The sequence below is a fragment of the Antechinus flavipes genome, chromosome 2 (genome assembly GCF_016432865.1).
Source record: "Antechinus flavipes isolate AdamAnt ecotype Samford, QLD, Australia chromosome 2, AdamAnt_v2, whole genome shotgun sequence".
In the NCBI taxonomy this organism is placed as follows: domain Eukaryota; kingdom Metazoa; phylum Chordata; class Mammalia; order Dasyuromorphia; family Dasyuridae; genus Antechinus; species Antechinus flavipes.
Window position 1 is genome coordinate 661,161,481 of NC_067399.1, and position 72,089 is coordinate 661,233,569.

At 35.8% G+C, this 72,089-nt stretch overlaps 1 long non-coding RNA gene across 1 annotated transcript; it reads right to left on the reverse strand.

Moving 5' to 3' along the window:
• Window positions 1-4,371: 4,371 nt before the first annotated feature.
• On the reverse strand, window positions 4,372-22,267 carry LOC127552118 (uncharacterized). The gene is made up of 2 exons (XR_007951265.1): window positions 20,806-22,267; window positions 4,372-4,787 (listed from the first exon to the last, which is right to left on the reverse strand). It is a non-coding gene; the product is annotated as an uncharacterized LOC127552118 (long non-coding RNA).
• Window positions 22,268-72,089: the final 49,822 nt, after the last annotated feature.

Genomic DNA, 72,089 nt, shown 5'->3' on the forward strand with positions numbered 1-72,089 from the left:
ACATTGCTTCTTCTGACAACTTTCCCGACTTTCAGTGAGAAAAAAGGAATTATATTGTAGACATTATGTCACTTGCTCCTATCAGAAAAATACTGTCAGATAAGAACTACCAAGATCATAATTTCCATTTTATAGATGAAGAAACTGAGGCTTACAGGAGTTCAGTGTTTTGTTTTCCAAGCCAATGTCAGAGGTGAAATTCCAATTCCATTTTCTCCAAGTTCAGAATAAGCTATAAAAATGAATATTTATTACTAAATTTGTCCATTGAATTGATTTGAATCCATTAAAAGCCTATGAAGTATAGCCTTGGGAAGAGAATATTGGAATAAGGACTAGACACAATTCCTGCCTTAAAATACAGAGGATCTCATCACTGCTACAGTTGTCACTGTGGAGATAACAGTTGACATATAGGTAGAGTCCACCAGTTCTTAACCCTTGCAACTGATTCATGACCTTAAACCTGGGGGCTAGGCACCTCACTTTTTTAGCATTTCGACCTCACTCAATAAGTTTGTTCAAAGAGAACTGTTGTTTTTACTTTTAACTGTCTACCATATTACCTTCTCTCTCCCACTTCTAATATATCACCTTAGCTCCACTGGTCTGGAAAATGAGAAAACTCCTGAGGTCTCCCCAAATGTCAGGCATTGGACAGTAACCCCTGGATAAGCTGCCACAAGAATCCTGGCATTTTTGTCAGATATTAGATAGTTGCTGTTGAGAGCTTTTGCTCAGCAAACCCTTGAAATATTCATGAAATTCATGAAGATTTTTGCCAAGTCAGATCTGATAAATTGGCCAATAAGTTGATAGACTACCTATTCAGTGATTAGTAAAAAATGATCAAATCATAAGGAGGCAGCATGGAATGGTGGATAGAAAGTCAGCTCCAAGTCAGGACAATCTAGCTTCAAGAACTGCCTCTGTTACACATTGTAGGATCCAAAACAAAATATTTAACTTCTCTGTGTTCCAAGGAATGATCAAAGACTCTAGGTGAGCAGGCAGAGAAAAAGTACATTAGTAGTAGAGGGAGGTTTTTGGGGGGTTGTTCTTCCTCGGAGCACCTTACACTGATGAAATCGTAATTCTAAACCAAAAGGTGGAAAAATCAGGCAATCATTAACATTATGTAATTTATAACTGAAAGGAACTCTAGAGATCAAGTCCAATCTAATCCAGCATGCATTTATTAAACATCAGCTGTACTAAGTCCTAGGAATTCAAAGGAAGCTAAACAGTTTCGAGAAACTTACATGCTACTGGTAGAAATAGGGAGAGAGATAGGATAAGGATCATAACTGTTAGAATTCTTACAAGATGCTAAGTCAGTTATCTAATTTAGGATGGTACTTAAAAGTTCTCTAGCTCACTAATATATTTAGTACTCATTGGAGTTCTACAAGATTCACAAATCAGAGAGGAGTCCAGGAGATTCACAAGTCAGGAAGGACAAGCCCATTAACCCACAAGCCCACTCTCAGAGGTTATAGTCAGATTCATTCCATATTCCACCTTTGTGCTGGCTGGAGGCTTTGGATTCAGAGAGAGCTAGAGGCTGAAGCTGGAAAAAGCAAAGGACAAGCAGCAAGAGCTCTTGGAACCAAGGAGAGAGATAGGCCTCTAGGAAAGCTAACCAGGCTATTTTGGAAGGAGACAATAAAGGACTGGACTTTAACTCCTGACTGCATTTGAGAGAAGAGAACATTCTACATAACATGGAGTCCAAAAACCACACATTAGAAATGAGGAGGGGGAAGCAAAACTAAGTGAAGGGAAGCAGCTAAATGGCTCATCAAATAGAATTTTAGACTCAAGAGTCAAGAAGATGTGAATTTAGACACTTTTGAGCTTCTGTGATCCTGGACAAGTCATTTTATATATGTTCCTCAGGGGATAATAACCTTCCAAGGTTGTGGTAAGGATAAAATAAGATGTTTGTAAAGTGCTTAACACAATGCCTGGCATAAGCAAATATAATGTCAGTGCTATTTATTCTTGATTTTATTAGTTTTCCCAAGTTTTATTTTATTATTTTTTCTAATTGTTATAAATTTTTATATATTTTTCATATGGTTTTGTACATTTTTCTAACTTTCTTTTTTTAATGTTTACTATTTTTAGTATTTAATATTTAGTATAAATACTAAAATTTAGTATTTATTTAGTATTCACTATGTTTAGTATTTAGTATTTTTTTTTAGTATTTCTCTCTATTCTACCCTCCCTCAAGTGAACAAATAATTTTGTTTAAAAAAAAAAAGAAATCATCACAAACATAAGGAATTTACTTTATAATAAAGGGGAAACAGTATGCATGTGCTAGGGAGTAAGGAGTGGTAGCCATGAAAAGGAGTTTGGATTGGAATCAAGATAATGGTAAGTAGATCCCTAAGGCAGTCAACCATAATAACTTTTATAACAATAACTAACATTGATTAAACAATAATCACTGTTCCAGAGCAAGAGGTAGAAAGTATATGTTTAAGATAATGGTGGGGAGGAGCAGGATAGGACACATGGCAAGATGCCAGGATAGTTTCTGGTTTACTGGTGAATTCCAAGATGTGAAGTGTAGACTATGGCTAAATAGATGGAAAGGGGTCCTAACATGAAATAATCTCACGTCAACAAATTTGGGACATATTAAATTTGAGATGTCTACAAGATTTCCAGGATTCACTGAAAAGAAATTAATCTCAAACTCTCAATCTCTCCCTCTCTCTCTCTCAATCTCTCCCTCCCCTCCTTTTCCCCTCTCCTCCCTCTCTTTTTTCCTCTTTCTCCCTCTGTCTCTCCCTCTCCTTTTCTCTCTTCTCTAGACCAGAGAGTGTGCATAAGGGGGGGGTGCATTTTCCCTAGTCACACTTAAACAGAATCTCACCAAAATCCATGCCATTTAAGTGATAACATAAATTGGCTGTGAGGGGTTTTTTGTTTGTTTGTTTTGTTTTCAAAAAGACATATCCTAAAAAAATAATAATAAAATAAAAATAAAAAGATAAAAAATAAATTTAAAAATAAATAAATAAATAATTTTAAAAAGAAGAAGAAGACCTATCCTTTACATGTTCAAAGTTAGGAATATATGATTTGATGCAGCTTTCACTGGGTAGCAGCAGACTGGGTTTTTATGTATCTCCAGAAAACACCTTGCTCTAATTTTTATATCCAGATTCAGCTGAGATATGAGAGGATTTAAAGCTCTGGAATTCCTTGCTTATTTACATTCAAGTCAGAGGGACTAGTGAAGGATAATGTAATTACAAAGGACAATTTCCAAACTGAATGAAATTACTTGCTATGTAATAGGTCTGTCAGTGAGTGACCTCTGAAAATACCAAAAAAAAAAAAAAATCCTTGTGAGCTATGCTAGAAATTAACTATATAGAAATTCCCCCCTCTATAGTCATCAGCTGAGAAAGTTGAGGCAGTATTTGCTTTGAATAGGACATTTTCTTTGCTATTTGCCAAACTCTGGAAATGGTTCGGAATAGAAGTTCATTTTCTCCTTCAATATCCCTTTTCTTTTTCAGCCCAGAATTTGAAACCGGCTGCTTCTGTGTCACCAGGTTGATATGGCAGTCATAAACATTCAAGCAATCTCAGGTCATGTTAGGAGAGGGTGGGTACTCAGGACTATGGAAGAGAGTGCTATGCTATATTCTTCCTTAGTCAGACCATGGAGTCTGGAGCATCATTTTTTTTTTTTTGATGTGAGGAGGATTATCATTCAGAAAGGACATTCAACAAGACAAGGCAGCCAAATGGATAGCAACAACAAAGGCCTTAAGGCTAATTAGTATGGAGAGCCAAGAATGGAGCATTTAAGAAGGGGAAGAATAACATCACAAGGACCAGAGTTCAAATCCTGCCTCCACTCCTTGGTAGTACAGGTTCATCATATAACCTCTCTGAGCTCAGTTCCACAACGATAAAATGAGTCTAGCAACAATGCCTGCCTTATAGGTTGTTTTGATGAAATAATACATAACACGTGCAAGTCTTCCACAAAGCACTATATTCATGTTAGTTCTTTATGAAATTATTATTATCTGTAAAATAGAAATAATGCACTTGCCTCAAAGGATTATAGTGAGCAACTACTCAGATAAATTTTGTAAGATTTGTAAAAGCTCTTTGAAAACCTCAGGGCACCATGTAAAGGTGAGTTATTATTATTAGAAGAAGGACCTGAAGAAAAGAAAATTTAGGAGAAATCTGATAGGTGAGTTCAAATACATGAGAGATTATCATGGATAGGAATTCACCTTTCTGCTTAGCAGCTGAATTAGTAGCAAAATGAAGTTGGAGGAAAGACAAATTCAAGTTTGATGTAAGTATCTGGATGACTCCCTTGACAAGTATGTTACAATGAGGATTTATTTCATGGATGGATGGGACAAGATGACTGTCGGGGTCCCACCTAAATCTTACTTCTATATTCTGTGAAATAACTTTTATTGAAGTTAGAATGTGATGGGGTATGCTCCATTGAAATGGATTGACTCAGGATGTAGCCGATGAATTCTTTGGGCCCATGGCCTTCCCACTCATCTGAGAGTAAGCTCTATGAAGACAAGGCCTATGTTACACCAATTTTTGTAGCTTCCATGAGTAGCCTGAGGTTTTATAAAGAGCGGATGACTGGATTGAGTTTAATTGCACTGTTGTGTTGAGTCCAAATTAAGCCGAGCTGAGTTGAGGCCAGGTCATTGTCCTGATTTATCTGAAGGGCAAAGCCATCATAACCATATGCTAATTTCACAGTAGATCTGATCCTGCAAGTGGAAAAAAAAAAGAATAAAATAAAAGTTTCCATTATGTTAAAAAGAGAAGATATGGAGGCAGCCCACCTGAAATTAATTTCCCCTTAGGTACAAAGTGCCTGGTTTCCCACAGCTGCCAAAAGGTAAATAGTGGTACCTGTGTAGAGAAATACAGCCCCAGGGTAAGGCTGACTTCTGGCACAAATAGCATTAGCTAGTCTATTTGGGGTTATTGTTTTAGTTTTACATCTGGTGCTGTTACTGTGTTTAGAAAGTTTTGCATGAGTGGCCCAGTGCAAACAGCGAGTGTTTTGGCATCAGAGAACCAGGGTTTGAATCTTGACTTTGCCATTTCTTAAACTTGTGAGTTTGGGCAAGTTTATTTATTTCTCCAGATCTCAGTTTTCTCACCTAAAATCCAAGGGTTGGATTGTAAAGATTTCTTCTTTTTTTTTAATTAAAGTTTTTTTTTTCAAAACATGTGCATGGATAATTCTTCAATATTAACCCTTGCAAAACTGGATTGTATAGATTTAAGGGCCTACCTAACTCTAATGCAAAATTAAGCTTCATCTCATGTATAATTCATACGTTGGTACAACTAAGGCAAAAAGCGCCAAATAAATGTTCTTACCACAAACTTAATCAGTAGCTGATAGAATCAAACTTGTCACTGAGTCTCTATAGGCTTATACAGAACCTCAAACTTACTTTTATGTCTCTTGTGATTATTTCATTCACTTTCCCAGAATACTCTGTAAGTCTGTACTTCTCTCAGTCATCACCACCCTAATCCATGACCTACCATGAAGGAGCACCAACTTGGCAAATGTTTATGGGGATGGTTAAATTCACTCACCAAAGAGATACAAGTTTTAAACTTCCCTCATTATTGTGTCATCTAACCTAGCCCTTTAAAACTCTCCTTATCCAAGCTATAATTAAGAATTTTTGCACTTGGGACAAAACAGTTGAGTCAGTCAATAAACATTTGGTTGGTTGGTAAGGAAGGGAGGGTGAGGAAAAGTAGAGAGTGTCCAGAAAATTAAAAAGAAACCCGTCCAACTTTGGGTTCAGCTTTACCTGGAGAAGAGAGAAGCTATAGTTCCCACCACTAAGAGAGGCTAGTATTTCATCTTACAAAGTATTGGAGGTTGAATTTAGAGGTAGGGAAGACTGACCTCAGAGGAAGAACCCTTGGGTTGTTGTCTGCTAGAAGTATAACTGGAAGTAATAAAATGAAGCATTTATTAAGCATATGCTAGGTGCCAAGAACTGTATTAAACCCAGAGGATACAAATACCGTCTCACTTATATTGTATTATAATACATTATCTTATGTCACATTATGTCACATCAAATTACCACAGGAGAGACAATACATATGGGAGAGTAAGGGCCAAAGATGGAATTTGTGGTCACAAACATGGTGGCTGCGCTATTTCAGTAGGGAATGGTAGTCTTGATTTGATTTGATTATGAGAAGGCATAGGGGTGGAGTGGAAAAAGTACCTATGGCTTCAAGGAAAGAAATGGACATGTCCTAGGGCAGAAGTGTCAAAATCATTACTCTCAGTGAACCACAAAATTTCCAGTATGATTTGATCCAGATAAACAAAAATATAATATGTATTTATGTTAATTCATGGTTTTCTAATGAAGTGTGAGCCCACAAGGATTCATTTCCATTTGAGTTCAATACCATGGGTGCAGAGGATATGTGAACCTAGAAAGGGCATGGCTGAATGTCTTCACTCTCTTTAGTCATGATCGGTACAATTTTTCAGCATCTTAGATGACAATACTTTCCAGTAAGGGAACATGTAATTAAGTATAGGGCACTAAAAACAGTCTTAAGAAATGCTTTTTTTTTTGCCTCATAAAGAAGAAGCACAGCCCCCTGTATGTCACTGCCCTGAATCAAAGCTTATCCAAGCCCATGCTAGTAAAATAAATTAATATTAAGTTCATGTTAATGACTGATTATTCATATTTAATCCATCATTTTCCGTTCTGTTAAGGTCCAACTTCTAAAAAAAGATCAGTCAGGTTCAAAAGGGCATGACTGACTGAGGTTGTTATAGCCCTCAAGGCACATGTTTAGTTGGGCAAGACGCCATTCAGCTGGGAGACCTAATTTCTGTCCATCAACAGAATCCAATCTGGGTGAGCCTTTGCCTAGAGGAAGAACCTCCCTATCCTTAATCTCCTCCTCCTTTAGAGTTAGGGGCAACTCGACTCATAAAGGAGGAAACTAGCTAGAAAGGTCCAAATGGAGATGGCCTCCCCTTGTCCAGATACTTTAAGGCTGTTGAATCTCATGATCAAGCTATTTTCTCCATGGGGGGGAACAGAAGACTTTTAGCCTCCCTCTTCATTAAATGTCTGAGTTTCACTTGTCACAGAAGTTCCCTTTCCAAATGGATTTAAGGCATTTCGGGTCTCCCTTGGTGTCTTTGATTACCCAAGAGAAACCACTGACCATCTATTTATTGATAGCCAACAAACCTAATTAATAAATTGATTGTAAGTTACTTGGGAACTTCTCTTGGGGTTTTCATTCATCTCATTAGTTATGACCCTGCTCCTCACAAAGAATATAGTTCCTAAATCATATGATTTGGTCCCTTTCTTTGTTTCTTGAAAGGTCTAGTATCTTTTTTTATTTTTTTAAACAGTTTTAAAAAGTAAAATATTTTTAAAAAACAGATATATGTTAGAAATGTGGATAAGAGTCGGATCGGTTACCCACAATCTTCATTTCCAGAAGTGCATTAACTCCTTTGAGTTACCACAAATCACAAAAACATACTCTTTCAGCGCTGGCAGATCCTTTCCAGGCCATCTTGTCCAACCCATCGATAAGGCTTTTACTGACACTTAGGAAATTAGCTACTCCAGTCCATTAGCTGGCATCATGGCACATCTAAAGCACAAGCTCTAACTCATTCACTTAATCACAGAGGACAATGACATGTTCATTACAATTTCTACATTACTCACCAAAAGTTCAGTAAAGATTATTGGTTTTCTACTAAAATTTTATTTCCTAAAATGCCATCTCCATTCTAAATGCTTCATATGAAGCATATTGCAAGGACTTGCAATTGTCCAAAGTATCATCTATCAACCAAAAAGCATTTATTAAGCACTTATTGGTACCCAAATCATTTCTGAGCAGCACTTTTAAGAAGGACCTTGATAAGTAGAATAGTATAAGATCAGGACAAGTAGGATGTCAAAGGACTTTGAATTCACAATCCTCAATGAGCTGAAGGAATTGAGATATTCATGCTGGAGAAGAGATTCCTTGGGAGAGGAGTGTTTATTGGGTGAGGGGAGAAGTGACCATGAAAGTTGGCAAGTATTTGAAAGGCATCTGTATGGAAAACAATTAGATTTACTTTTTGTTGCTCAAAAATGTGAAACAATGAATGAAAGTAAAAGAAACTTCAGAAGAGGACTGAGCGACTTCACTAGAAGTCCTTGGATAAAGCTGGGATGACCAAGTGTCAGAAAATAGATTCTTTTTTTAGGTGTGGTTTGGGCTAGATGGCCTATGTGGCCACTTCCAACAACAAAACTGTATTATTCTGATTCTGCTGCGACTATTCTTTAATTAGTGATTCCTTTGGCCTTTATCAACTGCCTTGAAAACTAAAAGAACCTACCTGTCCTTCACTAGCTCATTAACTCTTTTTAGGGTGCTAAATCCCTTTTAGGGTTAGATCACCAGTCAATGGCATAATTCCCATCACCCAAAAAGTAGTTAGTCTACTTGCTAAGGGTCACAATAGCTAGTATCTATTAGGACCCTAACTCCTTTTTAGAGTTAGCAGGCCAGTCAATGGCACAATCCCTCACTTGCCACACCTTAATGGCATCTCTCACCCTTTCCCCCTTATTGCTAGGGAACTTGTCTTCCCCTTGATTATTTGCTAATGCCCCTTTCTTTGCTAAAAGATGAAAATTAACATAAAAGGACCTTTGCAATAATTTAGCATAAATGCTTAGTAGGAGTTATTCTTTTGTATGTAAATTTGAGATAATATCTTAATGGGTTTTGAGAAAGTCACTTGTGTAAATAAACAAGTGAATAGATTGTATTAACAATGTCTAAAATAACCTTTCTGGGGTATTTTCTTCAAGAAGGTACTGGCTAATATTATTAGCTAATGATGGTGGCCAATGTGGTGAGCTAAGGATGAGGATTTAGTAAGTAAAGATATTGTTGAAGGACAGGATGTATTTTAGGGGTCTTAGTTCAAAAGAGTATACCAGTGACAAAAGAAACAAAAATTGCTAGGTGATACAATGGAGAGCATATAGGGTCTGGAATCAGGAAGATTGGAGTTTAACTCTAATCTTGGATATTTACTAGCTAGGAAAGTCCTGTGGATTTGTAGATTTAACCTGCTGTTATTGAATTAATAAAATTTTTGCCTCTTGATTTGAGGGGGGAGAAAAAAGATAATGGGCCTTAGTTGTGTGGTCACTGAATCTAATATTAGGGATCATGAGTTCCCATTTTGGCTCTGCCCCTTACTTGAAAATTGGCATTCAGAAAGCTGCTTGGTTTGGAGTAATTTTTTTTTGTCTTTTCTACCCAAAAGAATTGTTGTAAAGAATTAAAAATGTTAAAATATTGTTAGAAATTCAGATTTCAGTATTAGACTATAGTGATACATCATTCAAGTTGATAATGATATTATGTCTCAGTTTCCCTGAATTGTTATACTTCAGTTCTTTGAATTGTTCTGCCTCAGTTTCTTTGAATTGTTATACTTCAGTTCCCCAAATTGTTCCTATGGTTGCAACCCCTCTTCCTGACCATTAGAATTGATATAAATTAGGGCTGAGAGCCCTGACCATTAGCATTCCATAGAGCCATAATTTGTAGATAGTTTATTTAGTGATAGGTAGGCATATTTCAGACATCCTGGCTCCTAGATTCTCCCAATTTATCAGGATTTATGGTCCTTCCTTACCCCCAACCTATCGGAACCGAATTTATGGTCCATTCCTAAAAGTTCCCACTCACAGTGCTCTCTCCTTCTGCCTTTGTTTTCCTTATCACTAAAGTCCTATAAGAATCCCTGGAATCTCACAATCGATGCTGGATACTTTGAGGCATGAGTAAAATCCAGCCAATTAATCCAACCTCTCCAATAAATAAAATATTAAAACTCTTTAATCTCTATCTTGCCTCAGTTTCTTTGACATTACAGTATGACTGCCGATACTATCAATAAAAACAAATTAAGCCTAATAATATTTAGCTAACATTTAAGCTACTATATGCCAAGTATTCTGCTGAGTGCTTTATAATTATTATCTCATTTGATCCTCACAACAAGGGAAGTGCTATTATTTGATCATTTTGCAATTGAAACAGAGCTTAAGGGATTTTCCCAGAATGACACATTAGTAAATATCCAAGGCTGGATTTAAACTCCAATCTTCCTGATACCAGACCCTACATGCTCTCCATTGTATCACCTAGCAACTTGTGTTTCCATTGTTTGGCTACACCCTTCAGAACTAATGATGGCTAAGATACTTCCCATCAGCTTCAACAGTATCCTTACTTAAGCCCCATACTTAGCTCACCACTTTAGCCATCATCCTTAGCTAACAACATTAGTCAGTATCTCCTGGAAGAAAATACAAAAGAAAGGTTACCTTAGACAATGTTAATACAATCTATTCACTTGTTTATTTACACAAGTGACTTCCCCAAAGCCCATTAAGATAATATGTCAAATTTACATACAAAAGAACGTCTCCAACAGAGCACTTATGCTAAGTTAATGCAAAATTCCTTTTATGTTAATTTTCATCAAATAATCTCTTATAAAACACAATCCACCAGGATAGCAGACATTTATTTATATAGTCTCTAAACTTTGCTCAGTATTGCTTTGGGACAGTGGCTGTAAGCAGTGGTATAATTGAAATTCTGGGTTCTGCCTACAAATAACACAGAAGTGTATGGAAAGAAGGTCCAAACAGGAAAAAATAATGAATCATGGAATATGATTTGGAAAGGATCTCAGAGGCCAATTAACCCAATCCATACCTGAAAAGTAATACCCAACACAAGTACTTGTTTTGTCTTCACTTATGGACCTGGAATAATGGAGAACTAGGATCACTCAGAGTAGTTGAATAGAAAAAAGAGCATTTGTAAAGTGATAGTACTAAAAATTATAAATACTGGAAATGGAAGAAAAAGTAAAATGATTTAAATATACGTTATTGAAAAATCATAGCTGCAGATCTCAAAGGGAGGTTTCTTTTGCAGTTATCAAAACCATCATTGCTATTTCTAGATTCTTGGTGTTAATAAAGAGATAAAGCATTTATTAAACACCTATTATGTTTCCTGACACTGGGTATACAAGTATGTAATCCTTATTGCTGTGGAGATGAATGCCATCTTCCCAGTCACCCAGGAGCTGGATGTGGATATGATATGGTCATAGAGGCACACAGAAAGTGATATGAGGCCCTGGTTTGTCAATCAGTACTCACTGAACTAAGATCCAAGTCTAAGATCTGATGGGAAATACATGACAATGATGGCTCAAGTATAAATGGCATGGTATAAGGATGGCTCAGCAGTTAAGTCAACCCACAAACCCTTATTGTGCTAAGCTCTGGGTAGATGATGATAGACAAAAGAGATTAGTCCCTGATCTTAAGGAACTCATATGCTAACTGGGGAGATTCCATGTAAATAATTAGATAGATATAAAGATATATAGAGGGAGTAGATGGAAGGTGTTCCAAGAAGAAAATGCATTAGCAGCAGAGGATTCCAGGAAAGGCCTCCTATAGCAAGAAGGCAGGATCTGAGTCAGCTACTAAGACATCAAGGTGAGGGAGCAAAATATACCAAACATGGAAGACTGTTAATATCAAGAAGAGTAGCCCTAATTAAAAAAAAAAAAAACTGACAATAGGTTAATATAGTCAGATCATGGAAAGGTGAGGGAAAGGAAAGAAGGCAGACTGGACAGGTTGAAAAGGACCGCTTACAAAGAGCTTTGAATGCTAGGGTATTTATATATGATCCTGGTGGTATTAGGGAGCCAGTGTAGCTCATTGAGAATGTGTCTGACATGGTTAGACCTCCCATTTAGAAAAATCACTTTGTTAGCTGAGTGGAAAATGGATTGAAGAGAGGAGGGACTTTACATAAAGAGGCCAGCAAGAAGGCCATTACACTAGTTCATGGGAAAATATATAAGGTCCTGAACTAGGTTGGTGCTGTGAAGGTAGAAATGACAGGATTTACCAGCTTGGTAAGTAAGAGTGAGAAATTGGGGATGACACTAAGGTTGTAACTCTGGATGACTAGAAAGATTGGGGTAAAGATAGATCAGACTACAGTGAAACTATTGATGAGTCATTTCAAATGCTTTGTGACAGTTTTTCAGGAGTTTTCTGGGCAAAGATACTGGAATGAACTGCCATTTCCTCTCCAGCTTATTTTACAGATGAAGAACTGAGCCTCACAGGCTAAAGTGATTTGCCTTAATAGGTAGTGAAGTCAGGTTTGAACTCAAGAAGAGGAGTCTTCCTGATTCCAAGTCAGTAGTCTATCCACTGTACCACCTAACTGCCCATGAAACTAGCAACTTTTTTATGTTTTGGAACCATACCCTTCAAAGCATTCCATCTCCGTATCATCCTACTGACTCGTATTAAGCTTGTAGTTCATTAAATCTCATCCTATCTTTTGGAAAACAGCTGTCACTAATCATGTCTCCCTCATCTTACGCTTTTGAAGCTGAATATTTTTGTAACTAAGTATATGATCTATATTTATTTATATTAGATTTCATTTTATTTGGTTCAGTCCAACTCCCTAGTTTGTCAATCACTTTTTGGAACCTGACCCTATCATCAACCAGCTTTTTGTGATTAACAACTTTGATAAGCATGTTACCAATGTCATTATCCAGTTCATTTATTTTTAAAATTCTATCACAATGCTAAAAACAGATTCTTAGGAGATGTACCTTCTACCACACTGACATTGCCACAGAGATGGAATGACCATTGACTCTATTCAGAGATTCTTGACTAAACTCTCACTACTTAACACTACTTAATGTGACCTTAAGAAAGTCACTGAGCAAGTCTCAGCCTCAGTTTCCTTCTCTGTATCATGAAAAAGATAGCTTCAGTTCCCTTATAGTTCTACAACTAAATATTAGGATCTTAGGACACTGAGTCATAGTCATTTAACTAGCTCTGACCCTAACTAATTGTATTTTCAGCCAGTCCACATCTCTCCCAATTCTCCACACAAATCATGAGTTATTTTATCAAATATATTGCTAAAATCTAAATAAATAAGATCTATGGCATTCTTCTTGACCAGCTGAGTAGCCCTATTGTGAAAGAAAATGAAGTTAATCTAGCACTACCTTTTTTTCTTGATAAAACTATGCTGGAACCTACAAATGTTTAGCAAGCATCCATTCCAGAATTACCAAAGAGATGAAAAAAGAGAAAAGGACCTAATTATACAAAATATTTATATCTTTTGTGATAGAATACCCATCACTTTGACAATGACTAAACAAGTCATGGCATGTGATTGTGATGGACAATTACCATGTTCTAAGAAATGAAGAGCAGGATGCTTTCAGAAAAAAACCTGGAAAGACTTACATGAACTGAGGCAAAGTGAAAACAACAGAATCAGGAAAACAGTACACAGAATAACAGCAATATTTTACAATGATCAGTTGTGAATGACAGCTACTCTGTTCAAGACAGTTCTAAAGGATACATCAGCGAAAATACTATCCTTCTCCAGAGAAAGAACTGATAAAGTGTGAATAATTATTGAAGCATAATATTTTTCTCTATTTTTTTCACGGATTTTTTTTTTTTGGCGGAGGAGAGGGGAGGAAACTCTTTTCCTTCACAACATCACTAACATGGAAATATATTTTACATGATTGTACATGTATAGCCTATGTGAGATCACTTGTTATCTTAGGGAAAGGGGGAGAAGAAAGACGGAAGGAGAGAATCTGGAATTCAAATTGTTAATATATATGTGTGTGTGTGTGTGTAATTAGAAAAAAATTATTATTTCAAATTATTATTTCAAAAGAAAGTTTTCCAGAATTTAATTTTTTCCTATGGAAATCAACAGGAGCAGCAGGCATTTATTTGCATTTATTAGGTGTCATACAGAGGCAGTTAAATTGCTGAGTCTAGAATTAGGAAGATCTGAGTTCAAATCCAATCTGTAACAGACAAGGTGAAACCATGCGTAAGATATTTAACTTCTGTTTTCCTTAATCCAACAAAGAAGAAAATGGCAAACCACTCAAGTATCTTTTCCAAGAACACACCATGTGGGATCATGAAGAATAATCTGGCACAACTGAACAATGAATGTGTCAGGCCTTATACTAGAGTCTAGGAATACAAAGCCAGAAGTAGAAACCTTAGCTACTCTCAGAGAGCTTATATTATATTAGAATGAAAATCTTATATTGCTCATTTAACTCAGATGATGTCAATCAATCCATAAATATCTGTTTAGAATTTACTGTGTTCTAGGCACAGTGCGAAGTATTGGGAATACAGAGAAAAAGAAAAAGCAGTCCTTGCCCTCAAGAAATTTATATTCTAATGAAGGAGACAACATCTATGTAAATAGATATAAATAATGTACACCATAGAAAAGATGTAAGGTAACCTTAAATGGGAACCACTAACAGCTAAGAGGGCCAACAAAGGATTCCTACAGGAGGAGATATCTGCTCTGAGACATAAAGGAAGACAGGGTTTCTAGGAGGCAAAGATAAAAAAGATAAAACATTCTAGACATGGTCTACAGCGAGCTAGTGGTCCATCAGAACATCACATCAGCACTTCAAAGTCCAAATATATGAAAGGGAGAGTCATGGATGAGAAACAGTGGCAGACCAGTAGGGCTAGATGACCATATATAGAATTTGCAGGGGATAATAATATGTAAGAAAACTAGAAAAATAGATGAGTCCAGATGGCAAGAATTATTAAATACCCAAAGTATATGTATATATGTGTATATGCATAGATACACATATATGTGTGTATGTAGCTACATACATAATCAGATTTGTCCTTTTAAGAAAATAACTTGTTTGCAGTGAAGGATGGAAAGGGGAAAATTTTGAGAAACGAAGAAAAATTAGAAGGGAACAGTCCCAGAAAGAGGTCATGACAGAATCACAGTAGCAACTGTGTGAGTGGAGAGAAGGGTAGTAATGGGAGAGATGTTGCAGAAACAGGAATAATAAAATGACAACTTCCCTTTCTTGCCTAATCTCACACACCCACGTGAATATTCAGTATGTCCCAAAGTACTGTTCACTTGTCATCAGTAGCATCCCCCTGTCACTAACCTGAACTTACATAACTAAAATCCCCTTTTACTGTTGGCTCTCTGCCAGAGTCTTGATTCTAAGGCAGAATTTTTGTGAAGAAACTCACATCTAATGGAAATGCTATACTTAAACTAAGTACTTTTAAGTAACCTTAAGTATTGCACTTACTATAGTACTTTAAAATAAGTATCCCCAATCTGTTTCACAATCTATTCAGAGACTCAGCCCATCAAAGTCTTATTCCCACTTCATTCTCCCTCACACCCCATTCCCTATCCAATCAGTTATCAAGTCTTGTCAATACCATTTCCAAACATCTCCTTTATTGCCTCTCCTGCCACCACCCTAGTTCAGGCTCTCATCACTTCTCCCTAAGAAGACTAAGAGTATGTGTTTGTGTGCCTGTCTGTCTATTTACCTCTCTTCATTTTTCACCTGTTTGCGCATCTTGAACCGGGCTCTCCCATGACCCCTGAAAATCTCCAGAATTTTATGAGATTGTGGTAGCTTTGGAATCACTCCTCGGGATGCAACGCAACTCTGATTGGAGGACGGGACAAAGAACTCTTCCCAAAACTGTAAAAAAGGTCAGGCTGCTCATCCACTTTTGGGATCCAGCTGGGACTCAGCTCTCACCAATGACTCCAAGAAGCTTAACATTAGCAGCAGCCATACCCTGGTAAAATATACCCATCTGGGCAGACAGTGAAAACCAAGCTAAGAGTAACTGACAGTCCTCAAATCTACTGGTGAGTTAGGGAGATGTCTATCCCTATGCTTGTGAAGACTTATCTGTGGGATGGGTATAAGAGAACAAATTTGATCCAATGGCCATGAAGATGGCTGAAGATGCCAAGGTCACCCACTGCTATCACAAATTGTCTGAACTTTTGTCTTGCCATTGAACTATGACTCAGGAAGAGAGAGTGAAGTAGATAACTTTGCACAATCTTGTCTGATAAATTCAATTCACTCTGGAATCAGGATATCACCCAAAATGCCATTGGTCCTGTTCAAAACTAAAGGATGAACAATAATTTAAAGAGGGCTCCCAAGTCAGCCATTTTTTCAGTTCTTAAAAACTTGTGTCTTCCATGTGTCCATACTGGGTGCCTTCTTCCTAATCCCAACCTTCACTTTTCAGCTTTTTTTTTCTTTTTTTTTTCTGAGGCAATTGGGGTTCGTGACTTGTCTAGAGTCACACAGATAGGAAATGTTGTGTCTGAGATCAAATTTGAACTCAGGTGCTCTAACCATCCAGCTTTATTTTCTATCTCATTATATGCCACTTAAAATCAACAACTATCTTTTTATATTGCATTGTTTCTTTTAGTTGGATTCCCAGCTTTCTGGATCTCCCACCTCTAAATCACCTTCTTGATATTGTCTGTGTGTGTGCACTTCCCTATATGCCCATCTATAAATATTTAACTCTAGAAATTATTTGTGTTTGTGTTTCCTTTGAAGGCAAACACACAGAAATGGGCACATGCACACACTGTCTTGGGACAAAATGCTGGATTTCTTTGTTCTTTTCTAGATTCAGTCAAGTAGAATTTATTAAGTGCCCATTATTTTTCAGCTACTGTACTAAAATATACTCATAAAATCCAGCACACCCAATGGTCTAGGGTCATGAATAATTTCTATTTTTTTTCAGTACATTTCCTCATTCTTCTATGAGTTGATCACATTTCTCCTCTTGGAACTTAACTCTCCTCTACATCATAATATCCTCTGCCCCTTGACCAGTGTTGAACTCCCCTGAAACAATTCATTTTTAAAAAATAATAAAAATTAAAAAGTAGGAGGCCTTCAGGGGGTTTCCTTTAGATTTACAGCAGCAGCATAGATTTAAGGACAGAATAATTGCCATATGAAATCCCCAAATAGAACAGAATTGCTTCCCAAGCACCAGGTTATTAGAAAGTGACCTTCAGAGGATGAAGCAACCACCTTAGCTCTAAGCCCTCTCTGTGTGAGCAGCATCAAAAATAGTTTGTTTCTTCCAGGCATCTATGGCGGAAGGAAAAAAAAAAGCCCTCCTCTCCCTTTCATAACTTTAATCCAACTGCCTGGTAACTAAAATCCCAACTTCCTATTGGTTCTCTTTAAAAGGTCTCATTCAATGATCAGCTCTGAAAGATTAAAGATATTTCTAATTCTGAAAATTAGGACAAGTAGCCCTTTCAAAATCATGGAGTGCTTATTCTTTAGTTCTGAGGTTCCCAACCTACTTACATCAAACCCTTGGTGGCAAAGGAAGCAGGGAAGAAGGGTAAGGCTATTGCAAGAGACCACTGAATCCATAAATAAACAAGCATAACTGCATACATGTAGTGTTATTTTTTTTACTTATATGCATTATGTTTGACTGATAATAAAGAAAATCATTTAAAAACATTATTGAATTGTTTAAAAAATCATAATTGTGGTTTTGTTGGTATTGAAAATGTCCTATACAAAGGGTGGTACCTTCTCAGAAATTTATTGTCATAGAAAATCTGAGTGGCTGTTGTCCTTCATTCTCAAAGAGGATCAAAATTATATCATTACGTTAGAGTCAAGGTATAGTGTGTCAACTGTGATTGTCCAAAACAAAATAAACTCAAAATGCTCTATCTAAGGTCAGTCACAAATAGTCCTTTTGAACATTTGGGGTAGATTCTCTAAATGTGCTCCTCTTTGTTTCTTTTGAGCTACTGCAATTCTGCTTTGTTCATATAGAATCACACCTTGTTTGATGTGGGTATACCATGCTAGGTGGTCTTTTGCTAAGGTCTCCCATGTCATGAAATCAATTCCTAAGTTCTTAAGAGAAACCTTGAGAATGACCATGTATGACTTCTTCTAAATACCATGTGAATGCTTGTCTTGTGGCATTTAGACGGTGCCATAGTTTAGGGTCAACAAGACATCTCCATGAATTCAATACAGCCTCCAACACTCACCAGCTGTATTAGCTTGGATGATGCATTTAATCCTGTTTGCCTCAGTTTCCATAGACAACTGCTTGGAGCATTGAGCGGTCAGGTGATCTGACCAGGATTATAGAGCTAGCATGTGTCAAAGGCAGAATCTTAACCCATCTTCCCAACTCAGATAACAATGCTACCTGAAATGATCATTCAATTACAGGAAGTTTTTAATGGAGTGGCTTCTCTGGACCTGGTACCAAATTAAATACCAGAATACAAGAAAAAAAAGTACTAAAAGTGCAAAAGCTGTCTTCAAGAAGCTTCCACTTTTCTCACAGCTTAATAACAGTACAATTACTGTTATGTAGATGTAGGTCCTTGAAGTTTTTGACATTGTGTTGAACCTAAAAAGACTCCTCTTGGTTTCTCATGAGCACCCAAACTTGACTTCCTCATGCTATAGATCAAAATGACAAGTATATGAAGGCCTCCTCCCATCCTTGTTTTCTGCTGGTTGGTTCATCACATCTGCAAGGTGTTTTCTAAAATAAGATCAGTCATTGTTCTCTGTAATTATTGACCCTAGAAAGTCCCCTTAGGTCCATTCCCATCATTGTATGCTTTCTGGTATTGCTTTCATTCCCACCATTGTATACATCCTGAGCCCATTCCCATCACTGTATACATCCTAAACCCATTCCCACCATTATATACCTCCCAAGCCCATTCCCATCATTGTTTGTGAAAAACATATTTTTTCTTGTATAACAGCTGCCTGATGATAAGGAAATTGCCTGCTTTCTTTTTGCTTCTATTATCACCTGTTTGCTTTGCTAGTTACAATCCTATATAAACCCTGTGCCCCAATTACTCTGAACCAAATGCTTTGGACCATAATCCCATCAGTCAGCTAGTTTATTAAACTCTCCACTTTAAAAATTAAAACAGTCTCTACTCACCTCAGTTTCCCTGGCATTACAATTACAAAGGAATGATCCAAATACTACAGTTATCCCTTCCACATCAGGACTTTCACCATTGAAATTTTGATATATTACAGATAGGCATAAGAAATTAAACAGGAATTTTTTTTTTGGGGGGGAAGGAGGGATTTTGATGAAGCCACAAATCACACATAAAGGCCAGAAGATGACACAAGTTTAGAAACTCAGAAATGCATAAAATATCTGTATAGATTGTATAATAACAATTTTGTCTTTTAATAACATAATAATTCAAACCTTCTCTGGTACAAACAAAAAAAAATTATGTAGATTTTCCAGATCTTCAGAGTTCTATACTTCCAACCTCCATAATGTAAAAAGGACAACTGTATACCACTGACCTACTGAATAAAAGAGGATATTACTGGTCATGAGGCACCACCTCAAGCTTTTACCATAGAGAATCCTAAAATATGAAATTAATCTCAATTGGCATTTTATGTACATGAAAAGGCTCCTTCTTCCCTACTGAACTTTTTTCCTTTTACTATACCTATTATGGAAATATCAAATCCTTTCAGTAGCCTTCAAGCTCCTGAAGGATGGCAATATTTCATTGTTGTCTTTGTAGCTTCACAGCCTGAGTGACAAATGCATAGGATTTATAAGACACAGTAAGACAACCGAGTAGTATAGTGGATATATCTGCTGGCCTTGGGAGTCCAGAATACTTGAATTCAAATCCTGTCTCAGATATTCAAGTAATTCACCCTCTCTCTGTCTCAGTACTGTCATCTATAAAATAAGGATAATTACAGTGCCGACCTCACAGGGGCGTACAAGGATCAAATGAAATCAAGAGCTGTGTAAATCTCAAAAGGCTATATGCAAGTCTGCTTGGTTTTGGATGCTTAATAAAGACTTGTTGAATTTAATTTGTAATTCTGCTGTACCAACACTCCACCCTAGAAGAATATACAGTGGGGATTCTTAACCTTAATTTGTATCATGTTCCCTTCAGCAGTTTGTTAAAGCCTATAGATCCTTTCTCAGATCATGTTTTTAAAATCATTAAAATACTAAAATTCAGTTAGAATTTACTGAAAATAAAGATGTATTTTTCCCATCCAAGTTCATGAACCTTCTGAAATCTAGATGAATGCTTGGGTGTTTTTGGACCCCAAGTTAAAACCCCTTGTTAATAAATCCCCTTTGTCCAACAATTCACAACCTTGTTTCCAGCATGCCCCTTCTACAGAATTATGGTTTTCTCAATATATGAAACAAAGCAGCTGAATAAGACATGAGATCTGTTAATATTCAGATTTCTAATACATTTTCTAAGGTACAATTGAAGGCTTGCAGAATAAACACACTTAGAGGTGGCAATTAGAGCAGAGCCTGCCAATTACATTTGCTCTCAATCCTTGCCTTCCTTCCCCACCTTCTGCCCATCCCACCTTTGTGACAGGCTCCACATGAGCTTAATGAAAATTATGAGCCTTGTTTTTTTATGAACAATCACAGTTCTTTCTTTAAATAACTCACACACACACACATACAAACACACATACACACATACAAACACACACACACACACGCACACACACACACACACATACATACACTCTTGACTTTTTAAAAAATAGTGCCAATACTCAGGTTTGACAAAAGGGAAGGCGGGCCTGCTGAGAAGGCAGCCACCTGGAATGATAGTTCTTAAGCAGATGGTATAGCAACAAATTAGCCCAAATGTAAGACTCACAGCTTAGTCCTGGAAAAACGTGCACAGATGTTTCCTGGGATAATCCAAATGACCCCAACTACTCGTGCTGTTCACAGTTGGCTTCAGTTATAAATGAAAGAGGCATTTTTTGAAGGTGCCTTTTTGCCTATTATGAACCAAATTGAGAGAATGAAAGACAGATCAAATTGGAATGACCATATTGTCGTTGCTCTTCCTTCCTTAAAAACAGGATGCTTGCTCTCCTTTGGGAAATGGATTTGTCATGACACAAGCGATGGGGTGGGTGTTGCCTGACATGTTGTGGCCCATTGTGACATGACATGTTGGGGAAAGGAATGTCAACACTTGTATGGAACCTAGATTTTTATGACTACTCTCAAGGAGATTCTAATGAATTGGGCTTCTTCATAAGTTCTGTGACACAAATTTCATGATTCTCCTTCTACCTTTCTGACCATTCCTCTTTTTTGTTGACTCCTAATCCTTTGTAAAGTGTTTAGGATCAAGCCTTGTAAAGGGTAGGTTACTTAATGAATGTTTGTTTTCTCCTCCTCCTCCTCCTTCTCCTTCTTTCTTCTTCTTCTTTTTTCTTCTTCTTCCTTCTTATTCTTCTTCTCTTTATATATAATATACTATCTACCTTGGAAGTAACTTCCATTCCCTCAGTTTCAGTCATCATCTCTATGCCAAAGACTCTCAAATGTAAATTTAGTCCCCAATCTCTCCCTACATTTTCAGTTCTGTTTTCAGCTTTCTGTTTAACACTCCCACTGATTTTTCCCACATAGCAAAGTTTCCCTTATCCAAAAACATGGCCCTTCTCCTTTTTGTTCCTGCACTTCTAGGAATACTTCTCCTTAGGCTCATCTTTTGTAACTTCCTTGTCCCTCACTTTCAATCTACTCCACCTCTTTTCCTTACCAAGATTATATCCTTCACTTTAGGCCCCTCCATTTTAACCATTTTTCACCTTCCAACATTGCAACACCTTCCACCTTGGAACAACCCCTTCACTGATTCTTTTGCCTCCAATTTTGCTGTTTCTTCTTTTCCAGTTGTAAATATACTCTGCCCTCCAGCTCATCCTTCACATAATCTTCCTGCATTGCTCTTCTTACATCAATCACTCAATCATCCATCTACTCAAAGTCTTCTCTAGCTCCGTAGTATCTATTAAATAAGGTATAAAGTATCAATAAATTATTGATGGTCCTGAATATTTCAACCCTAATCTACCTTCCCAGCATTACTCTATTCTTCTTCTCATTATTCATCCAATAGAAACTCAGCCACTTTACATCCCCCTTTCCATTACTGCTTTCTTAGTCTCCATTCCTTTCCATGATGGAGTTACATGGCACAATGGACTCAAAAGAATTGAGCTCAAATCCTGCCTGAGATGCTTCCTCCCTGTGTGACTTTAGTTAAGCAAGTCACTTAACCTCTTTGTTGCTCAGTTTCACTATAAATAAAATTGAGACATTAAGAGCTCCTGTCTCCCAGGATTATTGTAGAGATAAAATGAGATGATATTAATAAAATACTTTGCAAATCTTAAGTCCCTATGTTAATGCTAATTGTTATCCTGCCATAGGTTCAAAATAGACTCCTTCCCATTCCATCTTCAATTCTCTGATAAAATCATTCAAAGCCAAAGAGTGACACTTTCTCCTAGAAGCCTTCATTTATTTCTCCTAAATCACTGCAGTGGGGAAAGGGATCTCTCCTTCCCATTTCTCAGGTTTTTCCCTAGATCTCCTTTTTGTCTACATTATTTAATCACTAATGTCATAGTTATTTGTACAAATGGAGTACAAATTTGTACAAATTTGTACAAACTTCTCTTTCTTTAGAATATAAACTCAATTAGAAAAGGTTCTGTGACCTCTTTCCTTCTATATTCTTACTACTATGCTCTTCATATTGTAGATACTTAATAAATGAAAAGGAAAGGCTGGCAACTCTACTCTCCTCAGAAAGAGGATGTACTGGGTTAGAATTTATATCTTCTCCGATAAATCTTATAAATCTCAGAGAAATAATTTTTAGGCTCAAGCTGCATTCCTGACTGCTATCTTCTAATGGAGAAAAAGTGCCTTCAGCTACATACCCAAGACTTGACTCTTTCCACCAGATGTCTTTTCCACAAAAGTACACATAGCAAACAGCAAATAAACTCATTTATCCAAGGTGGTAGCAAAACAGAAATCAGAGAAAATATACATGGCAGAATATATACCAGAAAATACCGAATACATATGCTCTCCCATTGGGAGTTTGAACAAGAGAGTTTCAGATTTCACCCAAGGGGAAATTCCCTCGGAATAGGGATGATGAAAGAGTAGGCTCTTCTACACACTGGCTTCTTCCCAATCTTTCTCCCTCTAAGAGAAAGTCTGAAAAGACATGACTTTTCTAACAAAAAAATCCAAAGATCAGAATCTCTTTAGGTCTCACCAACATGACCTAGAATGCTAGTATGGACCTTGAATAATCAGTCTTCACCAATGAGAAGAGTGTTATGCAAAAAGTCTTTGAGGTAAGGCTTTAAGGTATGGTAAGATACATTCATATCTCATACCTTGGGGAAGGTTGAAAGGGAAGAATAGTACTTCTTATGTGCCAGGCCCTGTGCTAAACACTTTACAAATTTTATCTCATTTTATCCTAAGAACAACCCTGGGTTATAGATGCTGTTCCCTCTATTTTGCAGTTGAGATAGCTAAGGTAAACAAATTAAATGATTTGAGCAGGGTTACATAGATAATATCTGAAGATGCATTTGAACTCAGATCTTCCCAACTCAAGGCCCAGCATTCTATTCACAGCTACCAAGCTGCCATTGTCTGGTGATCCTTGCCTAAGCCACTATGATTTAAAGCAACCTGGCCATAGCCAACAGTGAGCTCATCATTGTTTTAGCCTAGGGGCTGTAGCCTGGATCCACATGGATTCTTTCTCTCAAATTTTAAAACTTTTTAAAACTGTATTTTAGTAATAAAACCATCATAGCTTAGAGCATTAGATCAGAATTCAGGTCAGATCACTAAGAGCTGATCAGTCTATTTTTTGCCTTTCTTTGAATCCCAACACTTCCCCTGGCACATAGTAGGCCCTTAATAAATGCTAATTGTCCATCAATTTAAACTCTATATTCAAACACGCTCAAATTTTCACTCTGTATTCAATTAAAGGTACCTTTATAATCAAGACATCTGGTGGGAAGGAAGTAAAGCCTTGAATATATAGCAATTATTTTTAAAGAAAGCTGACTTTAAAGTACTATGAAATAAGCAAATATACAACTTCAGAGAAACAGAGAAATTTGGGTTTGAACATCTGTCCACTCCATCACACTTGAACTCATTCTCCTTCTCCTCATTTAAATATTGCCACATTGCCCTGAAGCCTTCCTCTTCTGATTACTACTCCACCTTCTACCTAGAACTGCCATTTTAGGAAGGGCCCAAAAGTGCTTCATTTCACCCATATCTTAATTGTTTCCTGATTCCTTATCCTTCTCTTTGCTATATCACCTGCTTTTCTCTCTCTCCCCTTCCTCTATCCAGTTTCTTTTTAATTGCTGTCTTCCTCTTTTTAAAATATATGCTTCTTAAGGATAAAGATTGTCTTCTTTGCTTTATAAGTTCCCTAGAACTTAGCACAGTACCTGGTACATATTAAGTACTTAATATATGCTCACTCTATCTATCTATTTATCTATCTATCTATCTATCTATTCACTATCTGGAAAGAGAGGGAAGAAATATTGTGCAAAACCCTTAACTTCTCAGGGAATTTTATCACCTCTCAAAAAGAGAGTTTCAATAAACAGGGTGGTTCTAGCCATTCAACACTCACCCAATTCAAGACTTTCTCCAATCATTTCTGTTTCGGGATGCAGGTCTCTCAGGATTTTGTCTGATTCCTCTTTGCCTATCACAGTGACTTAAAATGTCCCTGCTGAGATGGTAAACCCATCTGCCTTCCTAGTGTCTATAATGACTCAACCTTTTTCCGGGCTCTGAAGACTAAAAACCACAGGATTCCTCAATGATTTGAGCCCTTCTTGTAAGGCAGCTAGTTCAAGCTCTTGTTCTAATAGGATAGGAAATAAGAAAATTAGCTCTTAATTAGTATCTTGTGGCAGGTACTGTGCTAAGTGATTTACAGTTATATCATGAAATTCTCACAATAAGCTTAGGAGATGAGTTCTATCACCACCCCCATTTTACAATTGAGGAAGTTGAGGCAGACAAAAAAGATAATTGATTTGTCCAGGGTCACATAACTAATAAATATCTGAAATGGATTTCAATTCAGATCTTTCTGACTCTACATGGGTGGGTAATGCAATGGTTAGCATGCTGAGCCTGGAGTCAGGAAAATTCATTTTTCAGAGTTCAAATCCAACCTCAGACATCTTTAAATATGTCACTTAACTTTGTTTGCCTCAGTTTCCTTATCTATAAAATGAATTGAAGAAGGAAATGGTAAGTCACTCCAATATTTTTTTTTTTAATTTGCGAAGAGCCCAATATAACTGAAAAAATGATTGAACAATGATTTCCTGATTCTTTTCACTGCCACCTAGCTGCCTATAGCTGGAAGACACTTCTAAATTCTAGTATCAGCTCTGTATTTAGAAATGAAAGGTACAGGCCAGAAAAGTCAACGAGCTTACCTAAATAGCCACTTAAAACTATTAAGTAGCAAAGCCATAATTTGAACCTTTCTGGTTCTGAAGGGCATGTGTTCAAATCCAAAACTTTGGCTGACTTAATTATTCTAAACCTCAATTCCCTCATCCATAAATTCAGAGGATTGCTCTAGCTGGATTCTTCAGACACTACCATCTAGGATTCATTGAATCGAACTCCATCATGCTCTCTCTCTTCTCTCACCATACTGCCTCTCTTATTGGAACACTAATTTCACTAATTCCTGCCCTACTTGAGGTTACTGACTGAACAATTAATTCTTAGGAAAGATCTAGTCTAAACCATGTTGTATTATTAATGGACACAGGAATATTAGTTAGCAGATTTAATTATTCATAAACTCATGCTGGCTTCTGCCCAGTGAGCCATCAGTGTCATCATTTTGACAAATGAGATATGTTTTTATACACTAGCCAGGGTGTTCATTAGTACTTAAGGAAGCAAAACTAATAAATTGGAACTATGGACTTCCAATCCAACAAATATAATGAAGTGCCTACTATGTGCAAAATTCTATATAGGCTCTGAAAATTTCAGGCTCAAACAAAACATGCCCTATCTTTACAGAGATACTAAGAGATTTAAATGGATGTACAAGTAAGGAATTAAATGAGGAAGAAGGGAGAAGTCATGGCAAGGAGAATTAAGAGAGACTCCCCATCGTGGGTGGCATCTGAACTGAGTTTTAAAATCTCATGATTCTATTGCACAGAGATGAGGAGAGAATGCTATCATACAGACACAAGCCAATAGTCCATACATGGCAGAGGGTGATAGGATGTTGGATTCAGATACTGAAAGGTAAACCATTTTGGCTGGAATTTGAAGTGTCTGAAGAGGAACATTATGAAATAAGCCCAGAAAAATGATCTGGAATCAAAATATGTTTTTTTCTCAATAGTATTTTATTCTTCCAAATATATATAAAGATGTTTTTCAACATTCGTTTTTGTAAGATTTTGCATTCCAAATTTTTCTCCCTCTCTCCAAGATAGCAAGCAATCTGATATCAGTTAAATATGTGCAATTCTTTTAAACATATTTCCATATTTATCATGTTGTGCAAGAAAAATCAGACCAAAGGGGGAAAAACATGAAAAAGGAAAAAAACAAACAAGCAAAAAAAAAAAAAAGGTGAAAAAAATGTTTTGATCCACAGTCTCCATAGTTTTCTCTCTGGATGCAAATCCCAATTCTATTGGAACTGCTTTGAATCACTGCATAGTTAAAAAGAGCCAAGTCCATCACAGTTGATCATCACTACAGCCAAAATATTAAGGGTCTTAAATATCAAGCTATGTTTGTTTGTTTGTTTGTTTTTTCTTTTATCCCAGAAGCCCCTGAAGCCCACTAAGCAGTGGACTTTATAGCTTGGGATCAGAGATTCAGAACTGATCACCCAGTTGAATCCTTCTGTGTTATAGTTGAGGCAACTAAATTAGAGTTTAAATGGCTCACTAGAGTAAGTAGCAGAATCAGGATTGGAACACATGATCTCCAAACCTAACCTTCTTTTTACCTCAATGCTATTTAATCTAATCATGGTTAGAATTCTTTTACTGGACTAATATCACAGCCATTCTAATCAAGAAACATTTATTAAGCACTTACTGTATGCTTTAGGAATTGAAAGGCAAAAAACAGTACTTGCTATCATGTGGCATGAATTCTAATGAAGGAGAAAATATGCAACTACTGAATATGTAGAGTAGATGAAAGGAAATCAGAAAGAGAAATGCATTGGCAACAAGGGGAACAGGGAAAGGCCTCCTAAAGAAGATAGGATTTGAGTTGACATGTAAAGGAAACCAAGGGTATTAAGAGACAAGGCTAGGAAGTAGAGCATTTGGAGGCATGGATGAACACAGGAATGAAAGATGGAGTGTGTGTTTCAGGAACTGCCAATGGGCCAGGTTACCAGGATTATAAAAGGCATAGAAGGGAATAAAGCATAAGAAGATTTGAATGCCAAAAAAGGACCAGACTAGGAAGGCCTTTAAATGCTAGAAGATTTTAAAAATTGATCCTGAAGGTAATAGGAAGTCACTGAAACTCATGCAACATGAGAGTAACATGGATGGACCCATAATAAAAATTACTTTGGCAGCTGAGGGAATAATGAGTTGGAATGCTAAGAGGCTTATGGAAGGAAGGCCAATTAGAAGACCATCAGAGTAATCCAAGTGAAGGCAATAAAGACCTGAATTTAGATCGTTTATGTCTGAATGGAGATTAAATATAAGTGATGTTGTGGATGTAGACATGACAAGATATGGCAATGAATTTGATATTTAGGATTAATGAGAGCAAGGAGCCATGGGTTACAATGCCAGTCTTGGCAACTAGAAAGATGGTGGGGTTCTTGACAACAATATGGAATTTCAGAATAGGGATAGTTATGGTGAAAAGATAGTTCTATATTGTACAAGTTGAGTTTGAAATGTTTTAGGACACAACAGTTTGATGAATCAGAGACTCACTAGGGTTGAATATAGAGATCTGAAATTCATTTACTGATTAATTAGATGATAATTAAACTCAAGGGATTTCATGTTATCAACAAGTAAAATATTATAAAGCAAAAAATCAGCATGATATGGATGAAAAATCAGTAAAAGGGAAATTGAATGGTAAGAAAGAACCAGGCTGTGAGGTCCTTTAAGGCAAAGGGGTAGTTGTAGTGCATAGTAATAGAACCAATAGAACATAGTAATAGAAATAAGAGAAAGCAGTACCATAAAAAACAGAGGACAGAACATCCTTTGAGGAAGAAAAGGTGATCAATAGCATCAAATGCTGTATAAAAGTCAAAAAGACTAAGAAAATCCTGTTGGATTTGGTGGTCATGAGACCATAGTAACTTTGAAAAGGATAATTCCAGTGAAATCCTGGGATCAGATTGCAGAGGGATGGAAGTGAATAATAGGAGAAGAAGTAGAAGTACTGGTTATAGATGGCATTTTCAAATTTGACAGTGAAAAGGAGGAAAAATATACTATAATAGCAGGAGAGTAGAGCCAAGTGAGAGATTTTTTAAAAGGATGAGTTTCACATGGGCACATTTGTAGGCACCAGAGTAGAGAGAAAATATATAGGGAGAAACTGACAATAAGAAAAGGAATGGGGATGACAGAGGGAATAATTGGATAAGAGAAATCAATAGGAGATGGGCACAAACAGAGAGGCTTTCCTTGGCAAGGAGAAAGAAAACCTCATCATCTGAAACCAGAGTGAAAGAGGAGATAATATAGAAAGAAGTTTGGATGATGTAAAATGAAAAGGAGAGAAGAAGGAATTCTTGGCAAATTGTCTCATTTTTAATAAAATATGAGGCAAGGATGGATAAGAAGTAAGAATTTGAGAAGAAACAAGATTTGGAAATCACTTTGGAGAGTCAGGAAAAAGAGAATGTTTGCCATGCTCTACTGGAGACAAGATAATATTTATTTACAGTGGACCATATGTCCCTTTACAATCATGTCTGTATTATATGTTGGCTATATCATTACTATTTTAGCTATAAATATATATATACATATATATATATATGCACATGAATATTTTATGTGTCTGAATAGATATGGGTATGTAGTATATGTGGCTATGTATGCATGTAAGTCTATAGATATATGTATATGTGTGTGGGTCTGTGGGTGAATGTGAATGTATGTGTGCATATATAGGTGTATGTATATAAATATATCTGTTCTTAAATGTAGACTGCTTGGGAGAGGTGAGGAGGATGAAAGGGTGAAAAAAGAATAAAATAAAAAGTGTTCAGGAGAGAACAAAAGAATAACCTACAAGGAAGCAAAGATGGCCACTCATTAATATAATTTCTTCAATTATATTTGCTTTTTTTTTTATAATAGCTTGTTATTTTTTTCAACATAAATACAAAGATAGTTTTCAACATTCACTCTTGAAAAATCTTGTGTTCCAAATTTTTCTCCCTCCCTCCTCAGCTCCCCTCTCTCTTAGATGGCAAGTAACCCAATATAGGTTAACCATGTGCAATTCTTCTAAACATAATATATGTTTCCTTGAGATTGAAATTTCTTGTTATGTATTTTGAATCCTCACTACTGTCCTGCTGGGCATATAACAACATTTTGTTTTCTGTCTTTTTTTTCTATTTTGTTTTTTCTTATTTTGTATTTACTTTGATATTTTTTTTTAAAAGACCACGTGATCCAACACTTTGTTTTAGATAAAGTATATCTGAGGCCAGAAATATTAAATGAAAGTGACTTGTTCTACATCATATGTATAATAATTGTTCTGAGTCTGAAACTTAGGTCCCCTGACTCAGACTCTAAAGTGCCCCTATATCCCATTTCCCATCATTTTTACCTTTTTAAAATAATTATCTTCTCCTTCAAGTTTCCTTCAGTCCTTTGCATGCTATCATGTAAATATTTGCAATACCAATAATCAATAGCATTTAAGTTTTTCCAAGTACTTTACACATATTGCACATTCCCAACAACTCCAGAAACTAGGTACCTTTGCTCTTATCCCCCTTTTAATTAAATTACCAAGAGGTTAAGGGTCACACAGCTAGGAAATTTCTGTGGCAGGATTTTTGAATCCTTAGGCAGATCCAGCATTCCATCTGCAATGAGAATATTTGAATTGATTCTTTTTATATAAAATAAGATATGTCTTGAATAGTTTATTATCAAATAATTAAAATAGTTTACTTGCAATGGATCACAATAGAATTTCACAAAGATTTATGTAAATAGAATTTACTGATTAGTTTATCCTAGAAGAAAGGTGATTCCAAATCTTCTTGTTATTGTTTCTAAACACTTAGCAATACAAATGTAATCCTCCTTAGATTGACTAATTAATTGGTGCTTAATCTTTCAAAGGCATGGTTTCAAACCTGAAAGTTGGAGACTTTCAGCCTTTGATGAAAGCATGATAATCTCTATTACATGGGATGAAAATCACTAGCCAAGCTTGCCTGTCCATTGTGAACCTTCTGAGCCATCTGCATGCCCCCACAAAGGGCACCCAAATTTCTTCCTCTTCAACTCTTATTGAGGGAAAACCACTGGAGCACAATAATTGTCCATCTGTTCTCCCTTGCTCTAACTGCCATACCACATCTTCTCTTATTCTGGTTGAACATTTTTCTGACTTACTTGACAGTATTTCCCTTGCATAATGTTCATGTAGTAATGAGTTGCAGCCTACTGACACTCCCATGCACCTGTACATTGTCTTATTCCTTTGGAGATTGTTTTATTCCATAATTTAGGGCATAGGTAATCCTGGAAGAACATTTTGCAAAAAAAAAAAATCATAAACCTTTGTTTCAGGCAGAAGAACAGAATAACTAATGTGAAGATTAAAAAGGTTTGAGAGACATCAATTCTGGATAATGTAATCATTTTATTAATAAGGCCAGCATGTTATTAATAAAGGATGGTATTTGATCCTCTCTCTTTAAACCAAAAACTCTTCACAGTGGTGAGTTCACAGTTTATATGCCCTTCAAAGAATATGTGTCCCTAAAAGGTGCTTAGTCAAGTCTGATTATGAGGTTGGCTATCTTGGAGTATATGACTTAGCTCACTAAAATCTTGGTCAAAGAGATATCAATTTCCATATCATCTGTCTAAATAATGGTGATAATCAACATTTTCCCAGACCTAATTGAGCAAACACAATAAGCAGGAATATATTCATTAGTCCAAATTTAAATTTTCTTTTACTATCTAATTTTGCTGTCTCTAAGAGACTTCTCTCACTGGTTGGGTTCTGGATGAGAAAGTAAAAAAGGGGCAAAAACTTTGGTCCTCATTTAATAATTAGTTGTTATATATGAGAGACATATTCATTTATCATATCTCAAGCATGGAGAAGTTTCTCAAAGTCCATCCAAACCATGGTTCTAGTTAATCCTGAATGTAACTCACTGTCCATCTACTCTCTTTGAGCCATGTTATGGGTACTGATATATGGATAATCCATCCAATTACTGGCTTAGTGTCAACAGACACTATTGTATATCACACAGTAAGGAACACATAAATTCTAAAGTACTAGCAATTGTTAATTATGATGTTCAAGATAAAAAAAAAAACAGTTACTGACTTGAGAGGGCTTATAATATCAACAATGAAATGTGTTGTTGCAATGCAAAAATGAGGAAAGTGCCCTACTCTCAAAAAATCCCCTGGAATAGACTCCCACTATTTCATACCTATCTCATATGATAACCTATCTCAAAAGCTTGTCTTAAAAGTCATTTTAACTTCTTACTACTCTTTGAAGTTGGTACAAAAATCATTATGTAGAGATCAGCTTTATTAATATTGAATTTCCATGATATATTTCTGTTTGGAATTCAAATCTAGAAAAGCCCTGAGCTTACTGTGAGAAAGAAAAATATTAGATCCTTAGCTTTACTGAACGGTAGCTCTAAGACTATGAAAAATCCAAATATCCCAAGGAAAAGGTGATCTTTGCATTTTTCATTTTCCCTTTCCTATCACAGATTAAAAGCTCCAAGGAAAAATTCAAAAGTTTGACAATTCCCAAGAAATTTATTTCATATTAATTATCAATTGGGTATCTTTTACAAATCTATTTGAAGCCTTTTCATTTTGTTGAGGTAATTTTTGGTTACTGGGCTATGCCAGTAGATATAAACTTCTGGTATTGTGGACCAAGCTAAAGACTCTGACTATAGGCCTAGCAGTGGTTTGCCATGAAAGGACTGAACTTTCTAATTATGCAGAGGTTTATCTCTGAATAGCTGGGAATGATGGGATGGAATATTACTCCACAGAAATTTACAATTTAATCTATTTGCTAAGTACTACAAAAACTATAATCCAATTCAATGGAAGGAGTATCCTTACTGACAAAGATCACAAATCATTAAAGCATGAACTAGGCCCATCCCCTTCGCAGTTTCCTAATGCCAACTTCTTCCAGGCATTCTCAACTTGCCCCAATTATTCTCCATCTAGCAGCATATAGTACTAATTCTGGAAAGAGAAGACTTGAATTGTAACCCCATCTCTGACATTTCAAATTGAATTGACTTTGGGTCATATAACTTCATCTTTCAAAGTAACATTGAGGTGTGAGACTAGGTGATCTCTTGGGGGTCCCATCTAGATTTAGAGCAAACATTCTTAACTTAGTGATTGTGAATTTGTTTGTGAATACAAATTCTAGAGAGTTTAGTGATTTAAGGATAAATCTGTAATCCTTAGGATTACAATAGTCTGCCAGGATAGTCCACAATTGAAATGCAGGAAGCTCACAGTTCATCCTCAGTATTATATATACACACATACATAAAGACATAAATATAGATATATAAAATCACCATCTCAATACATTGGTTTCTTTTGCAATACTATGCATTATATTTTATACATTTAAAAACATGATTCTAAGAAAATGTTCACAGGTTTCATCAAAGTGACAGCCAAAATAGTCCATGACATAAAAAAAGGTTAAGAATCTCTGCCATCAATTTGTGATCCTATAATTTGCCTTGTGCCAATTTCCCCAAATATATACTTTCTCATGAAGATCAAAGTAGAAGGAAAGATTTCTTTTTTTGAGTCCTGTAACTCAAAAGTTACATGCCAAGTACACATATGCCAGGGTCATTTCCATGGTGCAACAAATGTTAAAACTGTGGAACCAACATTGATACCTTGAATTTCTGTTGTTGTTTTTAATACTACACTTGCCAGTGTTCATATCCCAACAGGGTCATGGCAGTGAGTTCCTCATTCTGATAGCATTTGGAAAAAGAGCTGTTACCATCTATCATCTGGCCTCAGACAGAAAAGTGGCGTCTAAATCAAACCAGAGGAGAAATGGTAAATAAAGTTCAGAAAAATGGTAAGTATGAAATGAACCAAATGAGAGTGAAATGTAGGGAGAAATAAAGACAAATGTTAGAGGAAAGAACATGACAGAATTAAATGTCTCTTCCAGTTTTTCACAGATGGTATTTCCAGTCACCTCTATCTCCATCAAGATAGCTAAAGATATCATCCAGAATAACATATGACTCATCACTGAATTTGGTAGATGTTATTGAATTTTTTATTAACCAGCCATGGACACCTACTGTTATCATGCTAATAAAACAAACTTGGTGGGTCAGCTCCATCAGAATGTCCAAAATAAATGATTTTATAATATGTTAAAATAATATATTCATTGCTAACCAGCCATTAACAAAATACCAATATGCTAATAACCAAGATATCAGTGGATTAGCTCAGTGGGAATGACCAAACCAGTTCAATATATGGTGACTAGCTAAATATACTTGATCTGTTGGGTATAATTATACAAATATGGATCTATTTCTCTGGTTAAGTTTCTGAATACACTAATTTGAAATAAGAAACAAATCCTGTCCCTAGTTGGCTTAATATCTTATGGGACAAATTAACTATAGCACAAGTCAGAACATAGGGCTTGAATCCAGGCATGCCTGATTCTAAGAGCTGCTCTTGAAGGATATAAATAATAACACAAAAGAAAAAGTAGTAGGTTATACAATAATACAACAACAACAATTCACAAATGAACTTATAATTGTCAAATGAATGATGCAATACAATAAATAATAGCAACATCATTTTCAAATATGTATTAATAAATGCCTACTGTGTTCCAGATGTTCTACTAAGTGCTAAGGATGCGTGGATGGGCAAAAGAAAAACTATCCTTGTCCTCAAAAAACTCACAACTTTATGAGGAAGACAGTATAAAAAGAACTATATAGGTACAAGAAAAATATAGTATGAATGAGAGGTCAGTCTTAGAAGGAAGATACAGAGAGTAGGGTATTTCAGAAAAGTTTTTTTTTTAAGGTAGAATTGAGCTGAATCTTGAAGAAAGTTGCAAAAGGCAAGATATAAGGATTGAGATAATTCCAAATAAAGAATGGCTAATGAAAAGGCATGAATAGGGAGGGTGAGTGGCAACATTGTGAAGAGCAGTGGTGTTGAATTTTACATTGTGCAAATCAGTGGGGATTGCATGGATTGAGTACAGTACAAAAAGACTGGAAAGGTAGGAAGAAACCAGGAAATCAAGATTTTTTTTCACTTTTTTTTATTTTTAAGCTTTTTATTTTCAAAATATATGCACTGATCATTTTTCAGCATTGACCCTTGCATAACCTCATGTTTCAGATTTTCCCCTCCTTCCCCCCACCTCTCCCCTAAAGGGCAAGCAATCCATTAAATATTCTACATGTTAAAACATATGTTAAATCCAATATGTGTAAACATATTTATACAATTCTCTTGCTGCACAAGAAAAATCAGATCAAAAAGGAAAGAAAATGAGTAAGAAAACAAAATGCAAGCAACCAACAAAAAGAGTGAGAATATTATGTTATGATCTAAATTCAATTCCCATAGTCCTCTCTCTGGGTGTAGATGGCTCTCTTCATCACAAGATCATTGGAACTGTCATCAATCATCTCATTGATGGAAGAATATTCATCAGAACTGATCGTTTTATAATTTTGCTGTTGCCATGTACAGTGATCTCCTGATTCTGTTCATTTCACTCAACATCAGTTAATGTCAGTCTCTCCAGTTTTCTCTAAAATCATTCCCCTCATCGTTTCTTATAGAACAATAATATTCCATAACATTCATATACCATAACTTATTCGGCCATTCTCCAATTGATGGGCATCCACTCAGTTTCCAGTTTTTTGCCCCTATGAAAAGGGCTGCCACAAATATTTTTGCACGTATGGGTCCCTTTCCTTCCTTTAAGATCTCTTTGGGATGTAGGCCCAGTAGAAATATTGCTGGATCAAAGGGTGTGCACAAACTTTTTGATAACTTTTTGAGCATAGTTCCAAATTGCTCTCCAGAATGGCTGGATCCATTCACAGTTTCAACAATAATGCATGTGTCCCAGTTTTCCCACATCACCTCCAACATTTGTCATTATTTTTTCCTGTCATTTTAGCTAATCTGAGAGGTATAGTAGTGATAACTCAGAGTTTTCTTAATTTGCATTTCTCTGATCAATAGTGATTTAGAGCACCTTTTCATATGATTAGAAACAGTTTTAATTTATTCATCTGAAAATTGTTCATATTCTTTGACCATTTATCAATTGAAGAATGGCTTGAATTCTTACAAATTTGACTCAATTCTCTATATATTTTAGAAAAGAGTCCTTTATCAGAACCCTTAAATATAAAAATGTTTTTCCAATTTATTGCTTGCCTTCTAATCATCTATTTTGTGATCAATAATGATCTCTAATTCTTTGGACATAAATTCCTTCCTTCTCCACAGATCTGAGAGGTAAACTAATCTATGTTCTTCTAATTTGCTTATAATATCACTCTTTATGTCTAAATCATGAACCTATTTTGACCTTAACCAAGTGGGTCAATGCCTAGTTTCTTCCATGCTAGTTTCCATTTTTCCCAGCACTTTTTGTCAAGTAGTGAGTTTTTATCCCCAAAGCTGGGGTCTTTGAGTTTGTCAAACACTAGGCAATCAAGATTTTTAAAAGCAAAAGGAAGGATTTTATTTTATCTTTTTAGGAAATCAAGATCCTCTTTTGCTTAGTCTTTTAAGATTTGAAAATCACTATATAGTGATTTTCAAATCTTAAATGTTTTATCAACATTTTTTCCTAGATTTATGATTTCACTTATGAAAATCCTTGGGGAAAAAACTCTCTCCAGCTAGACAAATGAGTAGCTATTATCATAGCTATTTATAAAGTTTTGCATGTTCATCATTGTCAAAAGTACTAAAACACTGATGGATTATCCCAGGGTCACAGAGCCAATATATGGCAGAGGAGGGACATCCATAAAATGGAAATGGTAATAACATAAATCTATCATTGTTGAGATAATATATGTAAAGCATGTTGTAAAGCTTAAAGTGCTATAGAAGCACTAGCTAACATTACTATTATTATTATTTGGGGAAGATTAAGAAAACTATTGTCTAGAAATACTTGCTAACATTATTATTATTATTATTAGGGGAAGAATAAATAAACTGTCTATTGTATTAACATGGCATACTAGTTTTTCTGGAAAGACTTGTACTAGCTGCCTTACAGGGGAACCTAAGGTTCTAAAGACCCTAAGAAGAAATACACCTTCTAGAGTATTTAGTGATTTGACATAAATCTGTTGTAATCCTAAGGATTACAATAGTCTGCCAGGATAGTCCACAGTTGAAATCCAGAAAGTTCACAGTTCATTCTTAATACTATCTACACACAGAATAGGTACTCCATAAAAACTATCCATTTGACCATTTCATTTAAAAACAATAAAAATGAGATTTGACCATTTGACTCTCTCAGAAAAGAACCTTTGCATGACAAGCTGCCTGTCATTCACTTTGAGGATTTACCATCCTTGCCCACCACCCCAGGATTTAATTATACTTCACTTTTATCCACAATGAAAATTGGCTACGAATCAACTAGTGGTTATTAGGAGTTGACATTAAGTTGGACAACCCTTAACAGAGGTTAGAAACCAATGGCAGGTGGCCCTTTCTTTTAGCAGTTGGCAGGACTAAAGGGAGAGGATACCCTATTAATTAGTCTTTGAAAAATACTGAAAGAGAAAATGGAATAAAAGGCCTGCCAGGTATTTCTTCTTGGGCATTTTTCTAGTTTGAGAGGCAGCATGATGCAAAACAGCAAGAGTAGGCATAGGAAGCAAAAGAAACTAGGTTGCAGTCACATTTCTAACATACACTGGCCCTGTGATTATGCTCAATAGAAATGAAGTACAAGAAACAAAGTGCAATGTAATAGAAAAACTCTTGTTAGGAATTCAGAATACCTGGGTTTAAATACTGCTTAAGTAACTATTTTTTTGATCTTAAACAAATTTTCTCTGGGACTCGGTTTCCTTTTCTGAAAAAAAAATAAGGCGGTTATTAAGCCTGCATAGAAAATAAATCACTAAGCTTGAACTCAGAAAAAGATGAGTTCAAATCCTTCCTCCTACCCTTACTATGTTTGATCTTGAATGAGTCATTTAATTTCCATCTATCTCAGTTCCCTCATCTATAAAATAGGATTAGGCTGGTTGACATTTAACATCTCTTCTCCTAAGACCAGGTGACTTTGGAGATTCCTCATAGCTTTAATCTATGTTCATATGATTGTAAATATATTTGTACTCAAACTATACTACAAAACAGTAATTAGTAAAATAATTTGGTACTGGTTCAAAAATAAGAATTTGGGGAATAAAACATATTAGGTAGTCATTATCCAAAGGCAAGCAAACATACTGATTTAGATTTATTCAAAGACTTCAGCTATGTGGTTATGGATTCACAATTTAACCAAAGTGACTCACCTAGACTTATTTAATTAGTAAGTATGTGAGGCAAAATTCTCTGATTATAAACTAAGTCTTATATGGAATGGAGAGAGAGGGGGAAGAGGGGTTCATTTTTTCAACTCTTAAAAACCATTTATTTTGTTAAATATTCCCCAATTACACTTAACAAATGAAATTATCAATTTCTTTTTTTATATATTTGAAGATTTTTTTATTATACCTTTTTATTTACAAGTTATATGTATGGGTAATTTTACAGTATTGACAATTGCCAAACCTTTTGTTCCAATTTTTTCCCTCCTTCCCCCCATCCCCTCTCCCGGATGGCAGGTTGACCAATACATGTTAAATATTAAACTATCAATTTTTAAAATTACGAATTTCAAAATTTTCCCTCCCTTCCACTCCTCCCCACAGGTGAGCAAGTTAATGTAATTACACATATGAACTCATGCAAAACATATTTCAATATAAGTCAAGTTAAAAAAAAAAAGTTTGAAAAAATATTCTTCAATCTGCATGCAGAGTTCATCAGTTCTCTTTTTTCACCTCTTTTTCAGGATTAAGACTTTAATTATGCATTATTCTGTTATGGGCTTTCTTTTTTCCACTTACATTGTTGGATAGATAGATAGATAGATAGATGATATATTTTTACAGATATTTGTTAATCCACCCTCTAATTGTCTCTCTTCACTAAACTATTTCAAAACTATAAAAATAAAACTCTCATGCAAATATGAATAGACCAGAAAAGTAAATTTCCACATTGGTCATGTCCAAAGAGGTAAAATCTTATTCTTCATTTTAAGGCCATCCTTTTTCTGGTTGGGAATGGATACATTGAATCAATTTTTAATGGTTTTTTTTTTCCGATGGAACAAACAAAAAAATACAGAAGACAGTTTTGTTTTTGAACTTGATCATTTTATTTTGGTTGAGGGAGTCGCTAATCTGATTAAATTGCGGATCATGTATCAAGCTCATGAGATCCTAAGAGACAGTAATAGAAGCAGAATATCCCATAATAAGAAGGCAGTAGTCCTGCTGAACCCTGTCCTGGTCAAATCACATCTTGACTATTGGGTTCAGTCTGGGGCAGCAATTTAGAAAAGGCATTTATAAGATGTACTGGGAGCAGAAGAGACCAACCAGGTTGGTAAAAGGCTTCCAGTTCATGCCAGATGATAAGCAGTTGAAGAAAGTGGATCATTTAGAGGAGAAACAAAAATGACCTTAAGAGGCTGAAAATTGTTGCTTTTGCAAGTATTTTGAGGGAGAGTCATGTGAAAGAGGGATTAGAGTAGTACTTCTGGGGCCCCACAGCTCATAAGTAGGAGTAGTGGGTCAAAACCATAGAGAAAGAGACTCAAGATTGATATGAGAAAAACTTCTAGCAACATAATAATTATAACAACTAGAACTCCATATCACAATGGGAGATCTCCAAAAGTAGAATGGACTGTCCTGGGAGGTGATACACTACAATTATCTGGGATTTCTCAGAAGCAGCAAGTGATGCAGGGGATTATTGTTTAGATTATGAACCAGACGAGATAGCAGCCTTGGGTATCCTTTTGTCATTTCAATAGATAAAGTAAAGGCTTCTCTCTCCAACATGCAGTGTAACATTAGATTCTACTGTCCATTTGTAAACAATATACTTTACGAATAAAAATACTACATTATACCACTTGAAAAGATATCACCCAACATTTATCTTCACAGCATCTCCATTAATTGAAAAGTCTTATTACCCTCGTATCACAAATGAATAAACTGAAGAATAGGGAAATCCAACATTCTATCTTCTACCTCCAAGACTCTGCACAAGATGTCCTCCCTTCCTGAAATATCCTCCCTCACCTCTGCCTCTCAGTACCACTAGCTTTCCCCAAAGACTCAGTCCATATGTTATAACTGACCTTTTCTGATTCTCTCAGTTGTGAATACCCTACAAAATCCCTTTATATTTACTTTGGATACATTTTATGCTTAAATTTGTAAATATTTGCTCTATATATTTATTGTAACATTTATGCTATGTACATTACATTGGATATAATTATTGTTATCTAGTATTGTTCTCCCCAGTAGAATCTAAATATATTTATAACAGGATTTTTTTCTCTTTTTCTCCTTAATAAATCCTTTTTAAATTGAATTTAATTAAATTGTGAGGGATCGAGTAAGTAGCAAAGAAACACTGAAATTTCTTTATTGCACAGTATAAGCTTAAATTACATACTGCCAAAATTCATTTCTACTCAACAAATATTTAGCAAGGTTATTCTAAGGATAAGATATGTCTCATTGAAATGATTCCACAAGGAATAGGACTAAGGTTTCAAGGCCTCCATCATTCCGAAGGTCAAAAAGAGCCATGAAAATTTTAAATAACCTATTGTTCGGTTCTTATTAAATTCACACATTAAGGAACCAGCCTTAGTCTTAATCCCCAGTCCCAATATCGAGAGGCTATCAGAACCAATGGTAGTTTATGAACCGTAGTCAATGTGACCAGAAGAAACTTGGGCAATCTAATGAGATTAAAAGATAAAACATTGAAGATATTTCATTGTAAAAGAGATAGGTTTGCCCAGTGAGTTCATATATGAGGCATAATATTTTCTCCCTGGATATAGATATTCCCCTTTAACAGTGACAGTTCCCATATAGAGCTTAGAACTCAGGCTGAAATTTTTCTCAGAGTTCCCATAGTTCCATCCTCGTATTTTAACAGAGGAAGAAATTGTGTAGGTTTTGCCCAAGGTCACATCATTAGAAAATGGAAGAGCCAGGGTTCAAACTCTGTTCCAAAGATAACTGCAAATTCAGAACTCTTTTCAAGCTAGAAGAGGGCCTCAAGAGTTCTTTGATGAAGCATGAGGAATATTCTGAACCTGAATGCTCTTTGATGAATTAACATCATATTTCTGTTCTTCCTTCCCAAGAAGCATTGTTGTCCAATCTCTGCCCCAACAGAAGTGAGAGTCCCTTGTTCTACCCATCCGTCATATATCACAAGAGTCACAGTTTCTTCCTGAGTATTTTCTGAACCCTTAAATTGATTTTGCCCAGTCATATCTTGGGATATTTGCTCTCCCAATCCGGGTGACAGAACTGCCAGTTAAGGCTTTTCTTTCATGGTTCCCTCTTGGTCATAAAAAAGGATCAGCAGAGGACTTTCGTAAAGATTCTGGAAAGTTATATTCTGGAAATATTTACAGATTTCTTTGTGGTTATTCTAAATGACTTTGAAGTGACAGCCTTGCAAAGGAGAAATTAAAGCAATCCATTAACCTTAGTAACATTCTAAATGTAGCATTTATTTTCAACATGCATAATAAATCTGTACATTAAAATACGAGTAAAGAATTTTAAAATTTTAAGTATAGCAATTGAAAATGATCCCATATAGGATTAGTTCTACATATATTTTCCCAATGAGTTGCCAATTCTTGTCAATAACTATGATGTCTTTCACCTCCCTTTCTCCCCACTTGCAGTACTGCCATCTTCACAAGGTCATCATTATGTTTCAACTGAAATACTGTAATAGCCTTTTAATTGATCTTCCATCTCATTAAGCTATCTCCAGTGTTCCATGTCACTCTCTACCTAAGAATCTTCAGTGGTTCACTATTACCTCTGATCAAAATACAAAATCCTTTACAATCACCTAACTACTGAATTTGAGTGGACAAGAAATTCAGTAACTATTTATTTAGTTCAGCTCAACACAAACACACACACACACACACACACACACACACACACACACAAAAAAAAACCTGTCCAATAATCATCTAGCCCCAATAAGGGAAAACCTACTGTTTCCAGAGGCAGACCATTTCCTATTTTAAAAGTCTAGTAATTAGGGCACATTTTCCCCCATGCATCAAGTATAAATTTCTGTTTTGTTTTCAACTTTCACCCATTATTCCTTATTCTGTCCTTTGGGGTCAAGCAGAATAAGCCTAATACTTTTAAATACCTCACATGCTGAAAGGCAGCTAAATTCTCCTCCTATCTCATCTTTTTTCCTGCAATCAGTGATATTAACTTGAGAGCCTTCATTATCCTGGCTACCCTCCTCTGTTATCTCTCCAACTTATCAATGTTCTTCTTAAACTGCAGTCTCTGGAAGTGACCATGATAGGACTCATACAATCTGACCAGAGCAGATTATCACCTCTCATCTCATTATTCCTGGAACAATAAATACTTATTAAGTACCTACTATGTGCCAGGTCATAGATAGCTAGGCAATGCAGTAGATAGAGCATTAGGTCTGGAGTCAAAAAGATCTAAGTTCAAATATGACTTCAAACACTAGCTGTGTGACCCTGGGTGATTCATTTAGCAACAGTTTGCCTGAGTTCCTCATCTGTAGGATGGGGGCACATTGGAAAAGGAAATAATAAACAACTCCTAAAAAAAAATACTTTCTCTAAGAAAACATATGGATGAAAAGCACATGGGGTCACAAAAAGTCAGATATAAATAAATAATGAACAACAAATGTGCCAGACATTGCTGAGTTCCTCTCTGTGTAGTTCAACCCTATATTAAATCACTATTTAATTTTGAGTTCTATTTGCTGTTCTTTTTACTGTTAGCTTATAGATAATGAGATAGCAGGACATTCTAATCTCATTTTTTCATCACCCAGCTAGCCAACTGTGTCTCTCCTAGCTCATATTTCTTATGTTGATCTTTTTTAATCCAAGCACAAGACTTTATATTTATCTCTACCAAACTTCATCTTGTTTGAAATGGCTAAGTGTTCTATCTTGTCAAGATGATTTTCATCTTCTGTTTAGTCTTTCTTTGCAATTCTGTGGCATCTTATTAAGACTTTCTCTAAGTTTTTATCCAAGTCAAAGATAAAACATTAAAAAAGAGACTCAAGAAGAGTTCTGAGGCACTCCACTAAAGATTGCCTTCCAATTTGAGAAATCAATTAGCGATTGGGGGTCCAGCCATTTAGCCAGATCTGAATCCACCTAATTTAGAGACCAAGGCCTAGAATGTAATAAGTACTTACCAACTTCTGGTTGATCTGACTTGATTTCATCTCTTTTATTATTCTTACTTCCCTGTGTAGTTCCTTCTATATTTTTTCCCTCCTGACTTTAAAAAAAAAAAAAAAAACAACACGTTGGATCTTTTATATTCATCTTATATTCCCTTGCTTCTATCCTTTAAGAAAATTATCTTAAGATAATTTGTAGGGGGGCAGCTAGGTGGTGCAGTGAATAGAGCACTAGCCCTGAAGTCAGAAGGACCTGAGTTCAAATCTGACTTCATACACTTAACACTTCCTAGCTGTGTGACCCTGGGCAAGTCACTTAATCCCATTTGCCTCAGCAAAAAAAAAAAAAAAAAAAAGATAATTTGTAAGAAATTTGTAAGAAGCCCTGTTTGTAGTGGCTAGAAACTGGAAAATGAATGGATGCCCATCAATTGGAGAATGGCTGGGTAAATTGTGGTATATGAATGTTATGGAATATTATTGCTCTGTAAGGAATGACCAGCAGGATGAATACAGAGAGGCTTGGAGAGACCTACATGGACTGATGCTAAGTGAGATGAGCAGAACCAGGAGATCATTGTACGCTTCGACAACGATATTGGATGAGGATGTATTCTGATGGAAGTGGATTTCTATGACAAAGAGACCTAACTGAGTTTCAATGGATAAATGATGGACAGAAACAGCTACACCCAAAGAAGGAATACTGGGAAACGAATGTGAACTATTTGCATTTTTATTTTCTTCCCGAGTTATTTTTACCTTCTGAATCCAATTTTCCCTGTGCAACAGGAGAACTGTTCGGTTCTGCAAATATGTATTGTATCTAGGATATACTGCAACATATTTAACATGTATAGGACTGCTTGCCATCTTGGGGGGGGAGGTGGTGGAGGGAGGGAGGGGAAAAATCGAAACATAAGCGAGTGCAAGGGATAATGTTGTAAAAAAAAATTACCCTGGCATGGATTCTGTCAATACAAAGTTATTATTAAATAAAATAAAATTTAAATTTAAAAAAAAAGAAAGAAAAAGAAATTTGTAAGAAAATCTACATACATAGATAGATGGATAGATGTCTAGCTAGGTAGACAGATAAGACAGATAGTTGGATAGACAAGTAGATAGACATATAGATAGATAGAAAGAACGATAGATGATAAATAGATAAGTAGGTAGATTTGTGAGTCTTCTATGCATCCATGATTTCAGACAACTTCCACTTTTATCTCTTTAAAAGAATTACTTATCTTTGTGATTTAAAATTTTCATTATTCAAAGTTTCCAAGGCTGACTTTACCCATAAATTTTCTACCTTTTGGATCATCTGGCTGAAGCCTACTCTTCCAGATTTATTCCATATTATTCATCTCCCTGCATTTTACAATTCATCCAAGTCCTACAAATTTGGCACTAATTTCCCACCTTCAAATCTTTACATAAGTTCTTTGGTATACACTTCTTTCTTATCTCTTGGGTTTAGAATTTTTTACTTTCCTTCAAGGCTTATTGTAAGTCCCACAGTCAATAAGGATCTTTTCCTGATTCTCCTAGTTGTTAAAACTCTTTTCAAGTTATTTTATGTTTATTTATCAGTGTACATATAATCCCTAGCCTTGGGAGAATATCCTTATTCCCACTTCAGCTGAGTTGGGACTTCCAGATAGTTGTAAAGGTTGTGCACAGTGCCTTCCCTTTCCAGATCATAGCTATCCCATCTCCTTGGGATTCTAAGGGTAAGCCTGAGGGATTAAAGGTTTTCTTATACTATATCCTTCAGAAGTCTCCACTGACATGTTTCTCATCATGATTATTAATTATATCAGTTACTTAGTCAGACAATTAGTTTTTAGAAAGAGTTTGGATTGGAGTGGCTTTTGGGAGGGAAGGGCTGACAATATAAAAACAACTATTGATAGAAAAGTTCCCCCCCCAACATCCTTTCATAAATGTCAATTCAAATGCTAGAAGAAAGTGAACTCAGACATAAAAAGCAACTGTGGCAAAGGGGTATGTCCCAACGCTTGGAAGTCCTTTTATTTGAGTCTTCAAGATGTCTCACTTATATCTGGTAGAACTTTTTCTGTCACAAACTTTGTAGAGCCCTGAATCTGAATCCAATCTTCCTTTGGCTATCAATATAGATACTGTCCTCAGATGTCCCAGGTATACTTCTAGAAAAAATAGAAGATGGAAAGATAGTGGAAAGATAAGAAGTCCAAAATCCTCCAATTTCCCCAAGTTCTTAGGGTGCAAATAGGAATAGGAGATTTCCACCAAGATATTCTTCAACCTCCTCCCCCAAGAAATTCCTTCTTGATTGGTCTCTCTCTTTTCTCTGTATCCAGAAACTAGAATTGCTTGGGTTCTCAACCAGCTCCCTGGTTTTATACAAGATCCACTTGGCCAAATCCCCTATACACTCATATCAGACTTTCTGTCCCATTTAGGAAAGTATCTTAGTCATTCTCACCTTTATCAGTGATTGGTTGTTTCCATTAAGAAGTATTCTCCTCAGATAAAAGTAATTACTTTTAAGTGGAGTGGGGTTATCAATACACTTCTACATTCATACACATCACATCTCCCTAGTAGATTGTAAGCTCTTCCAAGAGCCTTTATTGCTTTTCCTTTTATTAATCTATTTTTAGCACCTGACAGTGTCTGGCACCTAGTACACGTTCATTCAAGGCTTATCCAATTGAAATTGTAATTAAAGACTCAGGAACTATGTGATACTTCAAAAAAATCAGAGGATTTGACTTTGAATTCTACCTCTGACATTTTCTACTTTTATGACCTTAGTCAAATCATTTGGTGTCCCTGAAATTCAGTTTTCTCTTCTGTAAAATGAGGGGGTTTGACTAGGTGACCTCTTACCTCCCTTGTAGCTTTATATCTGGGATATTATGATAAAGATTGGCAGAGAGAAGAGAATAACTTCAACTGATCATTTTCAAGTCAAGGTCATTTTCAGATTCTAAAAGCTGTTTTAGTTAAAGAAATTAAAAACTTAGAAACTCTTATTAAAATAATTAGCCATTATCAACAGGGAGCATTCAGTCTCACTGTTACATTGTCAAAATATGAGGAAGCATAACTCCCCCCACCAAATTCACAAGTTTGATTTCTAGAATTGTTTTCCCTCCCTCGGCAGAGTCTCCAAAGATTCTCTCCCATTTCTCTATATTTACATTCATTTCATGATCAAGCAAGAAGCAGAGCAGCCAAGACCAGGGAGGCAGTAAGCCAGGGTATCTGTATGATCAGGCCACCTGTAGACTCTTGTGATCATTCCTGAACAAAAACATTTAAAAAACATATTGATAGATGCTAGAGAGAAAGAGAAGCTAAAGAAGACAAGGGGTCAAGGATGTTAAAGAAACTAAAGATTCTGGCAAATGGAATCAAGGAACATAGGATGGTTTAACCCAGTGGGGGGAAAGACTTAGTAAGGACAGGATTGCCATATTCCAGGATTTAAATGGCTATTCTCATAGGCAAATATTTGGATTTACTTTGTTTCACCGAAAGGGCAAAATTAAGATAAATGGGCTTTCAGAGAAGTATATTTTGGTTTAAGATAAGAAATTCTTTGTAATCATTAGAACCATCAAAAGTAGAATGGAATGTCTTGGAAGGAGGTCTTCAAGTAGACCCTGAATGACCACTTATTGGATGTATTGTAGAGAAGAACCTTATGCAAGTTAACTTGGATTACTTTGAGATTCCTCCAACTCTGATATTCTGTAAAATAATATCATGGGTTTCTGCAAGCTCACATCCCTAGGCTAGATTAAGTCAAATAGAAATGACATGTTAACACAAAACCAAAATCTCTAGATGAAATATCATTAATTTTACCCACCAACCAGATATTTTGCCATACCAAAATGTGATTCCTTTCAAATAACTAGATTGTTACCAGAGAGAAAAGATGTTCTATTCATTTCTATCTAATTTTTTTTCATATTTTAGTCACAGATTATAGCTTTATATAGACATGGTCAAGGCTTCTGTTCATTGACTACTTATACTCTAAAATCAAGTAATAAAATGAGCACATCAATGACAATTGTACTATAACAAGTTGCACTCATACATACCCACCCTCCAATACATACACAGCTTTTTTGACTACATCAAATGTGCATATGGACCTTTATTTCTGGTTCATGTTTATCATTCATAAATTTGACAGAAAGGAAAAGTAACCATCTACTCTGTTCATTTTTAAATAGTCTAGTCATCATCATTTTGGGATAGCAGAAAGAGCTCTGTGTGACCTTTTAGCAAGTCTTGTCGGCTATGAGAGCATTGGTTTCCTCATCTATAAAATTATGGGGTTGAAGTAGATGGTGTCTGAGGTCTCTTGCAGCTCTATATCTGGCATCCTATGAGCTAATGGTCTAGTATGCCCTTGCCTTGACCTGAGAGAAGAAACAAAAAAAAATTATCCCTGCCACCTTATGCTCAGCTCTAACAATGACAGTTGTGTCTTTATTCTGAAGAAAATTAAAGGATGGGGAAAAAAACACAAGCAAAAAAATAAAACAAATTTTTAAAAAGATGAAAATAATATGCTTCAGTCTGCAGTCAATCTCCATCTCTCTGGATTCTCTCTCTGGATGCAGATGGTATTTTCCATCCCAAGTCTGTTGGACTTGTCTTGGATCAATGAATTTTGAAAGCTATCTTTACATGTATTTGGAAAAACAAAATGCTATGGAAATTTTTTTTCAAAAAATAACTCTTGATAGTATGAAATATCTAGAGTATACCTTCCAAAACAAACCCAGGAAAAATATGAAGAATTATTTTATAAAACTTTTTATATAAATAAAATCAGATTTAAATTTCAAAAAGAAAGTTAGAAATATATAAAACTGAAATGAATCTTAGAGAGAATCAATATCAACCTTTGTTTTGGTTTTGTTTTTATAAAGAAAATGAGGCCCAGGGATATTAGATTGAAGTTAAGTTGAGAGGAATCATAGGTAGTGCAAAAGAACTTTTTTTTTGGATATTTATCATTAAACTTTTTTCAGCATCCAAATTATCATCATTATTAACAATAACGAGTAAAAGCCAGTTATGTATCATTTACTTACAATGGATTTTGATCCTTCAGGAGGGATACTGTGGCCTCCGGATCTCACCATCTTCCATCTTTCCTGCTTTCTGGATTCCTATACACAGTGGAAACATGAAGGCCAGAGACTCCATAGAGATTTAGGTCAGAGCCCAAGAAGCACTTCAGGAGTCAAATGAGTCCTTGAAAAGAAAAGGAAAAGATGAAAAGAATTATGAACAGCAACAACAATGAATTTCTATCTTATCTTAAGGTTTTCAAATTTTTTTCCTCAATCATCCTGGAATACAGAGAGGAAAAATATGAACCAGTTTTATGAATGGGAAAAACAAAGGCTAAGTACAAATCACCTGGTGAGGAACAAATCTACCCAGAAGCAAGATGCTAGCCCTTGTATGCTAAGTCTAAAGCACTGCTTCTAAGAAAGTTCATTGAAGAAAAGTCTTCTATGTTACCAATGCCCCATTAAAAAGATCCTCTTTTGTTTCCTTTCTAATAATCTTTAGATATTGAATAATGAAAGAAAAAAAATAGATTTCTGTATTTATTGACTGCTAGACCATCTATATAGCCTCAGATCCTGCTGGCAACATGTATTTATATGTATTTTGTTGGGATGAAATATTAGCATAATGCTAGTATATTATAGGTGCTTAATAAATGCTTGTTTCCTTCCCTCAGAGGATATATTATGTTGTTATAGCAACATAATATATCACATGATGACACATGATGTTACATTGTACTATATTTTAAGTTATATTTCATTAAATTTCTTTCTATCATATTGTTATATCATGTAATATAGTATTGCCATCTTATTTTTAAATTTTAGCTTTTTATTTACAAGACATATGCATGGGTAATTTTTCAGCATTGACCCTTTGCAAAACATTCTTTTCCAACTTTTCCCCTCTTTTCCCCTGCCCCCTCCCCTAGATGGCAGATAGATCAATACATGTTGAATATGTTAAAGTATATGTCTCATACAATATATGTATATCTATTTATAGTTATCTTAGCATTGTCATCTTAAACAGTAATAGCAGCAACTAATTCAAAAAGGAATATCTGAAAATATTCTATAAAATACAAAATAGCAATACAGAACATGAGCAGAGAAAATCCATTCAAATAGACAATAAGCATTTATTAAATGCTACCAGATGCTAAGTGCTAGAAATAAGTAAGCTCCACAGTAGGATAAAAAGGAACATATTTGAGAAGTTGTTGGAATTGTTTTCATGGGCTTAGAGTCAATCAATTGCATTTGTCCCCATCCCACCAATGAGTAAAATTCTAGCTTGATACTTTCCCCCTCCTCCAGTGGTTCAAATCACTTTATCCCTGGGAACTTATTTAGAAAAGACTTGATGGTAATAGTTCCATTAGTTTACCTACATATAAACTATATATGTACATAGATAAATATTTTTACATACATACATAAATATTTTTTAAATAAAAGTTAATTTTAATGTCCTAAAAAAATTAGCATTCCACATAATAGAAACTCAATATAAGTTATAGGAGAAAAGCATGGGCATTGTTTCATTTCAGAGTACCCGTGACTTTTTTGAATGCTTATATAAAGTGATATTTGGAGAAAGTGGGTGTAGGGAAGGGAGGTGAGAAAAATAGAGAGAAGACTCTGTGACATTCTGAAATCCACCATAAATTAGGAAATGATCATCCCTGACACATAGACAGAAAACCAAGAGTTAATTCCAGAAAGCCCTAAAATCTGATATGAGAAATTTCTCTCTCTAAAAAGAACAATATCCCCAGGCATGCAATTATCTGCTGAAATGAAAACAGAAAGACAATCCATAGGATAACAGTCTGAAACAGGCAAGAACAGAAATATTTATCAGCAGTAATTTAAAAATGAAATACATAAAATTAATCTCCAAGTTCTGCAGGATTCACTTTCAATTCATTCCATGTTTTTGCCAGAATAACACAAAGTCCGTCAACCCAAATTGTGGGCAATTTGACTAGTGATGGTGAGAATAAGGACTCGCCTCTATCAGACCATTATAAGAAGAAAATTGAGAGATGCTATTTATTGCAGATCCTTATATGTTTATCATAATGCAACCTGACTTTGTGTAATAACTGTCCTTTTCAAATGTTAAAATCTAAGCCACAAAGAAATAAGTACATAATGACTAATAGCATGTAATTGCCATAAATTAGGACTTCACACAGCTGTAGTGGAATAATTATCTCCATGAAATTTATTAGCAATGCCTGTAAATCAAAGGGGACAATAGAGAAGTCAGTTGCTTGTGTGGGACCCCCTGCTTAACACTAGAAAACTGAGGAAAAGCAGGAACCTTACTTTGATTTGGAGCACCACAGAAACTCAGAAACAGGAGGAACTTCAGGAGCTGCCTTGTTCAATAAGGACCAGGTCAAAAATCCTTTAACTAGCCTATGTAACCTCTGCCTGAAAAGCTTGTGCAGCATCCTTATACCACCTGCCAAAACAGCACTTTGGGATGGCTCCGGTTAGTTGGTTTTCCTTATATCAAGTCTATATTTGTCCTTTGCAACTTCCTGTCAAGCTACATATATATATATATATATATATATATATATATATATATATATATATATATGTGTGTGTGTGTGTGTGTGTGTGTGTGTGTGTGTGTGTGTGTGTGTGTGTGTATGCACCAATTATATACTGGACATTGTACTAAGTTCTGAAAATACAAAGACAAAAGAGAAATAATCTCTGCCCTTATGGAGTTTATATTCTGCCTTGGAGGACAACATGCTTATACATTTAGCACAAATAGAATATATTCAAATTCTATCAATTTTTTTTTTTTGGTTCTCTCCTTCAGGCTGAAGGAAAACAGGTCTAATCTCTCCTATAACAGCCCTTCAAACATTTTGAAATTACATAAAAGTAATTTTGCCATTACAGTTTTACTTTCATGTCCTTATTGAAAAATTGTGTACCTCGATTTCCTTAATTGTAAAAGGGGACAATGATAGCACTTACCCCACAAGAATGAAGTGAAGATCAAATAAGAAAACACTTGTTTTTTTTTTTCTTTTACTTTTTTCAATATATATTTTTTCTAAATACATGTAAAGATGGTTTCAACATTCACTTTTATAAGACTTTGTGTTCCATAATTTTCCCTCCGAATTTTATCTCCCCTGGACAGGAAACAACCTGATATAGGTTAAATATGTGTGATTCTTTTAAACACATCTCTATATTTGTTATATTGGACCCAAAAATATATCAAAAGGGAAAAAAACATAAGATGGAAAAATAGAGAAAAGGGAAACAAAAGATAAAAATATCATGCTTTGATCCACATCCAATCTCCAGTTTTCTTTGTGGAGGCCGATGGCATTTTCCATCCCGAATCTATTGGAACTGTCTTGAATCACTGTATTGTTGACAAGAGCCAAGTCCATCACAGCTAATCATCACTTAATCTTGTTGTTACTATGTACAACCTTCTTTTGGTTCTGATCACTTCATTCAGCATCAGTTCATGTAAGTCTTACAGGCTTTTCTGAAATCAGCCTGCTGACCATTTCTTATAGAACAATAATATCCTATGACATTCATATACCATACTTATTCAGCCATTCTCCAATTGATGAGCATCCACTCAATTTCTAGTTACAAACATTTTTGCACATGTGGGTCCTTTTCCATCTTTTCTGATATCTTTGGGCTACATATCCAGTAGTGAGACTGCTAGATAAAAGGGTGTGCACAGTTTTATAGCCCTTTGAGCACAGTTTCAAATTGCTGAGATAATATTTGTAAATTACTCAGTACATTGAATGGCATATAGTGGGTGCTTAATAGATGTCTATTTTTTTCAAACGAGTATATTCTAGAGGTGGGTCAAAGTAAGGGGATCAGAAAATGGGATGCCCATATTAAGAAAAACAAGAAAGTCATTTAAATTGTCATAGATAATTAATTATAGATATACACAGACTTTATATATATGAACACATTGAATATATACACATGCACTCTAGAGCCATAATGAGGCTAGAAAGATAAATTGGAGTCAGGTTGTTAAGAACTTAAACTGATAGGTGATTTTATATCTAATCCTGGAGATAAAGAACCAATGGGTTTTACTGGGTAGAGAAAAAAACTTTAGGGAAAAAATCACTTTGACAACTGAGAGGAGGATGAACTAAAGTAAAGAGAAATGAGACAGAGAAACCAGTTAGGGGATCAATGCAATAGTTGATGTCAGAGATCTGCAAAAGGACAGTAGTAGTGTGAGATGAAAAGAAAATATTGAATTCAACAATTATCATGGAGGTAAAATAAATGAGACTTAGCAATTGATTGTGTCTTGGGATAAGGGAGACTGAAGATTTCATGATAACAATGAAGTTTGATTATGACTGAATAGGTGTTATTGCCCTTGATTATAAGAGTAAAGTTTTGGAAGGAATATGATGGCCTCTGTTTGGGACTTATTGAGTCTGAGGTGTTTCTGGGATGGGAAATACCAAAAAACGCAATTAAATAATGTGAAACTAGAGCTCAAGAGACATGGGCTAGAGGCAGATAGGGGTGTGTCTAAAAATCAACTGTGAATGTATAATGATTATTAACTAAATCATGTATAGTGGTGAAGCTGCCTAAAGAAGAAATGGAAAGGAGGAAAGGAGAGGCCAAGGCAGGGCCTGAGAACAAAGTCACAGTTAAAGAAGTAATATGAATGATGAGTCAACAGAGGAAACTATGTGGTGTGAATGGACAGAAGAATCAAGAGAAAACAGTATCACAAAAATCAAGAGCTAAGAGAAAATCTAAGCAGAGGATGGACAACAATATTAACTGCTGCAGAAAGGTCAAGAAAACATTGTTTCAGTTAGAAAATTAAGAAATCATTGGTAACTGTGGACAGTAATGAAATGAGAAACCTGAATGCAAAGGGTGGAGTAATGAATGAATAAGTGAAACAAAATGAATGCAAAGTGTAGACATCTTTGGCTAAGAGTTTAACTATGGAAAGAAGGAGACACAGAACAATAGCTAAAGGTGATGATAGGGACAAATGAGGGAAGGCATTTATTCGTGTAGGTTTTTAATATTGAATGAGACAGATAGTTTTATTGTTCACAGAGAAAGAATTACGAGAGAGAAAGAAAGAACATCACAATGTCCCAATTTGGCTGTCTCCCTCTCAAAAAGACATCAGGGAATGCTCTCCCATCAACCTGTCCTCCCACCTCCCAATGCAGAGACAGATCTAGAGAGATGGAGAGAGTCAGAAAAAGATAGAGGAAACTTGTGAGAGAGAAAGAGAGACAATCAGAAAGAGGAAAGATTAAAGACAGGGGGCAATGACAGTGGGCACAATCTGCCCGAGGAGATAGGAGAAAATTGACCTTGGTGTTCACTTAGTGATGCAGAACTTGAAATAGTTATCCAAGAGCAGCCTATTTCGGGGAAACTCTCTGGAACATGGCCACAAAGATGGAAAGTCTCTTCACCCTAGACTCTGCATCAGTGATTCCCAAAGAAAAAGGTGCCATTTGCCAGGCCATGGCAATTCTCAGAGTCTGGAAGCAAACCCAAATGGCCTTCATTAGCACTTAAATTAATTGCATAAATTTAATGTCATATTTTTACAATCCATTGTCTTCCAGGTTTCAATTCTGGCGGCCCGCTTAATATGTTAAACTATTACAGCAATAGGGCACATATCTTTGTCATTTGTAGAAATATTGAAAAAAAAAAAAGCTAAGCAGCTAATTTGTTGCTATTTTGTCAAATCAATTACCTTGAAAAGACTTCACTGTCAAGGAGAGACCTGTTTGCAGAATTAAAGGTCTCCTTGTACTTCAGGGCAACAGCTCTTCTGGCAGTACAAATGTGAGGGTCAGTCTATATATAGTGCACTAATTGGCTTTTCTTTTTTTTTCTCAGTTATAAATTATATGAAATTTGGGACCGCTAAACCTACTGACTTCTCAGGCTGGTTCCATAGATCAGAAAATCTCCTGGAAAAGGAAAATACAGTTGCCTCAAGCTCATTCTCTTTACTCCCAAGGTCAGCCTTCCATGACTGGAGAGCCACACTTCTGTCTTTGTCTTCTTCCAATATCACCAAGAATATGAAAAAAATGGGTCACTACTACTATACGTGACCTTGGTTCTGACCCTCAATGCAAAATGACATGTTGGCCAGTTGTCTATGGACCCAAAATCATTTAATCAAAAATTTCTGAATGCATCCAGCTACAGAAAGAAATAATCTAACATTTTAAAGGACAAGGAAACATTTTTTTAAATGGACCCAGCTGTATATTTTTAAACACTTCATACATCATATCTTATTTGATATTTAATCTGCACAAAACCTGAAAGGTGGATGTTATTATTATCTTCATTTTATACAGAAAAAAAACGAAGGTCAACAGACATAACACGACATGCCTAGAGTCACCTAGCTAATAAATATAGGAGGCAGGATTTAAAATCAGGGCTTCCTGACTCCAAACCCAGAACTCTACCACTCCCTGATCCTCCAGATTTATGTACTGTGAACATGGAAGTCAGTGAACTCAACTCTCCAAGTGCTGATCAGCATGGTTCAAATTACATGCCTGAGGAAGCTGAGCTTTGCCACCATATTTACGTACCCATTGGTTCTGTTTATCAAGGGCTGCCCTCTTCCACAGGCCAACCCAACTGGCTATTAGTTCTAGCTGCTATCTGGCCAGGGAACAGGAAGAGGAAGGGAAGTATCTAATGTAGCTAATTTGAATATAGAAAAATGACTGGAAAATGACTGAATTCTCCATTCTTTTTTTTTTAAAGTTTTTTATTTTCAAAACAAGCGTAGATAATTTGTCAACATTAACACTTGCAAAACTTTGTGTTCCAATTTTCCCTCTCTTCCCCCATCCCCTCCCCAGGTGTCAAGTAATCCAATATATGTTAAACATGGTAGAAATATATGCTAAATCCAATATATGCATACATAGTTATACAATTATTTTGTTGCATAAGGAAAATCAAACAGGAAAAAATGAGAAAGAAAATAAAATGCAAGCAAACAATAATAAAAAGAGTGAAAATGCTTTGTTGTGAACCACACTCAGATCTTACAGTCCTCTCTCTGGGTGCAGATGGATCTTTTCATCACAAGACCTTTGGGACTGGCCTGAATCATCTCATTGTTGGAAAGAATCATGTCCATCAGAATGGATTATCATATAATCTTCTTGTTGCCATGTACAATGATTTCCTGGTTCTGTTCATTTCACTTAGCATCAGTTCATGTGAGTTTTTCCAGACCCTCCCTGAAATCATGTTGGTGATCATTTCTTACAAAGCAATAATATTTTATAACATTCATATATCATAACTTATTCAGCCATTCTCTACTTGATAAGCATCCACTCAGTTTCCAGTTCCTTGCCACTACAAAAAGGGCTGCCACAGACATTTTTGCACAGGTGGGTCCCTTTCCCTCTTTTAAGATCTCTTTGGGATATAAGCCCAATAGAAACACTGCTGGGTCAAAGGGTATACACAGTTTGATAACTCTTTTGGTATAGTTCCAAACTGTTTTCCAGAGTAGTTGGATTCATTCACAATTCTACCAACAATATATTAGTGTTTTCCTACATCCCAGTTTTCCAACATTCCCTCCATCATTCATCACTCTTTTCCTGTCATCTTAGCCAATCTGACAGGCCCACACAAAATTTTTAGGGAAATTTAATAGACAAACCTAGACTTAGGCTGGTTCCTTTATTTTATTCCTGAAATACACATATTTCATAAATCATAAAATGATATTGTCAGAGGCCTTGGTCTCTGGTCCTGCCTATAACTTTGAACATGTCACTTAACTTCCCCAAGCCTGTTTCTTTATCTGTGAGATGCTAGACTTTGTATCTCTATATTTGTGGTCCTATGAAATTTATCACTTTCCCACCTCTGTAATGTGCTGATAGTTTGATGGAAATCATGATGAAATTCTGGCATTAATATCATCAGATCAATACCCTCTCAAGAGAAGGGATTGGGACAATAGCAAAGATTCAATGCATTTTTCAAAAGAAGCTCAATTTATTTGAATGTGATTCAAAATCATCTGAAACAAAGAAAACAAGAAAACAAAACAAGAAAAAAATTAATACAATTAGTGATTCAGATATGACTTTATGCCTAACCAAATTCAAGAGCCAACAGAATTTTGAAAAGTATAGTAGATAAAGAGTAGCCTTGCAGGCACAAAAACAAGTTTAAATACCATCTCAGATGTATCCTAGCTATGTGACCCAGGGCTTCAGTGCAACTTTTTATGACTACAAATTGCAGAAGATATTCAAATATTTAATAACAAGGACTTCCAAATCAGGCATTGGGCATGCCAGTGAAATCAAAGGTTGGGACCCAAGCCAAAGCAGCATTACAACATTTGGAAGAGATGCCTTCCAACCATGTCAGAAAGCAGTCTAACTCAGTAGAAATTCAAGAGAAGACATTATGATTTTTCAAGTAGGTTCTGTGCTAGATTTAGAATACTGTTCTGTTCTCTAATGGAATAGTACAAAAGTGAAATCATGCATCAGTTTTATTATGGATATCAGGAGATATCTATAATGAAACTCACTACTTCCTTTTTGACTGGATCGAGCAATTATGGTGGGCCAGTCCATATTCAGGGAGGAATGCTACCCACTGAAAGCTCCTAAGTTCATTTAAGCTCAGGGAGAACTTCACTTTTTATTTTGTCTAAGTAGCCTAAGTCTATTATATAGGAAAGCAAATCTTTAGCCCTAAGAAAAGTGATTTATTTTGAAGTTATATATTTTGACCTCAGCTCTTAGGTGAGTAACAACAAAGGGAGGGAGGGGAAAAGGAAGCAGAGAAGGAGGGAAACAAGGAAGGAAGGAAGGAGAAATGGAAGGAAGGAAGAAAGGAGGGAGGGGAGGAAGAAGAAATGGATGGAGAGAAAGAATGGAAGGGAAAAAGGAAAGAAGAAAGGAAGGAAGGAAGGAAGGAAGGAAGGAAGGAAGGAAGGAAGGAAGGAAAAGAAGGAAGGAAGGAAGAAAGGAAGGAAGAAGGAGGAAAGGAAGGAAAGAAGGGAAAAAGGGAGGGAGGGAGGAAGGGAAAGAGGGGAGGAAGGAAGGAGGGGAGAGAGGGAGGGAAGGAGGGAGGAAGGAAGGAGGAAGGGAGGAAGGAAGGAAGGAGTTTTCGGTCTGGAAGCCAGGAATAGGGCCAGGAGAGGAACAGAGACCTGATTGGCTACAAAACAAAAGTGACAAATTCTTCTGGACTAAAGAAACTTAAATTCTACTGAGGAGAAATGACACATACACAAATAAAAAAGAAATACATGCAAAATTCATTCAAAGTAATTTGAATAAAGATCCCCAACCAGTGAGGGAAGAAGAGAGAACAGAAAAAGATTTCATGAAAGAGGCAGAACCTTGACAAGAGCCAAAAGTTTCATAAGGTGGAAATGAGGGAGGAAAACATACCAGGCATCAGAACAGTTGGTGCAAAAGCCCAAAGGCAAGAGATGGAATAATGGATATGGTGGCAATGGCTGAAGTCATATGATGAAGAACTTCAGTGAAAGGGTGTTTTCTTTGTTTTGTTTTTAATTTTAAAGTTCTATCCTATAGTTTTAATTTCAATGTTAAATTGGACTAAAATATAAGCTCCTTCTGAGCCAACTATTTTATCTTATGTTGTTCTCTTCCTGTGCACTCACATTTGACATAGTGCTTGCCATATATTAAACATTGATTGGCTTGAATTGAATTGGGTACTACAAATATAGCACTCCTTGACTGGCTTCTGTATTTTTGAAGAATTCCTTGTGTGGTATAGTTTGTAGAACCAACATGACTCCAAAGGGCCAATGAGGAAGCAAACTATCCACCTCCTGATAGGTGATGGATTCAAGCCTGAATCAGATAGTACAAATTTGAGATTTGGAAGAACAAACCATATATTTTTGGACTTGGCCAATGTGGGGTTTGTTTTGAATAATCATGTATATTTGTTACAAGGATTTTGTTTTTCTTTCTTTTTTCATTAGGAAGAAGTGAAATGTGAGACAGAGAAAAATCGATGCTTGCAATTTTTAAAAATTTAATTAAAACATCACAAAAGAACAAATATAGTGATCATTTATCTATCTCTGGTCTAGTATCTATTCCTGCTGACATACTCAGTCTACTGCCTTTTCTAATCATACATGCCCCTAATGGGGTCTTTTAAAATCTCTTAGGTTTCAGTCTCTGCAAGATGACTGAGAATAACTTATTTAAATTCTAATCATTTCTGCTGGATTCTTTTCAAGCTCTCTTGGTGTTTGAACTAAGTATTTTTTATTTCAATACTTTTCTTTTGGTCATACAATGAAAAAATTAACTCACCAATGGTATTCATTGCTCTTTTCCCCAGAAGGCAGAGTTTCTTTGTAAATAATAAAACTTACTACATTTTTTTTCCTGAGACTTTCCAAGTGAGAATGTTCCACTTTCAAAGACTTTTAAGTCGTGATACAAAATACATTCAGAAGCATGTGTATATTCTAAATGAAGATGCTGCTTTGTCTGTCTTTTCTCTAACAGAAAGAAATAATGTCCTGTGGTTAATAGAACTGAGGAGTTTGTTATGAACAGTGTGGTACTTTGGAAAGTCACAGGAGGCAGAAGGTTCTAGTCCTAGTTCTACTCTTTATTATATTATCTTAGGCAAGCCATTTAACTGCTCCAAGACTCAGTTTCTTATTCTGAAAAAAAAAAATGAAGGGAGAGGTGCTAGATGATCTCTCAGGTGTGCTCCAGACAGGAATCTCTGATCAAGATGAACTTGAAATGGAGCAAAGACCTGAATGCAAATTCTGCTTCTGACATAATTTCCAATCTACTGATTATCTTATCTACAGATTTCTTATCTATAAAACAGGAAGGGGAATCAAATGAGAATCAATATGTGCAAAAGCTCTGCAGGCCTAAGAAGACTATAAAATGGCAGCTGTGATAATTATCATTGTTGTTCTGTAAAATTGCTGGCATGCCTACCTCAGCCTTTATTTTTATCTGAAGTCATGAGATCTGCAAAGTACCAGACAGTCTGCAGAGTTCACCCAATGGCCTTTTTTTTTTAATTTTGGCACAGAGTAGGTTCTCAAGAATGACTTTTCAGGCATTTTTCATTTACAGTGACATTCTTGTGCCTTTCATATAACACAATTGATCAAAGAGCAGACAGCTTGCTCCCAGCATTTCAGAATTTGAGATTTCGAAGGAACCCGAAAGGTCATCTAGACTAGTGGTGTCAAATTTAAGTAGAAATGAATTTCCATGAATCACATTACCTTAAAAAACCCCAATTTAACATTGCCTTTTTCATATTGTATTTTTCTATTTATTTTATTAAACATTTCCTGATTACATTTTAATCTGGTTGGGGCAACTAAGTGTTTTATAAGCCACAAATTTGAAAACCCTTATCTAAATTGCCTTAATCAGAGTCCTTACCTGGAATTTAATTTTTTTTAATTGATAACTATATCTTTTTTAAAAAAAATATTTCTTGTTAATTCACATTGTTTTATGAATCATTTTGGGAGAGAAAATCAGAACAACAGGGAAAAACCATGAGAGAAAAAAAAAACAGAAAAAAGAAGTGAAGATAGCATGTGTTGATTTATATTCAATCTCTATAGTTGTTTCTCCACATGCAGATGGCATTTTCTGTCCAAAGTCTATTGGGATCAGTTTGAATCACTGAACCACTGAGAAGAACCAAGTTCTTCATAGTCAATCATCAAATATTCATGCTGTTATTGTATACAATGTATTCCAGGTTCTGCTTATTTCACTCAGCCTCAGTTCATGTAAATCTTTCCAGTTCTTTCTAAAATCAGCCTGTTCATCATTTTTATAGAATAATATTGCACTATCTTCACATACTACAACTTATTCAGCCACGCCCCGTTGATGGACATCTACTCCTAATTTTCCAATTCTTTGTTACCACAAAAAGAACTGCTACAAACATTTGTGTGCGTGTGGGTCCTTTTCTCTCCCTTATGATTTCCTTGGGCTACAGACCCAATAATGGCACTGCTGGTTCAAAGGATAACAGTTTTATAGTCTTTTATGCATAGATCCAAATTGTTCTCCAGAATGGTTGGATCATTTTGCAACTCCACCAACAATGCCTTAGTGTCCCAATTTTCCCACATCCCCTCCAACATTTAGCATTATCTTTTCCTGTCATCTTAACCCATCTGAGAAATGTGAGGTGGTATTTCACTGTTGTTTTAATTTGCATTTCTCTAATCAATAGTGATTTAGAGTATTTTTTCATAAGAGTATAAGATGGCTTTAATTTTGTCATCCGAAAACTAACTGTTTGATAACTTTATCTTAATATCATTTCCTTTGTAATTCTATGTATTTTCTTCTGTAGGTTCAAAATGATGATTAAAATAGCATTTTTGAAGAAAAGATCCATAGGTTTCCTCAGACTGCCAAGGGTGTCTAATACACACACAGAGTTAATATTCTTGCATTAAAGAAAGCCTGTACCATATTTGCTAAGTAATTAATCATCCTGTACTTGAAGACTTCCAATGAAGAGGAATCAGATGGCTCTTGAAGCAGCACAGTCCATTTTTGGAATATTTGCTGGCAGAGCAAATACATACTAACCAATATTTCAAAGCCATAGCCCCACAGGCTCAGTGTGTGATGAACCTAGCTGAATCCAACAGAGAGATTCAGCTCTCACAGAGCACAATAATTCCTGGGACACTCCTTCCTTGCTTTCAAAAGAATTTAGCAAGTCCCTGAGGGTAGCATGAATGAAGGAGCAGCTCTCTCTATCAGGGCTTGTCCAGAGGTTAACAACTGTATCAAACATCATCTCCTCCTGAGTTCTGGGGTTTCAGCCTTGGTCATGAATCTGAAATGAGACAGAACCTTGAACTACTTCCTTCCTTACTAATGTCCAATTAAAGTGTCCATTTAAAGTGTCTTCATGACCCACAGACAGTACAGAGGAAAAGGAGCAAAAAAATCACCCTGTCACTGAAGTCCTTGTACAGATGTTGCATTTTTTTTTCAGTTTAATCATTTTAAGATCTTTTTAATGCGTGCAATTCATCGCAGAGTTTCTAGCAGTAAAGGTTTATTCTCTAGTGCTGTCTCTACACTAGGTCAAGCTTTAAAGCATCAATCTCTGGCTTTTCTTGACATCCGCTCTAGCAGCTGGGAATGAGATTCACTGGTGTTCAAGGCCTTGAACTGAAATGCAAAGATTGGTTCTCAGAGCACATTATAGGCTATGGAAGAACTTGGCTTAATCTGCATTTTGTAAAAGTAAATGATTGTCTCTTTTATGTGTTTGAGTCCACAGTGGCTGGGCACAGTTCCTAAGTGTTATTACTTTCTTTCCTTCTCATCAGCCTGAATATAGTGCCAGAGGGTAGAATGAAAGGTGGCTTTCAAGGGTGTCACAATTTCTTAGCCAACCATTAAAATGAGAAAGCACAATGTCCCAGTTACTAATCCACTGAAAAGATTTGAAGTGAAGGGTTTAATAAAACCCACTTCAAGTTCATCTAAGTGTTTATGGATCCCTATCAACATGTTATTTGGGAAGCTTGAGTTATGGGTATTGGGTTCACAAAATCATTGATCTATACACGGGAAAAAATTCTAATCGCATCTGGTCCAATGCCTTTGATTTTACAGATAAATTGAGGAAAGGTTAAATGACTTGACAAAGGTCACACAAGTTGTAAGGGTCAGAGGCAGAACCTGAAAACAGATCCTCTGACTTCAGAGCCAGCATTCTTTTCACCACTGCAAACAAGTTCTTAATTACAATCCCCTATGAGTTCTATAAAACTCCAGGAGTATTACATGATAAACTCTCATTTAGAAGTCCATTCAAAAGTCAGATTAGTCATGTAGGATTCAGATGGGGCTATTTACTTGGTCCCAACATTTATGCAGTTTAGGATCCTGCTGAGCTCTTCACTTCTGATGATTTCCAAAGGGTCGTTGCATGAGAATCATTCTTCCTTAGCCAACAGGTTCCTATGACATGGCTTTTGGTGTATTGAGGCTGAGTAGACTCAATGGTGTCATATCTGTCTGACAAAAAAGCTCAGTGAGGATCCCTTACAATCATAGAATCTTTAAGGGTGAAGAGACCTAAGACTTTTTAATAAAATCTCCCCCATAATATTAATAAGGGGCCATCCAAGAGCCTCTACATAAAAGAAGTAATGAAATAGCAACAAAAGAAGATAAACAAGTAACCCAGTGATTAGAGTTCCAGCTCTGGACTGTCAGGAAGAACTGAAATTAAATCTGGCTTCAGACACTTACTACCTGTATGATCCTGGGCAAGTCACTTCACTCTGTGTATTTCAGTTTCCTTATCTGTGAAACGAGGTGGAGAAGGAAATGGACAAATTATGGACAAGAAAACCCCAATTGGGATCACAAAGAGTCAGATAGGACTAAACATGACTAAATAGAAGTAACGAGGGGATCACTGAATCCTGAGGCATATGGAGAAATTTTCATTGTTTAGAAGTTTAATCAGATCATAATTTGTTCTTCTCCAATTCCCCTTCTTCACTGTTCCATAATTTAATTTTAGTTTGAAATATTTAGAGTCAGAATATAAACATTTTGAAAGAATTTGACTGTGAAAGAGGGGAAAGCTAAAAGACGATAGATAGAAAGGTAAGTCAAGGGATTTTTTAAAGGATAAAGGGAAGTGGACATGTTTGTAAGCAGTATAGACCATATAAGCTCTGAGGATCCTTACCCCAAGTCCTGCTCTCACAGATGAGTTTTGAGTCTAAAACCAATGCTACATCTCCTCTTCAGGGCTTTGAAGGTACCCTGGAAGAATTTAGAGTAATTCTCAAATGTGATTGGCTAAAACTCACCACTCTTCCCCCAATATTAACATTTAATAATCCCGTAAACAGCAAACCTTAAGTAGCTTTATCTATCAATCAAGAAATACTCATTAAGTGCCTTCTATGTACTGGCACTGTATCATGTGCTAGAAAGGGATATTTATCAAGATGCTAAAGTAAGAATAATTGCTATGAAACATCCCCCCAAAATCTATGACATTTTCTCTCACAAGTAAATACAAAAACTATGAGAAGTAAGCTCAAGCTTAAAGAGATAACTCATAGATCCTGATTATTCATAGTCTTTTTGCTTTTGATTTCTCATGGATAAGGTTCAGTTTCATTCCTGAGCCCCTTTTGGAGGCAGAATTGACATCCAATATCTCCTTGGCTCCCAACACAGACCCAGAAAACAAAAACATCCCTAATCCCTTTAACTTATCTGCACGGGAACAGACTTGAGACCCTTCAACATCCTGGTCATCTACCTCAAGACATTCTCTGGTTCATCAATGATCTCCAAAAATAAAATTGATCAACATGAATATGCTTATGAATTAAACATTTGGTAGAAGGGAGACTGAATGATTTGAGATTAAGTACCTTGTTACTATACTAGTCGAACAAAACTAGTTCCCCCATCTTCAGGGTGAACAGAAAAATTAAGTTTTTATCCAAAGGCACCAAAAAGATTTATATCTTTAGACTAAAAATTTCCAACATGCAACATATACATGTGTGTACAATATAGACACACATATGGAAAGATATATTTCTAATGTCATACCCCTGTAGAAGAAAGATGATCATCATGAAAGAGTGATCATCTAGTTATAGATATTCTGCTATCCTTCACATAAAGGAACCCCAATCTCCACAGAGACAAGGTAGAGTACTCCAGTTCATCTCTATTTATTTATTTATTTTTCTTTTTCTTTTTCTTTTTTTAAAATAACTTTTTATTGACAGAACCCACGCCAGGGTAATTTTTCACAGCATTATCCCTTGCACTCACTTCTGTTTCTATTTTCCCCCTCCCTCCCTCCACCCCCTCCCCCAGGTGGCAAGCAGTCCTTTACATGTTGAATAGGGTACAGTTTATCCTAGATACAATATATGTGTGCAGAACCGAACAGTTTTCTTGTTGCACAGGGAGAATTGGATTCAGAAGGTAGAAATAACCCGGGAAGAAAAACCAAAATGCAAGCAGTTTATATTCATTTCCAGTGAGTTCATCTCTATTTAAATGTACCCATGCTACATGTCTCTTAGGGCTCAGTTCAATGTACTCTTTAAGAATACATGATGGACTCCAAAGGAAGTTGAACATTATCCTCTGTTTCCAAATTCACTGCAAAGTCTGTCCATAACCAAGGAAAGACGATCAGTCCTGCATTCCAACATAACCACTCCATTGTAGGGATGGAGGGCAGAAGGTCTACCAAAAAGGGACATTTTAATAGCCAGTATTTTTTTAAGTGCTTTATGGTTGGCACAGCATCTTAACTCATTTGATCATCACAATAGCACTTTAAAGTAAATGCTATTATCATCATCATTTCATAGATGAGGAAACTGAGGCTAAAGGAGGTAAAGTAAATTGTCCAGGTTCACTTTGATAGTAATCTAAGACAAGGTTTGAAACCAGGCTTTTCTTACTCCAAACCCAGAGATATCCATTGTATTATCTTAATAATTAGGGGCAACAAGGTGGCAAAATAGAACATCAGGACTGAAATCAGAAAGACCTAAGTTTCAATCTGGTCTCAGAAATTTACTAGTTGTAAAATCTCGGTAAATCACTTAGCTCTATTTGCCTCAGTTTCCTCATCTTTAAAAATAAGCCAGAGAAGCAAATGGTGACCACAACAGTATTTTTATCAAGAAAACCCCAAATGGAATCACAAAAAATCAAACATGGGTTAAATGACTAAACAACAGACCTTATTAATTGTAATTATTATTGTTTGTATATCATTACTAATACATTCTAACATCAGAGATGGTCAAGTTCTTATAAGCCATTAAATGGGTCTTAAGCATAATGGAAAGGAAATGTGTTGAAGATGCAATGAAGTCCAGTGAAAAAAGTATGGAGCTGAAAATCTTCAGACCTGGATTCTTCCCTTGGCCCTTCTCACTAGCTAAATGGCCTCAGGAAAATTACTTAGCACTTCTATGCCTAAGAAATGAAGAAGTTAGACAAAATGGTCTCTGGGCCTCCACCAGCCCTGAAACTTCATGATGTTAAAAAAGTTCTAAGCTGCCAAAGCAGCAGTCCCTACCTAGAAACATACCCATTCCCCAGGACACAGTGGGACAATTTTTCTTTTCTCTGCATAGGTATCAACAGAAAAAACATATGACAATGGAAAAGGTTGAATATAGTTAAATTATTATTTACATCCCACAGTTCTAGCCACTGTAAAGTGTGCCTCAAAGAGAGTCCCTCAGCCAGAAAAAATTATAAGGCCAAAAATAAATCCTCATTCTATGGCTGGTACAAGAGAGCACAAGATTGAGAGTTGGAAGAGATCTGAGAATTTTTCAAGTTGAGGTTCTCACATCTTATGCATAATGAGACTGAGTCTCAGAGAGTAGACGTGATTTTTCCTAGATTAGGGGGGTAGGAAAAGGAAGTCAGGATTTGAACCCAAGTTTATCAACCTCCATTCTAATACACCATCCCCTCATTGCTCCAACGAAAGATGGCATGTATAACAACAATGTAAAAACAAACTTTGAAAAACATAAGAACTTCAATTAACACAATGATTAAGCATAATTCTAGGGGACCAAAAATGAAGCATAGTACCGACATCTTTCAGAAAAGGGATGAACTTTGAAAGCACAATAAGATATATTTTAGACGTAGCCAACTTCAGAATTTCTTTTCTTAAACTACTCATATTTTTAATGCAGATTTTTTTTCTTTGTGTCCCCAAGTTGAGGAAAAATGGGGAAGTAAAAGGAAGAAAATAAATGCTTGTTAGTTGAAATAAATTATTTTCAAAAAATGGCATAGTCATAATGATGATAATAATAACAGCAGCTCGCATTTTCAAAGTGTATATTATTCACCAATAGCTACAGATAACACATATACACCACCATTGTCCATTCCATATGCACACACACACACACACATACACACAAACACACACACAATAATAGTTTGAGATTCTTCATTTATTTTGATGGTTAAAATAAAATTTTATCTTTTAAGTCAGCTAGGGCCAAGGATGAACTTGTTCTGTGGCTGCCTATCTGAATGGCATAGCTATATGGGATGGCAACCATAATGAGGAAATGGTAGTTACATTTTCTCATTAGTTTAATGAAAAGACAGTCTCCCTTTCTTCAAGATAAAAAGCTGACCTCGGGATCATTCTTCAGAGGGCAACCTGGCAATATTCCTATACGGGGAGAATTAAAAGAAGTTGGTATTGGCAGCATAAGGAGTGGAAATATAGACTTTTCACAGTGGGTGGAAAATGTAAAAAGTCCATTATGACTTAGCATTTCTGCCTTCCCTTAATTAGCAAACTGAAAGGTAGTGTGGCCCAACCTGCCTGGCAGCTGTCCCTCACAGAATCCAAATCTTGCCTTTGCTGACTATGTGTTACTTAAAACTTACACCCACACTGTGACTCTCTGTTGCCCTTTGGGTTACACACAATTTTGGTTCTTCAGAGCCCATGGTGTTTCATATTACGTAGACATTTAGTATTACCCACCAAATGCTGATGTTGAAAAAATGTACTTTTGATTTGGAAGCAATAGGGATCAATGAGAGAGCTACACATTTTCTTAAATTCATCCTAGCCTTTTCTCCAACATCTCTTAAATTCTGGATATACATCATTGCTCAGAAATGTAAATATCCGTTCAAGATCAAGATACTCTACCAAGACACTTTCACTCCTCCATCGAAACTGTCTTCTCAATTGCTGATGACCATGGATAAATGTCAAAGTCCTTTCCCATTTCCTATCCTATCTGTTTTTTTTTTTTCTGATGCATTCAAGACCAACTCCTCTTGACTATTTCTCTCTTCTGATTTTCCTTTTGTATGTCTGACTTTTTCAAGGTCATCTTCCTTCTTTCGCCAAATGTCAACCTTTTCTAGGGTCTATGCTTCTGTACTTCCTCCTTTGAACCCTCTCATGGGTTTAAGTATGACTTCTATTCAGAGGATTTCCAAATTATAAAGGTAGCCTAATATAATAGAACTCATGCCTCTGCCACTTGTTATTTGTATAAACTTGATGAAGTCTTTATTATCTCTAGGCCTCAGTTTACTCATCCACAAAATGAGGACATTAGACTGAAGCTAAATATATAATATCTAGGATATAGTCAATATGATACTAAAGTCTCTTCTAGCTCTAAAACTATGATCCTATCTGTTCTTCACCTCTGGTTGCTCTCGGGATATCTACACATCAAACTCAGTGTAGCTAAAATGGAGTTTACCAATTTCTCCTCAATTATATCCTTCCCAGCTTCCTTATTTCTACTTACAGTACCATCATCCTCCCAATCACCTTGTCCTGAAATCCTGGCATCATTACTGACATTCCCTCTTCTTTATTCCCACTGCATGTCAAATCAACGTAAAGTCCTAGTTTTTGGGAATAGCATATTGGCGGCAGAAAATGGGTAGGAGACCGGGATAATTTTAAGCAAAGATGCCAATACAGAAAATATAGAAATAATCTCTGCAAAAGGTATGGAAGGTACGATCTATGTGATATGAGATACGTAGAGTAAAACACTGTGGAAACTGAAGTAGAAAAACCTTAAAAGTGAGGGGGGATGGAGGAAGCAAAGAAGGGGGAGGAATTCTGAATGATACCAGGCTGCAAACCTGGGTGAAGAGAAGGGTGGTATCCTACACAGAAATAGGGAATCTAAGAGGAGACATTAGTACCTGGGAGGAAACAGTTGGCTCTTCTGAGTTTGAGACATATACAAAATATCCAGATGGGGATATTCTGTAAAATATTCTATGTGATTTAAGACCACAGCTTAGGAGAGAGATGGAGGCCAAATATAGAAATTTCAAAATCACATACATGGAGATGATCATTGTATCCAAAGAAAATCAACATCCAAGGGCAAGTCACTTTTTGTAGTATATATTGTTAAGATTTGGTCTAATCTCACCCCTTTGCAGCCAAACTATTCTCCAGTCTGAACAGTTTTTATCAAATAGGGAAGTCTTCTTCAATACAAGAAAAGATAGACAATTATGAATACAATGTCATCTATTTTTTATATATAGTTTCTTAAAATGGACATTTATTATTATATATTTTTAATACTCTGGCATTCTTCTGGGCACATGACAATGTTTGTTTTGTTTTAATTTCATTTTTCTTTCTTTTTCTATTTTGTTTTTTTTCCTTATTGTGTATATAGTTTTAAATATAGATATATGTGTGTGCATATGCATATACATGAATGTGTGTGTGTATATATATATGTATATATCTATATATATAGATATATACATATATATATATATACATATATATATATATATATATATATATATATATATATATATATATATATATATATAAAAGCTCCTTGGTGTCAAAGACTGGGATTTTATTTGATTTGGTTTTGTATACCTGAGGTGGAAAGAGTTGGTTATTTACATATTTGGGGACTGTAGTCTCCTTAATAGTTTCTAGTGAAAGGATAAGGACTTAAGAGCTTCTTGGAGGAAAAATATAGAATTGAGATCATGAAATGGAAGGGATCTTGGGGATCATTTTGTCCACTCCATTCCTTCTAGAAGTGAGGAGAGTGAAAGACATTGAGTGACTTTCTCAAGGGGACAAAAATATCAAATTGAAGTCCAAAGATTTAGTTTCTCTGAGGTCAAATCCATCAGGCTTCCCACTGTATCCCACTGGCAAAATTACTCTGAGAGTGTAAATGCTCTAGTGCCCAGAGTGGACCACTGGAGGGGAAAACAGGAAGTTTCCTTAACAAAATGCATAGTTGCCATAAAAAATCTTTTATTCAAAAAAAAAAAAAAAAAAGCTTAGGCAACATCATTTTTGGTAAAAATGGGCTCAGTTATGGCACTGAGATGAACTAAATGACCTGAAATGACACACAATATTGGAAGAGCCCAGACCAATGAGGAATGACTACACCATAAAATAAAGTCAGCAAATGTTTTCAGCCTCTGCTCTAATTTCATCAACTGCAGCTTCATGGTAGAAGCAGAGGAAACTGATTGTTAATCTTTCTGCTTTGAGTAAGACTTCCATGAATATCATTTGCAGGGACAATAACCTAGGCCATTTTTTTTCCTGTTTCTTCAATCTCACCATAAGCAATTCTACCCACCACCGTAATAGATCTTGAGGAAAGAAAAATGTGTGTATATATATTAACTTGAGTAATGTTAATAAAGCTTTCCTCTAGCTTGCTGTGACAAAGCAATGGAAAGGAATTAGTTTCCTTTTTAATTTCTACATCTTTCTTTGTTATGCTTGGGCACCACCCGCTAAGCACCTGAAGGAAGTTCATCTTCCATGTCACGAGAAATAGCTAAAATAAATAATGGCTTTCTGTTTACAGTTAGGAAGCCATTTTCTCAGATTCTCATGCTTCTACAGTAACAATACATCAAACATTTCTAACAATAAACTGCTGATTTGGACCATTTAAGGAGTAAGAAAAGATCTGTTTAGACAGCCATTAAAAAAAAAAAAAAACATTTTTAAAAGACAGGATAGTTTGACCTCTGCAGAAAAGCTAGGCTCAGAAAGTATGTCCAGCAACATGGATATTCCTAGTTTTGTGGCACAAATTCATCAGTGTGAAATTCCCTCATTTCTATTTGTGTCCAAGATCTGGACAAATCTGTGCTACAAATTTAGCAAACACCACTTGCCTGGGAAAACACAAACATGAACGTACAAGAGAAACCACCTGGGAACAAATAAACCCCCAAAGACACTGCTTTACTATTTAAAAAAAAATTCTCCATCTGTTCTCTCTTCCTTTCTCCTTTGAAAATAGTCAATTCAGCTCAAGAGAATCTATAGGTACCAACTTTTGTTCTCTTTTCTCTGCTTCCTACTAGCAGCTTTTGAGTGAGCAGTTGATGCACTCTCCAGAACTACTGGATACAGATGCTATATAATCTTCTCATAATTCAAACTCTTGCTCTTTAATATGGTGTCACCACAGTCGTGATGCTTTACCAGTGAGAGAAAAATGAATGTAAATCAGGCTAAAAGCCTACAAAAATTCCAGCTGATGCTATTCCTCTTCTATTGCCTTTTTTCACAAGGTGTTTTTCTCTTCTCTCTTTTGAGCAAATTTAGGTCCAAAGTAACAAATCTCTTTGTCTTTTCTGCTATCACAGGGAAGATGAAACTGTCAATAACTGTCCCTAGTGGACACTTAAATGTGGAATTGAATCGGAGAACCTGTGAAACGCTCTGCTTTTAGCGGAATGAATCATCCAACAGATAATTGAATACAAATAATTGAAGTTCCCCATTACCACTATAATCTGTCTTTGATCAAGTATCACGAATTCATCCATTTCCTATATTGACCAGGTGATCTATAATATATATTTTTATAGCTTGATATTATGGGGAAAGTAGGGGAAAGGAGAAAGATGATAAATGACTTCATTATACTCAGGACACAAACATTTTTGAGGCTCATAATTGAAAATCACGTTTGACCCTTCTCTTTCCCAATCATAATCCATCAATTGTCGGTGACTTTTGAGTCTATATCTTCCATATCTATGGTATTCATTTTCTTCTTTCAACTCTAACTTCAGGTACTCTTGTTGAGTCTCTTATGTCATTTATACTAGTTACCATAATAGATCCCTAATGGGTCTTCCTGCCTCCAGTCTATCATTTCTCTAATCATTCTCCATTCTACTAACCAACTAATTTAAATACACAACTCATTATTCTAATCTTTGATTCAAAAAGCTATAGAGGTTCTTTACCTAACAAATAAAGTACAATCTGCTGGTCATAACATTCAAGGCCTTCATAGTTCTTTCTTCAAACTAATTAGACAGTGGTCTCTCTTTCATGGACTCTAGGTTCTATCCAAACTATTTCTTTATGATCTTAACTTTAGAGAGGGAAGTTGAGGAATTATTTAGTCCCATAACTACATTTGAAGATGGGGAAAATTGACAGCCAGATTGTAGAATGGTGATAATGATAATTAATATAGTACTTTATTATTTATTATATAGTACACATTCTCCCATCATTGCTATTAGGTGGAAATTATTATCTTCCCCATTTTATGGCTGAGGAAACTAAGATTAAGAGGACTTAAATGCCTTAAATGTCATGTAGCTAGCTTGTACAGAGGCAAGAATATGAACTCAAATAGTTCTGACTAGTTCCAGTATGTTTTCCAGTATAATACCTACCTCCCTAGCTATACAAGGAATGATTTCTCCAAAGCTACACAAATAGTAAGCAAAAACTCTGAGTTTTGAAATTCTGTATTGTGACTCCAAATAATAATAGAATCACTGAATAACAAACTTTCAAAGTTGTAAGGAACAGAGTTGAGAATTTCTCCAGATTGTAGAGAGCTGGCTATTGTAATGCTTCTAACACAAAACTTTATTCAACAAAGTACAGCCACCAGTTTACCTCTATCCAAATGTATTTGGTAGAGTAACGCACTTGGAGCCAAGAAACCTGAATTCAAATCATACCTCTGACAAACTTCCTAGCTATGTAATCATGGCCAGTTCTGTGCCTCAGTTTCCTCATTTATAAAATGTGTTTTGGGGGCTAGATCAGTTGGTCTCAAAGTGTGGAAGTTTCTGAAACCCTATCAAAGGGTCTACAAATTCAAAATCAGTTTTTATTTCTAATATGCTAAATATCCACAAATATGGCCCATATAAATAAAAACTATTTGGACAGATCCTCAATAATTTTAAATAGTATGAAGATGCTGAGAACAGAAGTTTGAGAACCACTGGACTTAATGATTTCTGAGATATCCAAATTTAATCCTACGAATTAACCCAAGTGCCATTTCCCTCAAAGATCTTGTCTAATTTCTCTAGGTGCTTGTCCCATCTCATAGTTATTTTATATCTATTCTATTGTTACTTATACGT